This window comes from Gorilla gorilla, chromosome 14 (assembly GCF_029281585.2).
Source record: "Gorilla gorilla gorilla isolate KB3781 chromosome 14, NHGRI_mGorGor1-v2.1_pri, whole genome shotgun sequence".
Taxonomy (NCBI): domain Eukaryota; kingdom Metazoa; phylum Chordata; class Mammalia; order Primates; family Hominidae; genus Gorilla; species Gorilla gorilla.
The window spans coordinates 54,988,089-55,052,139 of record NC_073238.2 but is presented as its reverse complement, the minus strand read 5'-3'; the positions used below and the strand labels follow the sequence as shown (position 1 = coordinate 55,052,139).

General features: G+C 40.2%; 1 protein-coding gene across 1 annotated transcript; it reads left to right on the top strand.

Moving 5' to 3' along the window:
* The first annotated feature begins 4,963 nt into the window (after nt 1-4,963).
* MRPS31 (mitochondrial ribosomal protein S31) lies at nt 4,964-46,905 on the top strand. The gene is made up of 7 exons (XM_019039919.4): nt 4,964-5,272; nt 9,175-9,462; nt 17,093-17,251; nt 19,181-19,321; nt 22,107-22,180; nt 26,910-27,053; nt 46,607-46,905. The coding sequence occupies exons 1-7, from the start codon at nt 5,148-5,150 to the stop codon at nt 46,834-46,836; spliced, it is 1,161 nt and encodes a 386-aa protein (XP_018895464.3). The 5' UTR covers nt 4,964-5,147; the 3' UTR covers nt 46,837-46,905.
* Nucleotides 46,906-64,051: the final 17,146 nt, after the last annotated feature.

Below are 64,051 nucleotides of genomic sequence, written 5' to 3'. Positions count from 1 at the left end.
TAGGCTGTGTTTGATACTGTAGTTTGATCTGGTTTTTAAGATAGACCAGCTGGAGATATATATATATATGTGTGTTCCAGAAAGAAAGGAAAAAAGTCTTAACTTGGAAGATGCAGAGACAAAAAAGCTCTTAATCCACCTAGGAAAAAAGATGAGAAATACCACATCCAGTGTAGTACCACACACATCATCCATCACCCAAATCAGGAAGCCTCATGATGAGTTATGTCCCCAGTGAGCCCATCCAGCCTCATTTTCTCCTTCTTTTTGTGACTTCAGCTAGTACACCGCCTTTGGAAAGATGTTCATAATCCATTAATACTTTTGCTAGTGGAGCCACAAGTAAATTGAAGTAGGTAGCTGAAACTGCTGGACAACTGGGTTTATTCTGCAGGCTTATTTCACAAAGAGCAAACCTCAGAAGACTGGGGCAATTGCTGACCTGGCTAGTTGGATATTCAAATATTGACCATTCCTGGACTCCTTGCTACAGGGTTTCATACATCTGCTGTGACACCGGACTGATCTTGTTGGATAATTCTGATGTCAATGAGAAAATTAAATGAGATAAGAATGTAAATGGTTTAGTATGCAACGATGGCAGTGGTATTATTATTCTCATTACCATATTGTGCATGTTTATGCTGCCTCCTGATTTTATTGGAAAAAGTCTTACATGCATTTTTACACAGAGGCATTGAAAGTTAATTCAGAGTTGATTTTAGGGAAAAGGATTACTTTGGACATAAAATATACAGATTTATAGACATATTCATTGGGAAATAAAGTTACATATATGGGCAATTCTAGTGACTAAAAAGCAATTAATAGAATCAATTACATTTGATTGCCTATCAAGTGCATAGACTAAGTATGATGGAAAATGGCATAAAACAGCAGAATATGATACATCTTACTGCACAAGCAAAGTAGCCACAGAGCCTGTAAACCTCACTTGTGCTATGACATTCGTGTTCTGCCATCCTGCCACTTGGGAGAAGGGGCTCATTGTTTTTACCCTTTTGTGACCCACTAGCATGAACTAGTGGCTAGTTTATGCAGATTGGTAGAATAGTTTAAATTGTTCTGAATCTTTCTAGATGTATTATTTATTCACTTAGATCTCTCCAAGACGTATTATTTACTAGATTTAAAGTGTTTCTAAGAATTAGTATAGTAATTAAGCTTAGAAATGAATCTGGGATACATTAAATATTATGGGAAAGAAGTTCATTGCGATGAAGTGAAATTGCTTGTACCATTAACTAACCTGCTACTTCAATATCTTCGCTGTGATTTTGTAACTTTGTAAGAGTTAGCCTGCTTTAGGCCGGGCACTGTGTGGAGAGAGGCCCAGCCAGCCCCTATTTCTTCCAGCTATTCTAGCTGAGGTATCAGATGTGTGGGTGAAGAAACCATCCCGGACATTCAGTCTTATCTGATGGCAACCACATGAGGGATCAAAGTAGGGACCACCCAGCTGAGCTGCCCCGTCCACCACAGAACCAGGATAGATAACAAATTGTTGTTTTAAGATACTAAGCGTTAGGATGGTTTGTTGTGCAGCAATGGATAACTGGAATATAGGGTGATTTTGTTTCTTCGTTTTCTTGTAAGGCTTGTTGAGTTAATTCGTATAGAATTTTATGAGATAGCTAGGACAAAGTCACCACTCTATATCAGGAGCAATTTCAGTTGATTTTCTATTTCTTGCCTTGTTTCTAAAAAGTGCATTTCTAGGGGTCCCTGGGAAGAAAATGACTGGTGAATCAAATACCATAATAGAAAGTTAGAGGAGGAAAAAATTTTCTACTTTCGGCTTTCTTTTTGTCACTCTCATAAATGATTGCTCTGGAAAAAAAATTACACAAGTTATATTAGTTTTTCAAAGGACAGACTTTTGAAGTTTGGGGGGAATTTATTGAAATTCTCTTTATGATTTAGTTTATGGCCAAGTAGAACTATCCTATTAATTCTCTTTTTTTTTAAGTCAAATTTATTTATTTATTTAGAGAGAGGGTTTTGCCGTGTCATCTAGGCTGGAGTGCAGTGGCTCAATCACTGCTCACTGTAGCCTCCACCTTCTGGGCTCAAGCAATCCTCCCACTTCAGCCTCCCAAGTAGCTGAGACCACAGGGGCACCATGCCCAGCTAATTTTTTTATTTTTTGGTAGAGACAGTGTCATGAGTTCAGCTAAAATTCCAGAAGAAGAGAATGGCTATAGGTGGACAAGAGCAATCCGTGCCAGAGTGCGACTGGATGGAGCAGGAGACCACATTAACCACGGTGGTCAAAGAAAGCCTCTATTGTAAGAAAGTGATAGTGGAAGGAACCAAATGGTAGAGAAGACTAAATTTCAATTCTGGCTTGTGACCCTCAGCCAGGCACTTTCACATAGTCACAGCCTATCTACCCTTATGGAGCAGGGAGGTAATTGACTGTGTCTGCACTACCTTAGAGTAGATTAAGAACAGGGTAGCTGGGACAAGATCTTCCCCCAGAGAAACTGAAATTGAGATGGAAGTTTTCATCTTCTTTGTTAAGAGATTTTAGGGTTTTAAAAAACCCATTTGAAGGATATTATAAGAAATCGAAAAAAGATGAGGTAACTATTAAATGTGATCCACATGGACTGCTTATTATACTCAAGAATGGATTTTCCACTGGGTATCAAGTGATATCAAGAAAAGTATGCTGTACTGCTAATATTCTATTTCTTGATCCAGGTGGAGGTTTATATGGGTGAATTAACTCTGTGATCATTCCTTAAACACATTTTTGGTTAGGCACGGTGGCTAATGCTTGTAATCCCAGCACTTTGGGAGGCCAAGATGGGAAGATCACCTGAAATCAAGAGTTCGAGACCAGCCTGGCCAACATAGTGAAACCTGTCTCTGCTAAAAATGCCAAAATTAGCTGGGGGTGGTGGTGCACGCCTGTACTCCCACCTACCTGGGAGGCTAGGGCAGGAGGATTGCTTGAACCTGGGAGGTGCAGGTTGCAGTGAGCTGAGATAGCACCACTGCACTCCAGCCTCAGTAACAGAGCAAGACTCCATCTCAACAATAACAAAGATACATTTTCATCAACATATTTATAATTCATACACTTTTCTGTATTGAAGTTGCTAAAGTTTATAGGAGGCCGTAGTTTTGGACAAGCTTCCTGTACTAGCCCCCAGCACACCAGAGCAAACCAGAATAGTCACTTGTGCTAAGTGCCAAGTAATCAAACTGAACTTTGAAATCAGGGCCAGTTTTCCAAAAGCAGGAGATTCACAGCACCAATCAGAGGGGCCCTAGTTTACCTGAGCCAGCATGACAAGGAATCCCTCTGTTTTAACCCTATAAGGAAGGTAACTTTGAAATGACCAATCTGATTTTTGTTCCCTGTTTCTATTTTCTTCAACTCTTTTGTGCTTATAAAGCCAAACCCCTCTGCTCAACTCACTGGAACACTATTCTAGAATCACAAATAAAAACCAATTATGCTAAATTTGCCATAATTTTGTTTTTTGACAAAGTTATGCTTTAATTTTTGTTTGTTTTTTTACAAATCAGACAAAGTAAGCATCCCCAAGTGTACTGTGTAGAGCATTCAGTCACAAAGGTTCTGTTAGTGTTAGTGGATCTCAGGAAGATCTGCTCAATGTAAGCTGTGTTTTAGTATCACAAAAACTCACCTCCCCACCTTGATTATTTTTTGAGAGGACAGGGAAAATGTTGATGTAAACTTTGGAATGCCTTTATGGAATTTTAGGCTAGTGGTTCCCATGTGTCCTATTAGCCAACATTTCCCACCAGATTTATTCTCATCCCCTTCCAAGTTTGCGAACCCCACATCTCTTCTGGGGTCACAGTTCCCTGTTTCATGAGGGACAGGTAAAAGCCAAGTCTCTCTCTTGCATCTTTTCATCCTTTTTTTTTTTTATTTTTTTTGAGACGGGGTCTCACTCTGTTGCCCAGGCTGGAGTGCAGTGGCACAATCTTGGCTCACTGCAGCTTCCGCCTCCCGGGTTCAAGCTATTCTCCTGCCTCAGCCTCCCGAGTAGCTGGGATTATAGGCACTCGCCACCACGCCAGGTTAATTTTTGCATTTTTAGTAGAGTCGGGGTTTCACTATGTTGACCAGGCTGGTCTTCACCCCTGGCCTCAAGTGATCTGCCCGCCTCGGCTTCCCAAAGTACTGGGATTACAGGTATGAGCCACTGTGCCCCCGGCGTAAATCTTTTTTTCTTTTCTTTTTTGTTTTTTTGAGACAAAGAATCTCGCCCTGTAGCCCAGGCTGGAGTGCAATGGCGCGATCTCGGCTCACTGCAGCCCCCACCTCCCGAGTTCAAGCGCTTCTCCTGCCTCAGCCTCCCCAGTAGCTGGGATTACAGGCGCCCGCCACCACGGCCGGCTAATTGTGTGTGTGTGTGTGTGTGTGTGTGTGTGTGTGTGTGTGTTTGTATTTTTTTTTTTTTTTTTTTTTAGTAGAGATGGGGTTTCACCATGTTGGCCAGGCTGGTCTCGCACCCGTGACCTCAAGTGATCCACCCGCCTCGGCCTCCCAAAGTGCTGGGATTACAGGCGTGAGCCACCGTGCCCGGCCATAAAGCAATTTTTGAAAAATGAAACCTATGTCTCATTTTGACTCTACATCAAAAATAAAGACTGAAAGGAAACGCTAATTCATAGGGCAGCAGGTCTTTTAGTAATTTTTTTTAAACCTCTTTGGTGGCCATGGCGCATTTTGAGAACGTGGTGAACGCTGTAGACCCTTCCCCTCCAAACATCGCAAAATATTGTCTGTTAAAGAAGAGACTGATCTCACTGGCACCATCTGTAGTTTTTGCACAACTGGTCACGCCCTCCACTGTCGGGTTCGCCGGTCTGGGACCCGCCTCGGCCAGCGAACCGTTGCTGAACTCTGGCGAGGACTCCGCCTCTAGGACTACAATCGCGGGGTGGGTCGGGTCGCTTGGAGGCAACTGGTTCCGCCCGGCCGCGGGCGAGTCCGGAACACAGTTACCCGCCCCTGTTGCCCACCGGAGCGCAAAGGGAGAGGAAGGCGCCAGGCCGGAAACGGAAGAGACGGCGGGGACGTGTTTGGCAGCGGGACGCACCATTTCAGTTGTGTTCTTGGTTCATTTTGTGTCTCGGCTATGTTTCCTAGAGTCTCGACGTTCCTACCTCTTCGTCCCCTTTCCCGCCACCCTTTGTCCTCTGGAAGCCCGGAGACATCAGCGGCTGCGATTATGCTACTCGCTGTTCGGCACGGAACAGTCAGGTACCGCAGTTCAGCGCTCTTGGCCCCGTAGGTCCTCAGGCAACCCCGTGCCCCGTCCTGTACATCCTCCGACTTCCTGGGGTCGATGTTACCACCTGCTGGGTCTTAGAAGCTATTGCTTTAAATCTGAGGAAAGAGAAATCCCAGAAAGAAAAGATGACTTGCCCAAGGTCATAGTGTGCGTGAAAACAGAGCTACGATTACAAACCTGGTCGCTGTGCTCTACTACACGCCGCGCCTCATTCCTCTTGTCATCATCTCCTGTCAGTTTACCCAGGTTTTTATCTTTTGCCTCCCAAGATTTATTTGATAGTCTCATTTGTTTTCCTTCATTTATTCTTTAGTTCATTACTGAAAAACTCGAAAAACAGCGTGCCAGTACTGGTTGTAAACCCCAAGTGAGACAGTCCTGCTGTCACGGAGCGTGTAGTTCCAGAAAGTAGACAATTCAAGTGCTATGTAGTGAAGTAATAGCTGAGATAGTGTAGGTAAGCAGAGAGTACACTATTCAGCCAACATGAATGAGTACTTGCTGGGATAGCAAATAGGGACACCTAACCATTATAGGGGAGACTCAGGATATCGTTTCTGGAAAAGTCTGACGAAATCTGAAGGAGGACCGCTGGTTGAAGTTAGCCAGGAAAAAAGGGAATTGTGGCATAGTTGGTTTTGGTATTTATCCTCCGAGAACTTTATTATGAAAATCTAATTCCGCTGCATAAATTCCATGCGTAACACTCAGAAGGCAGTTTGGTTAAGTACAGTGCTGAAGCAGGTTAGTAGCAGTGAAGATGGGAAGGACCAGCTGAATGGAGGAGAAAAATTGCACAGGTAGAATTAAAGGGATGTGACGTCATGGGATAATGGTAGGGTAGTCAGAGATAGCAAAAATTTCAACTGGCTGCGTTGGAGTATTAGGGTATCCTTAATGTTAACAGAAGAATGCGGAGCCAGGCTTGAGAAAGACTTTTCCATATATTATAATTTTTAGAAAACAACAAATACCTGTTTATGTTAGGGGGCCTTTTAATATAGAAAGTGTGAAAAATGGAAAGTCAGTCTGAAAGAGGAGTCTTGAATGTGGTGTTGAAGGTGTTGCATTTGAAGTACTGATGAGCTGCTGTCAGTGGAAACAAACTCAGGTGGGAGGTTAGGTCGAGAGGTTTATTATTTTTAGTGCTAGGGAGTTATTTAGACGTGATTTTCCTATAATGTAGATTGCTTTCTGTGGTATGATAGCAGTCTTGAAAGAAAACATTGTAGTAAAGATTACATGTGAGATTCATTCCCCTGATTACCACCTTTCTATTAAAATACCTTGAATAGTAACTTTAAATGTAAAATAATGACCATTTTCTTAAATAGATTGTACCATATATTGAATATTATAATGAGAGTCCTGTGTACTGATTATGAGGATACTAGTTATGCAGTTGGTTTTTTATTCTAATTTTAAAGTGCCTGATTTGATAGCCTCTGACGTTTTCATAAGCAGATCAAATAGTTTCAGCATTTTTTGAAATTGCCATTTTCTCTTTCATGTAAGTATCCTTAACCTGCGGCTGCCATTTTCTGGCTTTGAGAACTTGATACTATATATATATATATATATATATATATATATATATATATGTTGGGACAGAGTCTTGCTCTGTCGCTTAGGCTGGAGTGCAGTGTGCGATCTCGGCTCACTGCAACCTCTGCTTACCGGGTTCAAGCGATTCTTCTGCCTCAGCCTCCCAAGTAGCTGGGACTACAGGCACCCACCACCACACCTGGCTAATTTTTGTATTTTTAGTAGAGACTGGATTTCACCATATTGGCCAGGCTGGTCTCGAACTCCTGACCTCATGATCCGCCCACCTTCGCCTCCCAAACTGCTGGAATTACAGGCGTGCGCCACCATGCCCAGCTGAACTTGATACAATATTTAACCCAGGGTCTGATACAGGCTCTTGAGCTCACCTGCATGGGAATCACCTGGGGTTTAGTTAAAATGTTAAATTCCAAACTAAGAACTGTGTTTTAAGTCAGCTCCCTATGTGATTTGTATAACCTCTAGAGATTCATAACCACTACTTTAACTTCTGTGGGCAACAGTTTGTACTGTAAAGTGAGAATAATGAAACCTGTTCTGTTAAATTGTAAGGATTAGGTAACATACATAGCTACTGTAATGTGATCCTCTAACCAGCAGCGTTAGCGTCACCTGGGAGTTTGTTAGAAATGCAAATTCTCAAGTGTCTCCTGGACAAAGCTGTTGAATCAGAATTCTTTGGTGGGACCAAAGTATGTTTTAGCAAGGAGCATAGATAATTTCTGTGGGCCAGGTGTGGTGGCTCACACCTGTAATCCCAGCACTTTGGGAGGCGGGCAGATCGCTTGAGCCTAGGAATTCAAGCCTGGGCAACATGGCGAAACCCTGTCTCTACAAAAAATTAGTCCCAGTTACTCAGGAGGCTGAGGTGGGAGGATCACCTGAGCTCAGGGAGGTCAAGGCTGCAGTGAGCTGAGATCACACCACTGCACTCCAGCCTATCTGACAGAGTGAGGCCCTGTCTCAAAAAAAAAAAAAATTTTATGCATATTAAAGTTTGAGAAGCAGTGCTGTAGCACGTCAGCTTCATAAAGGCAGGGACCATGAAATTCTTATTTACTAATATATTGTCAGTACCTAGTATAGTGCCCACCACAGAGTAGATATTCACTATATTTAGCGAATGATTTTTTAATATACCCTCTTACTGAAACTAACACATTCAGAGTTTTGAAAATTCTTCAGTAATCAAATACCAAAACAAATTTTTAACCCCACAGAATAAAATTGGATATTTGGATTACTTAGAATTAGGAAATCTTTTTGCATGAGTCTAATATAGATGTAATCATTTGTGTTGTTCTTTTTCATAAATGTATCTAGTGAAGAAAGCACAAATGACATTTCTAGCCATTGATTATTCTCTTTTCTGTTCCATTCTAGCTTTCCTTACAAATGGTTATGGGTTAAGTAGCATGTAGCTCGATGAGAATGTTGATCAGATTAGATAACACCCACTCAGAAAGTTTTTTTGAAATAATCTTTTTTATTGATAGAAATTTATTTTTGTATTGTTTAATGATAACTTTTAAAGAGGTATTGTGTTAAGAGCAAGGACTTGCAGTCAGTCACATCTGGGTTTGAGAATAATAAATTGTCATTTATTAACCATGTCAGTGTTTTTCTACCCAACCCTGGGGTAAATGGAGGGAGGGAACAGACTTGGGAGCACCAGCACCCCCAGACCTCCCCTGGCCACCCCAAGGACCAAGTGATCAATATCTCAGCACACCTCTACTTATTTGTGGCACACAGTGTGTCTTAGTTCTTAGTGAGCTGTGAGCTACATGACTTTGGGACTTCTCTGATTTTCAGTTTCCTTATCTGCAAAATAGAGACCTTAGGGAGTTAATGTGGGTATGAGAAATGTAAATAAAGTATATTTCACAAGATGAGACATGTAGTATATGCTAATAAATGGTAAGTTGCTGCTGTTATGGTTGTTAACAATAATTATAAAAAGAGACCAGCCTGGCCAACATGGGGAAACCCCATCTTTGCTAAAAATACAAAATTAGCTGGGCATGGTGGCACATGCCTACAATCCTAGCTGCTCGGGAGGTTGAGGCAGGAGAATTGCTTGAACCCTGGAGGCGGGGTTTGCGGTGAGCCGAGATCGCGCCATTGCACTTCCAGCCTGGGCAACAAGAGCGAAACTCCGTCTCAAAAAAAAAAAGCAACGGAAAGGGCTTGAATTGAAAAAAAATCTTAGATACATAGTTTTTTACTTTATTGTAAGTAAGTTTTTTACTTTATTGTAGACTGCATTGTATTTTTCATTTTTTTCTTTAATGCATCTTTCCAGGACAAAAAATAACATCCAAAGATATTTTGGCACTAACAGTGTGATCTGTAGCAAGAAAGATAAGCAGTCTGTTCGAACTGATGAGACTTCCAAGGAGACTTCAGAGAGCCAAGACAGTGAAAAGGAAAATACGAAAAAAGACTTGTTAGGCATTATTAAGGGCATGAAAGTTGAATTAAGCACAGTAAATGTACAAACAACAAAGCCCCCCAAAAGAAGACCACTTAAAAGTTTGGAAGCTACACTTGGCAGGCTTCGAAGAGCTACAGAATATGCTCCAAAGAAGAGGTAAATTTAATTGTAATTCAAATGTTGTTTGAAACTCCAGTAAGCTTTTTGTTTTGGTAAAAAATATTTTTAATACAAGTACTTGGGAAATGTTGAATTAATGAAGAATAAATATCAGCTTGTAAACACAGGGACTCTAATAATTACTCGAGGCTGGGCATGGTGGCTCACACCTGTAATCCCAGCACTTTGGGAGGCCGAGGCGGGCGGATCACTTGAGGTCAGGAGTTTGGAGACCAGCCTGGCCAACATGGTGAAACCCTGTCTCTACTAAAACTACAAAAATCAGCTGGGCGTGGTGGTGCGTGCTTGTAATCCCAGCAACTTGGGAGGCTGAGGCAGGAGGACTGTTTGAACCCAGGAGGCAGAGGTTGCAGTGAGCCAAGAATTGTGCCACTGCACTCCAGCCTGGGGGACCGAGCGAGACTCTGTCTCAAACAACAACAACAACAAAATAATAATTACTTGAGAAATGCTGTTATTGTATTATATTTAAATAACAAGAGGATATCTGTACACAATCCAGAGAAAGGAAAGGAGAAATGATCTCATTGAGAATTTCACACACTTACATATTTATCAGTGTTATTAACTGCCATGTAATTGCCTCTTTAAGCTGTTAATTAACAATATCATTTACATCTTGATTTGAAGGTAGATTAATGTCTGTAAAGGACTTGCTTATTTACAATTTTCCATTTTAAAGATTTCTGGAATAAAGTTTTAGCATGTTGATTACAACTGCTTTATATGACTTCCCTTGATCAATACCTATCAGTGCTTTCAGCTTTCTTGGTAGTTTCCTCAGAGTATTAAAATTATTTGTGTTTGTCAAAAGAGTATTATATTTAATTCTAAATGCAATCAGTGATACTTGGCATTGTGTGGTAGGTTAAATGGCAGTATTTTTTTTAGTGCTATGTCATGATATATTTCAATGATGTCATTAATTCAAGTAGTAAGGTATGTGGCTTTAGGATACTCATCACTGACTTCTGTTACCAGAACAAACAGATTTTAATAGTCTTCTGTTTCCCAAACTGATTTAACATTTTAATGGAACTTCTTGGTTTCTACATTATATCAAAAATACCTCTAGAAAGTATGATTGGGTAGTAGAGTAAGCTAATTCAGACTATCAGTACCCATAATAGGTACTTCCTCCTCCTCCTCCTGCTTTTAGAAACAAAATGGTTATATATAAGTATATGGAAATAAATAATACAAACATATATAAATACTTTTCAAGAATGGCGTTTTTAAAGCTCCTAGACCTGTTTATGATCCATCATGCTCTTTATTATAATTATAATTGAATTAACGATTACAGAAATGGTAAAGTGAGTTGAATGCTTTGGAAAGAGTCAGTAAAGGTCATTTAAAATTTTTCTTTCCAATTAGGTATGAGTGAGGCAAACATACATGTGTGGGAAGATCATACACTTAGATTGCTTTGTAAGCTTTCTTACATTCTTGCTCCACTTTTCCACTTAAACTAAAATTGAAAATACTGGAGGATGGGTGTGATGTATATAAAACATGTGTCTTAGAACCTCTATTAGTGGTCCTATGTTCAAAGAAGAGGCTTTGGTCCCACATCAAAAAACTGGTGAATGAGGTACATTTGTTTTGAGTTTTAAAAAGGTGTCTTTTAATGATTTTTTCCTCCCCTCCCTCTTTTTCAAGGACTCCAAGGTGCACAGGATTAGGTTAGTCATGATCTTTGCTTCATGAGACACTGTCATCATTGCTTCATACATAGACTGCTTTTCTTTGTTTGTATTAAATATTGAACCTTCATTGATATGGTTACCATGGCTATACTACCTCCCAAACTTAGTGGCATAAAACATCATTCATTATGCTCACAGATTCTGTGGGTTAGCGATTTGACTAGAACACAGTGGGGGAAGGCCAATCTGTGCTCTGTGATGTCTGGGGCCTCAGTTGGAAGACTTAGAAGTCTGAGGCGGAATTGTCTGAAGTTTGCTCACTCATAGGTCTGGCAGTTGCTGCTGGCTGTCAGCTGAGACCTTATTAGCAGAAACACCTACATGTGGCTTTCTTTGTGGGCTGGGCTTTATCCCTGCATGGTGGCTGGGTTCCAGGGCGGGTGTCTCAAGAGAAAGTGAGCCAAGAGAAAGTTGTTTTTTCTTTTTAATGACCTAGCCTTGTAGTAAGATTGGACATTACCGTGTTTACCCTTGTTCCACATTGATTTTCCTGGGATATTTGTTTTTATCACAACCACTCCTGAGAAACAATCTTGACAAAGATATAATGTCATTGATAGGAATGGAGCAATATACAGTTGGTCCTCTGTATGTGCAAGTTCTGTATCCACAGATTCAACCAATTTCCGGTTGAAAATATTAAAAAAGAAAAAATACAGTATAACTACTTCCATAATTAGGTATTATAAGTAATCTAGAGATAATTTAAAAGTATTTGGAGGATGTGCATTACTTATATGCAGGTACTCTGCCATTTTATGTAAGGGGCTTGTGCATCCATCCTGGTGGGGGCCAGAGCTGTTCCTGGAAACAATGCCTGTATCCCACGGCCCCACCTCCCCCAACCCCTGCAGATGTGAAGGGACTGCTGTAATGTTACTGTGAACTGCCTAATTTACATCATTATTGACATGGTTGTATTTTCCTGTGCTGCCCCAGAGTACCTTAGGACACAGTTTGGGAGCCAGGGTCCCAGGTGGAGAGCTTGTGTATTCTCTACTCATCTTTAGCTAAGGTAGATTCCGGGCTGGGATCTGGAATCGTCTGAGGGTCCTTTTCCAGTAGTTGATACTGGCTGTTGGCTGAGGCTTTAGCTAGGGCTCTTGGCCAGTACACTTACCCATGGCCTTTCCATGTGGCCTGGGTTTCTTGCCTGGTAGCTGGGTTCCGCAGACAAATGTCTTGAGAGATGGAAGTGAAAGCTGTATCACATTATTTGATCTAGCCTCAGAAGTTGCAGTGTGTTACCTCTATCTTGTTCTGTTCATCAAGGCAGTCACAAAGTTTCCCCTGGTTTTCAGGGAGGGAAGATAGATCTCCCTCTTGATGGATACATGGCAATGTTTTGGAAGAGCATGTGGAACCAGAAGTAATGCTGTCACTATTTTCTGAAAGTATAATCTGCTTATCAGGTACATCTGGTACCTGATAACTGTAGAATTTCAGCTATACTATAAGCAACATTGTCATGACAAAATTGACCCCTAATTCATAGATTGCATCTGGCCTGGGAGAACTACGGGTACCTGATGGGGATACCATATTTAGGACTTAAATGCAGTGATTCTTCTTACTGCACGTCTTTTGCAGGGACCCTGGAAACTGCATGTGGCCCTGTTGCAAGAGATACTGGCTGCTGTGGGGCAGTAAGCCAGGCAGCTTGCAGATCTCATATCCTTACTCTAAGATGATTGACTATGTGAAGTGTCACTTGCATGAACACTACAATAACTCCCACTGAGAAGGAGACCCAAGGTTGCCCTGCCAGCCTGCTGTGGTTCTGTCTTTCATCTTCCTGAATGGACTGGGCCAGGTGTCACCTGTAGTGGTCCTTTGGGTCTGAATGTTTAGTGGAACCTAAGAATATCCCTGGTGATGCAGCAGTAACCAAAATTTCTAGCATCTGCTTTAACTTCCTCTTACCTGATTCATTTGGAAGGCGTCAGCTAACTATTACTCACTTAATTGATCCCTGCTGGAAATTTAGATTATCTCTGGTGTTTCACTAGTATGAAATGATGCTATGTTTGTTTATTCATTCAGCAACTTTCCCTTGCCATTATATTTCACACACCATCCAAAGTGCTAGAGATTGGACATTGAACAAAACAAAGTCTCTGCTTCCTACATTAAAATAGGGGGAGGGATGTAGGAGAGGAGATATATGTACAACACACACACACACACACACACACACACACACACACACACACACACAATGTCTATACTATGTCAGGTGGTGAAACATGAAGAAAAATAAGAGTGATGGAGTTGGGCCAGGCACAGCCTGTAATCCCAGCACTTTGGGAGGCTGAGGCAGGAGGATTGCTTGAGTCTAGGAGTTTAAGACCAGCCCTGCCAACATAGTGAGACCCAGTCTCTACAAAAAATGAAAAAAAATAGCTGGGTGTGATGGCATGCACCTGTAGTCCCAGCTACTCAGGAAGCTGAGGCAGGAGGATTACTTGAGCTGAGGAGGTTGAAGCTGCAGTGAGCTGTGGTTGTGTCACTGTACTCCAGCCTGGGTGGGAAAAAAAAAAAAAAAGAATGAGGGGGCTGGAGAGGTGCTATTTTTAAGAATAATTAGGGAAGAACTCTGATAAGGTAACATTTGAGCAAAGATTAGAATCAAATTAGGGATAAAGCCATGTAGATATCTGAAAGATGAATTCCTTTTCAGGCATAGAGGATAGAACTGCTTAGGCCTTGAGGTTGGAGTATGCTGTATCCTTCAAATTCCACAAATTTGTTTCTTTTCTTTCGTTTTTTGATACAGAGTCTTGCTCTATTCCCCAGGCTTGAGTGCAGTGGCACAATCGCCTCTACCTCTGGGCTCAAGCAATCCTCCCACCGCAGCCTCCCGAGTAGCTAGGACTAAAGACATGCACCATCACATCTGGCTAGTTTTTTTTTTTTCTTTTTGTAGAGACGATGTTTCACTATGTTGTCCAGGCTGGTCATGAACTCCTGGACTCAAGTAATCTGCCCACCTTGGCCTCCCAAAGTCCTGGGATAACAGGCGTGAGCCACCATGCCCAGCTGTTTATTTTTTCTTTCTTTCTTTCTTTTGTTTTTTTCTGTTTATTTTCTTTAAACACATATTCTTAGAAGTGGAATTGCTAGGTCAAAAGATGTGCATATATATATTTTTTGCCTTTGATATATGGCACCAAGTTGCCTGCCAAAAGCGGTGCCAATTTAAGTATCCACTCAGTAGTTTCTTTTCCTCATCAGAATTCTTTTCTGAAATTGTATGTCATACAGTTTATTTTAAAGAAATTTAAAAAGCACAGAATGTTATGAAGGGGAAAAGTTTGTATTGATGAAATGGTTTTAATTACAGGATAGAATAGATCGTTAAAAGATACTTCAACAAGTTCTCCTTACATTGTTAAAATATGTGAAGAAAGATCCCTGTATGTAAAAATTATTCAATGACAGAGGCTCCCCCACAATTTTTTATTAATTAGAACATTTCAAATTATAAAGCCAGAGAGTATAACTACATAGGAAACCATTGTTATGAAATGTATGATTCTAGAAAATGAATATTCATCTATGTTCTGTGTATATTTTGATCAAATATATTAAAATTTGAAAATGAAGTTCACAAGTAGTTTATGAAAGAAATACAATGACTTTGGAACAAGGTTAAAGCTTTATTCACAGATAAGTTTTAAAAGCACATTTTATTTTAACTTATATTTCTCTATTTTTCTTTTCTTTTTCTTTTTTTTTTTTGGGGGGGGACAGACTCACTCTGTGGCTCAGGCTGTAGTGCAGTGGAAAAATCATGGCTCACTGCAGCCTCTACCTCCTGTGCTCAAGTGATCCTCCCACTCAGCGTCACCAGTAGCTGGGACTATAGGCACATGCCACCACACCTGGCTAATTTTTTGTTTCTTTTCTTTTTTTCTCTATCCCAGGCTGGTCTCAAACTCCTGGGCTCAAGTGATCCTCCCGCCTCAGCCTCCCAAAGTGCTGGAATTATACAGGAATGAGCCACCGTGCCCGACCCCTTGTTTAATTCTTCTCTTTTTCTTCTATTCCAATCAGATTTTAGATCTTTCATACCTTAGTTAAGTCCTTAAAGTCTTTCTCCAAGAACTTCAGGAATTTGGGAAGTTTAACTTTCTTATTAGGTAACGGATCATAATATAGAAAGCCAGGTATAGTAAAACATTAATTTGGATCCCACTCATTGAGATGTCAATTCTCAGTGAGTTAAAAAATGTTGCAAATAGCTAGGCATGGTGGCAGTTGGCTATAGTCACAGCTACTCAGGAGGATGAAATGGGAGGATTGCTTGAACCCAGGACTTTGAAGCCAGACTTGACGACATATTGAGACCCCTGTCTCTTAAAAAAAAATAAAAGGAAAAAATGTTGTAAATAGTTTATTTTCTTTTTATAATAGAATGTTTTTCTATTAACTTGCTCTAATTTAGGAAGCTTTTAAAAGCTTTTTCTTATGAAAAATTTAAAACATATGCAAAGAACACAAAATGGTATAACGCCTTTCTACTGTTGCCCAGCTTCAACAGTGATCAACATTTTGCCATTCTTGTATGACCTGTGCCTTCACCCACTTTCCATCTCCTACTTGATGATGATTTATGGCTCTTTTTTTCAGGTAAAATTTACATATATTAAAGTGTACAAATCTTAGCTGTAGGATTTTGAGAAGCAGATAAGTCTCTGTGACCCACACACTTAGCAAAACACTATGTTTTTCATTTTTACCTTCCCAGTCAGTAGCCATCAGTCCTGAGGCAATTGCTGTTTTGATTTTTTTTTTCACCTCAGATTAGTGTTCCCTGTTCTGGAACTTGATATAAATGGAATCATACAGTTTTTTTTTTTTTTTTTTTTTTTTTGACAGAGTCTAGTTCTGACAACCCAGGCTGGAGTGCAGTGGCGCAATCTTGGCTCACTGCAACCTCCACCTCCCAGGTTCAAACGATTCTCATGTCTCAGCCTCTAGAGTAGCTAGGATTTTACAAGCATGCGCAGCCATGCCTGGCTAATTTTTATATTTTATATTCTTTGTGTCCAACTTCTTTCACTTGATCTAATGCCTGTGAAAGTCATTCATGTTGTCATGAGCTGAGTACTCTTCCATTGTATGGATATATCACAATTTGTTTTTCTGTTCTGATGACAGACTTTTAGGTTGGTTCCAGTAAAGTTTCTGCGAACTGGTTAACCTGCCTTTATATTTGCTTACAATATATATTGTTTCTGAAATACAATAACATCTAATTAAAAATTCCACTAATTTATAATTTTTGAGGCTGATCTGTCCCTCACCCCTCCACCTTAATATATTGTTCTGAGTTAGTGTTGTGCTTTAGCAAATATCCATTAATTTTAACATTTAACATTTCAAAGTTTATATAAAACCGGTACCTAATAGTTGAGAATTCTTGCCTTTGTCAGAAATTGAATTGAATACTTTTTTGAACACCAAAGTTTTCTCCAAAAATCATTTCACTTTTCACTAAACTAATGGTATAATAAGCAATCTCTCTTTTTTGTTTTTTGTTTTTTTTGTTTGTTTTGGTTTGGTTTTTTTGAGACAGAGTCTCGCTCTGTCTCCCACGCTAGAGTGCAGTGGCGTGATCTTGGTTCACTGCAGCCTCCACCTCCAAGCAATTCTCTTGCCTCAGCCTCCCGAGTAGCCGGCACTTACAGGCGTGCGCCACCACGCCCAACTAATTTTTGTGTTTTTAGTAGAAATGGGGTTTCACCATGTTGGCCAGGCTGGTCTCGAACTCCTGACTCAAGTGATCTGTCTGCCTCGGCTTCCCAAAGTGCTGGAATTACAGGCATGAGCCACCGCACCTGGCCAATCTCTCTTTTTTTTCTTTCTCATTTGTTTTTCATTTTCTTTTTCAGAATTGAGCCCCTGAGTCCTGAGTTGGTGGCAGCTGCATCTGCTGTGGCAGATTCTCTCCCTTTTGATAAGCAAACAACCAAGTCAGAGCTGCTGAGCCAGCTCCAGCAGCATGAGGAAGAGTCAAGGGCACAGAGAGATGCAAAGCGACCTAAAATTAGGTGAGTGAATCAAACCCTTAAGTCAGTAATGTTTATATCTCAAAATGGGCCATTTTCATGTGGCTAGTGAGTAATACACATAATATATACCACGTAAGTGGAATTTGTATGTAAAATATACCACATAATTTTAGCAATTCAACTTTTTAAAAAACTTAAGTATGATTATAGTTTTTAAAAAAACAATTGAATAAAGTTTCCTTTTAGGAAGTTACAGTTTCTTGTCCATGAAAAAATAAATGGTAAATTCAATAATGTTATTAAAAATAAATAACAGAATAAGGTAGCTTCTCTGAGAAAAGTAATTTTTTTCAGTTAAATACCTTGCTGGTTTTATGCACAGTATGATAATCTTCAGGTCTGTTGCCTTCTCTTTTTCCTCTTCTGTATTTCATCTGACATCATTCCACTTACTCTCTTCATCTCTCATTATTTTATACCATGTTATACTACTTGCTGCCTACGTTATATTAAGTAGTAAGTATAGTAAGCAGTAACACTGCCTCATTTTGGAGAGTGATCTAAATCAGTTGTTCTCAATGAGCGTGTATACCAGATTTATTTCAAGAAATTAAAAGAAATGGCCATGTGTGCTGGCTCATGCCCACGATCCCAGCACTTTGGGAGGCTAAGAGAAGAGGATCACTTGAGGCCTTGAATTTGAGACCAGCCTGGGCAAAAAAGCAAGACCCCATCTCTACAAAACATAAAAAAAGTAGCTGAGCATGGTGGCGTGTGCCTGAAGTCTAGCTACTTTGGATGCTGAGGCAGGAGGATCACTTTTTTTTTTTTTTTTTTTTTTTGAGACGGAGTCTCGCTCTGTCGCCCAGGTTGGAGTGCAGTGGCGCGATCTCGGCTCACTGCAGGCTCCGCCTCCCCGGTTCACGCCATTCTCCTGCCTCAGCCTCCCGAGTAGCTGGGACTATAGGTGCCTGCCACCATGCCCGGCTAATTTTTTTGTATTTTTAGTAGAGACAGTGTTTCACTGCGTTAGCCAGGATGGTCTGGATCTCCTGACCTTGTGATCTGCCCACCACAGCCTCCCAAAGTGCTGGGATTACAGGCGTGAGCCACCGCACCCGGCCTTGGGAGGATCACTTAAGTCCAGGGTTTGAAGTTGCATTGAGCTGTGATCTCACAACAGCACTCCAGCCTGGGCAATAGTGTGAGACAAGAAACTGTAATTAAAAAAAAAAAAAAAAAACCAGGCGCACTGGCTCATGCCTGTAATCCCAGCACTGTGAGAGGCTGAGGCAAGCGGATCACCACGTCAGGAGATCAAGACCATCCTGCCTAACACAGTGAAACCCTGTCTCTACTAAAAACACAAAAAATTAGCCTGGCATGGTGGCACACGCCTTTAGTCTCAGCTACTCGGAAGGCTTAGGCAGGAGAATTGCTTGAACCCGGGAGGCAGAGGTTGCAGCGAGCCAAGATTGCGCCACTGCACTCCAACCTGGGCAACAGAGCGAAACTCCATCTCAAAAAAAAAAAAAAAAAAAAAAAAGGAAGACATAGATATCTGGACTGTCAGTTCAGTGACTCATTTTATTTGTATTTGAACAAATAAAAAGCAACAAATAAATATGGCTAACTCTTGGTTTTAATTTAGTTATTGGATGTAGGTGATAGGTATAACAGATACTGATTTTACTTTCCTATCATTTTCTCTGAATAATTTTTCATGAGACACGTTTTAAATGAAGATTTCTGAAGTACATCTTTAAAAGATGAAAGTAAACATAAATTGTAATGTTCTGTGTTATGTGAATGTTAATAGGTGACATTTTTTATTTAAACATTTTATGCTGTGTAATTAGTGCATAAAAATGAAATAAGAATTAAATGATCTCAGTCTCCTGTTTAAGGAAGTTTATTACTGTTCTGTAGCTAAGATTTCTAATACACTTGACCTTTTTATTATTTCAGTTTCAGTAACATAATATCAGATATGAAAGTTGCCAGACCTGCTACAGCTAGAGTTCGTTCAAGACCAGAGCTTCGGATTCAGTTTGATGAAGGCTATGACAATTATCCTGGCCAGGAGAAGACCGATGATCATAAAAAAAGGTATCAGGCTTTGTAATCTGCTGGGTTTTGTTTGTGTAGTTTGTTTTTACCTTAACTGTAGATTTACCTTATTGTGTGTGTGTGTATTATTGCTGTTGGATATCTGAACATTATGAATGCATTTACATCTGTGTTCTTACTCTCTGTATACCACTTCCTAGAGAGGGAACCATGTGCTGGATTTAGCCAGTCCTGTAGTTTTCCATACCTGAAATCAAAATGGGCCATGCTTCACATCTACCCACGATGAATAGGGGTCCTTTCATTTAGAGTAAGTGGAGCTGACTGAATTCTGAGCAAATAAGTATTTTGTGAGAAACATTATTTTTCATTTTAAAAATAAGTGTCTAATACTGTGTATTCATATAGCCTTTATATCTCAATACGTGCCTATCTGTTGGTATACCTTAGAGAAATAACCCACCATCAATGAGAAGAAGGGAAGGCAGGAGGAAAAAAGTTTATATAACACTTTAAAATGGTAGATTATTTGTGGCCATTTGAATTTACTGATTTGAAGTTCTTAAAGATGCTGAGCCATGCCTTACATAGTTATTTTAGAATCTAAAGTTGTTCTGTATTTGCATAACGTTTCTGTTCTTTTTCTTCTTTAAAACCTGAAAGTGATAGATTGGAAGGAGGAACCAGATATTTGGCATGGTCTGACAAAAATTAACTTGTCTTTGTAGCAGGATATGCTCACAACTGGAGTGTTTTCAATGCATTGTATATTCCATGGATTTGTTTTAAGTAAAATCAGAAACTTGAGTTAACTCTTTCTGGGTGTTAAATTACTGATTTATACAGGAAAGTTGGAAAAGGTGGTCAGCAGTTAACACCGGAAGTTCAAGAGGTTATGGTGACTTTGGAAGATTATTTGAATTACTAATTTAAAGTGATTTAGCTTCTGTTACATATTATTGAATAAAGGAGAAGGTGTACTTGGAGTTTTACCTAAGAATATTTAACTGAATCAGTTAATCCTCGAGAATATTTAGCTGAATCATTCATCTTGGACATGATTCTGTGCAACTACATTAGGATGGTATATTATAATTTGATTTTTAATATTAGATTTGATATTTAATATTTTAAAAATTAGAAGCAAGTAGGAAAGGGTTTTCTGTGCTTTCAGTGTGTTAAAAAGCCAGCCAGAGGTGAGTAAGGGGAAGCAATGGTGAGACGCCAAGTTTTTCACCCTGCTATGACTGGGGCAGGATCTGGGATATCAACCCCAGACAACCCAGGCCTGGATTGATTTTTTCTGTTGGAGATTGACAGTTCACACTGGCCTGCCTCAGAATGTTGGCACTGCCACTGACTAATTCTGTGACTGGGGCACCTTTTATAGCCTCCATCAGCCTGTTTCCCCAGCTATAAAATGCTGAAAGTGAAACCTAGCTTAAATGGCTTTCTTAAGGAATAGAAAAGAAACACGTGTAAACTATCTGGTACATAGTAGGTGCTCAGCAAATGTCCATTCCCTCTCTTTGTAGTACGTTCCTCTTTTGAAATTCAATACTTTATCAAGGCATTTGCCCTCTGCTGTGACTTGCTTTAATCCACCATCCTGTTTATCAGACGTGCGGTTGAAGGAGAAGAATGCAAGGCACTGAAGAGAGTTATGGAGCGTAAAAGCCTTTGTTTACAAATAACTTGGAACCTGTTAGAGGGAAGATTATATGATTTGAGATCACGTTATTTAATGTTCATATGGTATTTGCATTTTTTCCAGTTATTTCTATTTAGTAGAGAGAAGTAATTTAGTTTATAAAAAAACAAGAATTCAAAATTATTTTTAAAACTAACCCTCCAGTTTATTATTTTTTATTTTTCTTCGAGACGGAGTCTCGCTCTTATCGCCCAGCCTGGAGTGTAGTGGCACAATCTCGGCTCACTGCAACCTCTGCCTCCTGGGTTCAAGGGATTCTCCTGCCTTAGCCTCTCAAGTAGCAGAGATTACAGGCACCTGCCATCACACCTGGCTAATTTTTTTTGTGTGTTTTTAGTAGAGATGGGGTTTCACCATGTTGGCCAGGCTGGTCTCAAACTCCTGACCTCAGGTAATCTACCTGCCTTGGCCTCCCAAAGTGCTGGGATTACAGGCGTGAGCCACCTTGCCTGGCCAGCCATCCAGTTTATAAACTGGATTTTAATCTGCCAGTAAATGTATTCAAGTAAATATGTGAATTGATGCATAAAGCAGTTGATTATCAAGTGTGTAAGAAAATGTTACCTATTAACTCTCTGATATTAATTTCAATAGTTAACTAAAAATAGTCATGTAAAGAAAGTTAATAATTATTTTAAAATACAGAATGATTGCCTTATGAAAGGGAATGTTGTGATTTACCAATGCAATCTTTTATAATTATAATTTGTAATTAAACATTGCAGTGTTTTCTGCCCTTAAAGACAAATGTTGATTTAACAGCTTCTATTTTGGCATGGTTATAGTTTTTCACAACATGGAGTTTTTAAAACCTTAATATAAATGTGAAAAAATAAAAATTATGGCAAATTAAGCTAATCTTTTCAATTAGGTATTTTGGAAATTAAATTGCTGTAATTGATTTGTTGTATTATGAAGCAAAACTTCAAGTGCACATTTCTGTTTTTTGTTTATCAGTCCTAAAAATGTGGCAATTTAGCTAATATTTTTGATGTGGGTCAGTGGAATTTTTAATTTCTACATAGAATATTTCACTTAAGATATTTTCTCATAGTTTTTGTTGACAGTTTAAAATATATTCATTAAAATGTTATTTTCTTTTTTTGGACTTAGGAAAAATATATTCACAGGGAAAAGACTTAATATTTTTGACATGATGGCAGTTACTAAAGAAGCACCTGAAACAGGTTTGTTAAGAATAACACTCTTTCTCAGGTGGAGAAACATTCCATCGTTCCAGGATGTCCTTAGTGTTCTAATAGTTTGGATATTTTAATATTCCATTCTGTCATTGGCCTGGATCCTGCTTATGAATGTGGCGGTTGTTACAAGGAAAACTTGGGACTGTAATGTCCCCCTAAACTGGGAAGGCGCCAAGAGACCAAAGAATAATTTGGGCAAGTCCAGCTTGACGAATAGATGAGTTTACTAGAACTTACATTACATACTGGACATTCCTGAGCAGCTCTAGAGTCACCCTGCCTCCCATCTTTAAGCAGCCTTTCAGCTAATGTTTTGTTTGCCTACTCTGTGTGCGCGATGACAGTGTTACCTGATATGTTCCCAGGTATGCCCTGGGATGTTTGGGTTCTCAGGGACACCTGCTCCTCAGCTAGGCACCATGGCCTTGGCTCCCTGCCCAACCTTCAGGATCCAACAACACACATACGCTCTTAAGTAACCTGGTGGGGGTTACTACAGTTGTCAACATTGCTAGTTTCGGTCAGGCTTCCCCCTTGAAATGTTGCATTCTGTGAGACAGCGGGAGGTAAGTACTACCGATTACCGAATCCAGAGGTCCAGATTAGCTACTAATTTGGGTTAGAACAATAATAATCAACTACCATTTACAGTGTATCTCTATGCTATTACATAAAGATATACTGGTTCCTGCCCTTAGGCAGCTTAGAAGAGGAGACAGCATTTACAAAATAACTTACTGAAGTGACTTAGTGATTGTTTAGGAGATGGGAAGAACATTCAAGGAATATATTTAACAGACTTGTAGTGTTTTCTTTGGGTAAGAAATTTGCCATTTTAAGTCTAAAAGAGAAATAAGAGTGTCCTCTTGCTTGACATTAAATTTAGTTTACTAGTAAAATAAATGAAGAAACTTAATACAAATGGTCTCTAGTGTATAAGTGATGAGCATTTCTAAAGAAAAGAAGTTAGTTTTTTGGATATTGGTAGAAACAATGTTGTATATGGACTTGGGAGGCTGAGACAACAGGATGGCTTGCGACTAGGAGTTCAAGACCAGCCTGGGCAACATAGCCCCTTTCTCTAAAAAATAGAAAAAAGTTATCCAGGCATGGTGGTGCATGCCTGTAATTCTAGCGACTTGGGAAGTTGAAGTGGCAGGATCACTGGAGCCCAGAATTTGAGGCTGCTGTGAGCTATGATTGTGCTATAACACTCCATCCTAAGAATCAAAGTGAGACTCCATCTCGAAGGGGGAAAAAAAAAAAAGAATGTTGTATATGATAGATAAGTTCCTAGGCGGGCCTCCAAAGGCTCATTTAATCTTTCTACAGTTACTTATACGAACTTTTGATTTTCCCTCTATTTAATAGACTATTAGGGGCTATATCTCATTCATGTAGCACCTACTCATGTGGCTTACAGATCATAGGAACTAGGTGTCTTAAATCTTAAATTCTTTTTTGAACAAACTGTACTATAAAATATATATCTGTAGAGGAAAGAAGTTAATTAAATGTTTGTTCATTTGAATTGAAGGTGAAGCTAAAAGAACAACCCCCTTCTTATATTACAAAAACTGCATTCTCTTGTGTATGATGAAAAGGAAGTGCAAAATGCGTAGGGACAAGGAATCGCCTCTCCCCTGCTCAAATGGTTAAGTGTGCGTCAGAAAGGAAATTCTTGGCCGGGCACGGTGGCTCATGCCTGTAATCCCAGCACTTTCGGAGGCTGAGTGGGTGGATCACTTGAGGTCAGGAGTTTGAGACCAGCCTGGCCAACATGGTGAAACCCTGTCTCTACCAAAAATACAAAAATTAGCTGGGCATGGTGGCGGGTGCCTGTAATCCCAGCTACTCGGAAGGTTGAGGCAGGAGAATCACTTGCACCCAGGAGGCGGAGGTTGCAGTGAGCCAAGATTGTACCGTTACACTCCAGCCTAAGTGATGAGCAAAACTGTCTCAAAAGAAAAAGAAAGAAAGAAATTGGTTGTCAGGGCAGCTGCTGTTGTCCAGCCAAAAGAGGCACTTGAAGATTCTTGAGATTCTTGAAGGAACCATCTTACTTTTTAAAATAAAAAAATCTTATTTCTAAAACTGAAGTTAGTTGGCAAGGAAGCATTGAAGTTTTATATATTTTATAAAACAGTATCAAATTATTATACTCTAGTTAGGAAAATAGCACACAACTTTAATAATTTACTCTAATGAAGGTACTGTTTAAATATGCTATACTTGCATGAGTCTAAAGAATGGTTTTTGTTCCCAATTAAATACAAGAATAGCAAAATGTGGAAACGTAAATTTAGCAATTGTTCACTGTTGTTTTCCCACCACCTGAAATAATGCTGGAAATACAATTGGCATTCAGTAATTTTTTTATTGACTGATTGAATGAGTTATTCTGTTCCATGATTCCCATGTCTTGTTCCCCACTAAGTTCTTACCACTGCTACAAAGGATATACTCATAGGCCCTACTGGTTATCCTAGAGTCGACAGGCAGTATAGCTTAACAGAAAGAGTGTTGGTGTTGTGTAGAACTGGATTCAAATTCAGATTCTGCCACACTAACTTTTCCCCACCTATAAAATGAGGGCTACTACATACATCTCAAAGATTAAATGAGGTAATATGAGAAAAGTGTCAGGCACAGTGCCTGGAACATAGTACATATTTAACAAATGCTTACAAATATTAGCAAGTGTAAAAATATAGTGATGATCCTAATGATGATGGAAAAGACATAGGTGGGTCAGTGACCACCAAGTAAAAGATAACTGAGACAATTAAGTTATTTTTGGTGTGATTGCTCTGTAAATGTGGCTAGTTAAGGCTAACAACTGATTGTTTCCCAGTATCAGATGATCTAGGCCAAATATCTAGCAGTCAGTGTGTGGCTAGATACATTTCTGCACATAAAGGCTCATAGAAATAGATTCAGAAAAAGCGAAATAGATAAAATAAGGCTTACCCAGGTAGAAGAGTAATTGAGCTATTTGTTGATATGCTTTAGTGGGGGCTTGGCAAAAATGGGTAAAGAGGTAAGCTGGAGGATAGGTCATATGCAATCTATGCCTCTAACCCAGAAACTGTGTTCCTAGGAATTTGTTCTAAGGAAATATTACAGATACGCACTAAAGTGTAACTACAAGGATATTTGTCACTATAGTATTTAAAAGAGAAAATATATAAATGATCAAAATATTGAATAGTAAGGGATTGTGATACATATATATGTAATATATATATATAAAAAATGGGATACTGATGCAAGCATTCAGTGAAGAAAATAGATTACCAAACTATACAATCCTCATTTATTTTAAAAAGTGATATCACGCAGAAAAAAATAAGAAAGATAAAAGATGTTGGTAAAATAGCTAAAGAATAAAAATATAGGGGAAAAGGTAGCCAAGGGATAGATATTGATATTCATTTTCTTTTTACAACTTTATTAAGGTGTAATTTGTGTGCAACAGATTGCATATATTTGAAGTATATAACTTGACTAATTTTGACAAATATATACACCCATGAAACTACCAGTTATAATTTTAAACATTTTCATGACCGTCCAAAGTTTCCTTGTGTCCTTTTGCAATACATGCAAACACACACACCCCACACACAGTATGTAGGCAACCATTGATCTGCCTTCTGTTATAATAGATTAGTTTGCATCTTTTAGAACTGTACATAACTGAAATCACATAGTATATACTCCTTTGCATCTGGCTTCTTTGACTCAGCATAATGATTTGAGATTCATCCATATGCTGTTACATGTACTAGTAACGCATTTTTATTACTGAGTAGTATACAATTGCATGGCTGTATCACATTTTTGTACCTATTCACCTGTTAGTGGATATTTGGGTTGTTTCCCAAATTACAACCCACATTTGGCTATTACAAAGAAAGCTGCCATTAACTTTTGTGTACAAGTCTTTGTGTGGACATGTATTATCTCTTGGGTGAATATATCCAGGGATGAAACGACTGTGTTGAATAATAGATATATTTTAACTTTTTAAGAAGCTATCAAACTGTTTTCCAAGGTGGTTGTACCATTTTATGTTCCCAGCAGCAGTAACTGGTGAGAATATGGCTCATTTTCAAAAGATGATCTGAAGTTTCAAAAGTAAATAAGTTATTGAAACATGTAATTTGATAGTGGTAATTAGCCAACATGATAATACGTTACTCATAGGGTTTGTTGTGAGGATTACATGCACTAGTGCATAAAATGCATTTAAGCACAGAGGAAGTACTCAGTATTCATTAGCAGTTTTATTGTTATTCTGTTAATTTAACTTCTTTGGTTGTTAACAGTAGTACATTGGTGACTAATTTTGATAGACTAAAAATAAAGATAAACAGGCTAGACTTTAAAAATGAAAGTCACATATTCTACAAAAAACATTCACATTCATAAAAATACCCTTAAACAAAATACAAATTTATTTTTTTCTTTCCAGTAGAGGGGGCAATGATTACCTGGCATTGTTGCAAAACAAAAGTTAAGCTTGCCATTATTGTAGTTACAATTTTTAATATAATTTTTGCAGTTATCTCTCAGTAACTTTTTATTATATACTATTTAATTATGAATGTCAGGGTCTGAAAAATACATGATCAATTCAGGATTGGTTGTAACTTTTAAAAAAAGATACTTACATTGACTTGTTGTTATCTAAAATGTCTTTATTATGTAGACACATCACCTTCACTTTGGGATGTGGAATTTGCTAAGCAGTTAGCCACAGTAAATGAACAACCCGTTCAGAATGGATTTGAAGAGCTGATCCAGTGGACAAAAGAGGGGAAACTATGGGAGTTCCCAATTAACAATGAAGCAGGTAAGTGTTAATTTCAGGGGATTATAAAATGTATTGATTGAGATTATTTCTGCCAGATATTTACTTTTAGAGTGTAGATACTTACATGAATTTCAAAACCTTTTGTGGATATCTTCATGGTGTCCTAAAATAAATCTGACAAGGTTTTTTAAAAAAGATGTTGGAATTTCACTTATTTTTAGATATTCGATAAGGAAAAATGAAGAAGTAAAACTATATGGCAAAAATCCATCATGAATTTCTATGACGTAAAAGGACTGAGAACTGCAAATGATACCAGTTTTCTAATCGCTAAACAGGATATTACTTGGTGAATCTTCAATAAATTAAATAAGGCATATAAGATTATACTTAAATTTTGGAGAACATTACAACTCTTAAAAGTCTCACGCTGGTGTCCTTTAGTCATAAAACCATTGCATTAATGAGGTGCAAGGAACTTGTATGAGCCACTGAAAGTAAAAACAGTACGCTTTGGAAATCTTTGCCTGCATAATATAGGTGCTTTGAACTGGCAACAGAATGTCATCTACTTTACTGGGTATTTTTTGGAGATGTTACCTCTTCCTAAATCAAAAGAAAAACAGTATTACTGTGCTATTTATTTTTTATGATACCCATGTTGTCATCAGCTAAACATTTTAATTGAATTTATAGATGTATTTTGAATTAGAAAAGATTTATGGCTGGGTGCGGCTCACGCCTGTTATCCCAGCACTTTGGGAGGCTGAGGCGGGCGGATCGCCTGAGTTCAGGAGTTCGAGACCAGCCTGACCAACATGGTGAAACACCGTCTCTACTAAAAATACAAAATTAGCCAGGCATAATGGTGCATGCCTGTAATCCCAGCTATTCAGGAGGTTGAGGCAGGAGAAGCGTTTGAACCCGGGAGGCAGAAGTTGCAGTGAGCCGAGATCACGCTATTGCACTCCAGCCTGGGCAACAAGAGTGAAACTCCATTTCAAAAAACAAACAAACAAACAAAAAAAGATTCATTTACTTTTAGGGTAAGATTAGCTAGAAGTTGGAAAAGCCTAAATAAGTCTTAGGAAAATGTAGTCTGTATTTTAACCTTCATAATGTTATGGTATCATTGTAATATCTTAATTTTTGATAATCTTTTATTTGTTGGATTAATAGGTGGAATGGAAGCTTAAGTATCAGAAATATTTAGTCTTATATGTAAATAATATAATTAACATAAAGTGTTACTTTTTATAGGAAAACTTCAGAGACTTAGAGATTCTTTTAGCAAATTCTTAATATTTTGTATATTCATATTGTTTTTGTTTTTTGAGATGGAGCCTCGCTGTGTCATCCAGGCTGGAGTGCAGTGGTACTATCTCGGCTCACTGCAACCTCCTCCTCCCAGGTTCAAGCAATTCTCATGCCTCAGCCTCCCGAGTTAATTTTTGTATTTTTAGTAGAGATGGGGTTTTGCGGTGTTGGCCAGGCTGGTCTCAAACTCCAGACCTCGGGGTGATCCACCCGCCTTGGCCTCCCAAAGTGCTGGGATTACAGGCGTGAGCCACCGCACCTGGCCTGTATATTCATATTGTACCTGCAATAATACAGCATACTGTGTTTCATGTATTACATAAACTGTATATTGCTTAAAGTATGGTTTCTGTGTTCTGGAAGGTATTAGGGTAATGTAAAAAGACCAACGCCTTTTTAGTTGTACAAACCTGAGTACCAGCCCTGTCCATTTTAGCCATTTGCCTTTGAGGAAATTATTTAAGCTCCTGGGTATCAGTATCCTCTCTATAAAATAATATCTGATATTAAGGAAAGATTTGGTTTACTCTTAAAACATGTTTGGATTTCATTATTTGAAGAAACTTGGATGTTCCAAATCCTCATGGTTAAAAACCTGATTTAAAAACCCAGTATTAGGCCGGGCACAGTGGCTCATGCCTGTAATCCTAGCTACTTTGGAGGCTGAGGCAGGAGAATCACTTGAACCCAGGAGGCAGAGGTTGCAGTGAGCCAAGATCGTGCCACAGCACTCCAGCCTGGGTGACAGAGCGAAACTGTGCCTCAAAAAAAAAAAAAAAAGAAAGAAAGAAAGAAAAAAAAAACACTATTGAGGTATAATAATGTGACTTTATTCAGGAGAGTCGGTGAAGCATAGTGGTTTTAGAAGTTCCAGATCCGGAGTAAGTTACAGACTTGATCTCTCCAAGCCTTACTTCCTTCATCTCTAAAATGTTGGGAATAATAATAGGACTCATTATACAAGATTGGTGTGAGAATTAAGTGAGGTTAAACAAGTAAAGCATCATCACCATCATCATCCCTGTTTCTACAGCAACAACATTGTGAAGGGGTTTGCTTCTGTAACTGTTTTCCATTGTATACTGTAACATTTTATTTTTCAAAATTTTACTTTATACTGGAACATTTTGAATCTTAAAATATTAGCAAGGATAGTATGTATTATCTGGGAACCACCAAATAGGGTGTTAGGAAAGCACGAACTCATGGTATGTTGTCATCAGCAGTCAAACACTTAAGTGCATCAAAATCTTGAGTGATCAAATTCCAACGGAATTTATCTTAAATTTGACCTGGTTTCTGAGAAAATTTAATTTCTAAAAAAGGAGAGAAACATGTTTTTTTGGTCAGGTTGGGGAGATAAATGTGACAGCTATCCACATGACACTGCATATTATTGATATTTCAGAGTTGGAAAAGGAGGTGATCAGTAACTCATTTTCAGCTCCTTAAGGCAGTTGTTACCTGAAGTAAAAACAGGAAAGGACTATGGAAACTCTTACTTTGATCGCTGCCCTGGGTACACACTTAGAAACTTGTACTTTGAGAAACTGGCATTGTAACCTGAAGCCTCAACAATTCAATAACTTTCTTTTATATTTCTTATACTTAAATGTTGAAATGAATGAAATACCTTTCTTTCCCTACTAATAATTAGCTTTATGAAGATTTATTTGGATTCTTTTGGGGAAAGATGTTTTGTTTTTGTTTTTAGTAGTATTGGAACATAATATTGAAAATGACAAAGTGACATATCATGTGTTTACAATTTAGTTCGCAGTATGGTGTTTTTCCATTATATAAAAAATTAAGGTTTGTTGTTTTGCCACTTAATGCATATAAATTATTTTTCCAATTGAGAATAGCTTTTTTTCTGTTTCTGTTTCAAGAACTTGTTAGTCCCTTCCCTTGTGCTTTGCCTGCATGGAGATTTACAAGCACTATTAGGTGGAATTGTTCTCACTTAGACTTGGCACTAGTTTTATATGTTGGATTGTTAATGATACATTTTTATTTTAGCCTCTACTTTGATTTGAACTAAATTTAATCACATTTATGCCTACCCAGTAACAGAGTGTTTCTAAGGCTGGTTTTTATGGGGGTGGAGGATTTGTTGGGGGGGAGGGTTGGCTTCTTTAATACAACATAAAAGCATGATCCGTGAAAGAAGAAAGTGGTAAGTTGAACTATATTAAAAATAAGACATTTGCACTGTGAAAGACACTGTTAAAATATAAAAAGACAAGCCACAGTGTAGGAGAAAATATTTGCAAAACATATATCTGTGATAAAAGACAGGTATACAAAATACATATTAAAAATTCTTGGCTGGGCGTGGTGGCTCACACCTGTAATCCCAGAACTTTGGGAGGCTGAGGTAGGCATATCACCTGAGGTCACGAGTTCAAGACCAGCCTGGCCAACACGGTGAAACCCCATCTCTACTAAAAATACAAAATTAGCCGGGCTTGGTGGCGCATGCCTGTAATCCCAGCTACTCGGGAGGCTGAGGCAGGAGAATGGCTTGAAGCTGGGAGGCAGAGGTTGTGGTGAGCCGAGATTGCGCCATTGTACTCCAGCCTGGGCAACAAGAGTGAAACTCCGTCTCAAAATAAATAAAGTAAAATAAAATAAAATAAAATATAAAATAAAATAAAATGCAAAATATGGCCGGGCGCAGTGGCTCATGCCTATAATCCCAGCACTTTAGGAGGCCGAGGTGGGTGGATCGGTTGAGGTTAGGAGTTTGAGACCAGACTGGTCAACATGGTGAAACCCCAACTCCTCTAAAAATACAAAAATTAGCCAGGCTTGGTGGTGCACGCCTGTAATTCCAGCTACTCAGGAGGCTGAGGCATGAGAATCTCTTGAACTCAGGACAGGGAGGTTGCAGTGAGCTGAGATCTCGCCACTGCACTCCGGTCTAGGTGACAGAGCAAGACTCCATCTCAAAAATAAATAAATAAAAATAAAATGGGCTGGGTGCGGTGGCTCATGCCTGTAATCCCAGCACTTTGGGAGGCTGAGGTGGGCAGATCACCTCAGGTAAAGAGTTTGAGACCAGCCTGGCCAACATGGCGAAACCCCGCCTCTACTAAAAATGCAAAAATTAGCCAGGCGTGATGGCGGGGCCTGTAATCCCAGCTACTCAGGAGGCTGAGGCACACGAATTGCTTGAACCTGGGAGGTGGAGTGTATAATGTCTTTGCTATTGTGAATAGTGCTGCAATGAACATACATTGCTTGAACCTGGGAGGCAGAGATCGCGCCACTGCACTCCAGCCTGGGCTACAGAGCGCGACTCTATCTCAAAAATAAATAAATAATAAAAAGAAAATGGCAAAATATCTGTTCAGATACCTTACCAAAGAACATATAAGGATGGTATATGAAAACATCATATGTTGTTAGGGAATTGGAAATTATTTTTTTCAAATAGCTAAATGTTTACTTTTTAATTTATGTCTCCTTTTTAAAACTCTCATTTATTTGTGTCTCTAATTTGTGTTTTCTTCCTATTTTTTTATTTCCAACTTTAATTTTAGGTTCAGGGGTACATGTGCAAGTTTGTTACATGGGTAAATGGAGTGTCAGGGAGTTTGGTGTACAGATAATTTTGTCACCCAGGTAATCAGTGTAATACCTGATAGGTGGTTTCCCAATCTTCATTCTCCTCCCACCCTCCACCCTCAAATAGGCCCCAGTGTCTGTCATTCCCTTCTTTGTGTCTATATGTACTCAGTGTTTAGCTTCCACTTATAAGTGAGGACATGCAGTATTTGGTTTTCTGTTTCTGCATTAATTCACTTAGGATAATGTCCCCCAGCTCCATCCATGTTGCAGCAAAGGCCATGACCTCATGATTTTTATAGCTGCATAGTATCCCATGGTGTGTATGTACCCCATTTTCTTTATCCAGTCCACCATTCATGTGCACCTAGGTTGATTCCATGTCTTTGCTATTGTGAATAGTGCTGCAATGAACATACATATGCATGTATCTTTATGGTAGAATAATGTATATTCCTTTGGGCATATACCCAGTAATCGGATTGCTAAGTTGAATGGTAGTTCTGTTTTAAGTTATTTGAGAAATTTCCAGACTGCTTTCCACAGTGGCTAAACTAATTTACATTCCCACCAACAGTTTATAAGCATTCCCTTTCCTCTGCAACCTTAGGAGGATCTGTTGTTTTCAGCATTTTAATAGTAGCTATTCAGACTGGTGTGAGATGGTATCTCATTGTGGTTTTGATTTGCATTGCCCGGATGATCTGTGATAATGAGCATTTTTCATATGTTTGCTGGCCGTGTGTATGTCTTCTTTTGAGAAGTGTCTGTTCATCTCCTTTGCCCATCTTTTAATAGGGTTGATTGTTTTTTGCTTCTTCAATTGTTTGAGTTCCTTATAGATTCTGGATATTAGACCTTTGTTGGATACATAGTTTGCAGATATTTTCTGTCATTCTGTAGGTTTTCTGTTTATTGAAATTTTTTTTTGCTGTGCAGAAGCTCTTTAATGAGGTCCCACTTCTCAATTTTTGTTTGTGTTACAGTTGCTTTTTTTTTTTTTTTGAGACAGAGTTTTCGCTCTTGTTGCCCAGGCTGGAGTGCATTGGCGTGATCTCAGCTCACTGCAACCTCTGCTTCTTGGGTTCAAGTGATTCTCCTGCCTCAGCCTTCCAGTTAGTTGGAATTACAGGCGCCTGCCACCATGCCCAGCTAATTCTTATTGTATTTTTAGAAGAGGCAGGGTTTTACCATGTTGGCCAGGCTGGTCTTGAACTCCTGACCTCAGGTGATCTGCCTGCCTCAGCTTCCCAAAGTGCTGTGATTACAGGGGTGAGTCACTGCGCCTTGCCTACAGTTGCTTTTTGACTTTGTCGTGAAGTCCTTGCCTGGGCTGTTGTCTAGGATGGTATTTCCTAGATCTTCTTGTAGGGTTTTTATAGTTTTAGATTTCACATTTAAGCCTTTAATCCACCTTGAGTTGATTTTTGTACATGGTCAAAGGTAGGGGTCCAGTTTCAGTCTTCTGCATGTGGCTAGTCTAAGGCTAATTTTTGATATGCTTTCCTAGAGTAATTCTCAATTTAGAGGCTTCAGTGGGCAAAGAAGGTCAGGATGAATGTTAATCACACTTTTGTTTCTATTCTTTAGTTGGTTTAAACTTTTTCACTTCTTATGTGTCCTCTAGGGTATCTGAAATGTGTGCTGTAATATGATCCAACAAGAACAGTGAGAAAAGTTCAAATTACCATAAAACCCTAAAGAAGGGCTCTGTTATTTGGGCAAGTATAGTGTGGAGAAAATTAGGGGAAGTGTAAAGATTATTAGGTATGTGCTAACTGACAGGTAGCAGGATCTGTTTGTTGTTTTTGATGAGATTATGGCCTGTGAACAGGAGCCTTAAAGTACTGACAGGAAAATAAATAATAGTTTTGATAATACATAGAAGTGGAAACAGCAATTCAAAGTGAAAATGACTGAGATTGGTTCAGTGCTCTACTATGGCCTTCTCAAAAATAATTGGTCATTGCTATTAACTGGATTTCACCCTTTATTTGTTGTACCATATTTTAAAAGTGTATTCAATACTTAAAGCAGAATTAGACACAATTAACCTGTCACCTTATTTGATTGTGCATCGTACAGGATTTCCTTCTTATGTTTAATGTTTCACTGTCTCTTATGTTTTCTTTACTGTATTGTGCTTCTTTGGTTTATTAAAAATATTTTAAATTACATAAATAATAATGAAAGTTTATTTGCAAGAGTCAAATCGTGTGAAAGAATACTGTACTTTACCCCTCAGTTCTCTTCTTTTTTTCCTGAAATAGCCATCGTCAATAGTTTGATATATGTCCTCTCACTCAACATTAAATGGCAGTTACAGATTTATCTGCTGTTTTATTTGACTTGTATGGGAGCATACCATACATATATTGTCCTGCAGTGTGTGTGTGTGTGTGTGTGTGTGTGTGTGTATTTTGTTACTTAGCAATATGTCTTGAAAGCATTTCCTTGTCAGTACATAGAGATAGACCTTATTCATTTTATAGTTCTATATGTCCCATTGTTATGAATGCAGACTATAATTTCTTTTACCATTTTCCTTTTGAATGATGGAGCTGTAGTAGATACTTTTACACATGTTCTTGTGTACATGTTTGAGTACAATTCAGAATAGGTAAATTTTCAATGGCAATAAATACTTACAAAGTCTCTTCTGAAATGATAGCCAGTCAACCAACTATGTAAAAATTCTGTTTCTCCACAGCCTAACTGATACTGGATATTGTTAACCTTTCAAATGTTCTGGGTAAAAAATGATATCAGTGGTGTTTTTATTTGCATTTCCCTGATTGATAACCAGATTACAAATCTTTTCATATGTTTATCGGCTATTTGTACTTCCTCTGTGACTTACGTTTTTACATCCTTTGACTGTTTCTGTTGGGCTCTTTGTTAATAGTGTTTGTAGGAACTCAATATATTATGGACTTTCATTCTTAAACTCTTACATGTGTTGGAAATATGTTTCCCAGTTTGTCTCTTTGCCTTCTTTTAAAATAATTTGACTTAAAAATCATAGTAAGCATTTAGTTTAATATAAGTTTAATATAAAAGGTAATAATATAAAGCACAAGGCTTATAAAGCAGTTCTTTTTATCACCTATTAAGCCTGTTCTCAGAGCCAACAGTTTTTAATCTTTTAGCTGTGTTTTATTTTTTATATTTCTAAATTATATGCTTACCTCTATTTTAGATGTCATCTAGTATATATATCTTCTCCTCATCCTTCCAGTGTAGATATATTACAATTTTTTGTAAGACATGAATTCATTGTTTACACTAATATGACTATGGACAATTGTGTGGGGTGTTGTTTTGTTATTTGGGGGTTTTTTTTGTTGTTTTTTTTTTAATTTTTTTTTTATTATACTTTAAGTTTTAGGGTACATGTGCACATTGTGCAGGTTAGTTACATACGTATACATGTGCCATGCTGGTGTGCTGCACCCACTAACTCGTCATCTAGCATTAGGTATATCTCCCAATGCTATCCCTCCCCCCTCCCCCCACCCCACAACAGTCCCCAGAGTGTGATGTTCCCCTTCCTGTGTCCATGTGATCTCATTGTTCAATTCCCACCTATGAGTGAGAATATGCGGTGTTTGGTTTTTTGTTCTTGCGATAGTTTACTGAGAATGATGATTTCCAATTTCATCCATGTCCCTACAAAGGACATGAACTCATCATTTTTTATGGCTGCGTAGTATTCCATGGCGTATATGTGCCACATTTTCTTAATCCAGTCTATCATTGCTGGACATTTGGGTTGGTTCCAAGCCTTTGCTATTGTGAATAATGCCGCAATAAACAAACGTGTGCATGTGTCTTTAGAGCAGCATGATTTATAGTCCTTTGGGTATATACCCAGTAATGGGATGGCTAGGTCAAATGGTATTTCTAGTTCTAGATCCCTGAGGAATTGCCACACTGACTTCCACAATGGTTGAACTAGTTTACAGTCCCACCAACAGTGTAAAAGTGTTCCTATTTCTCCACATCCTCTCCAGCACCTGTTGTTTCCTGACTTTTTAATGATTGCCATTCTAACTGGTGTGAGATGGTATCTCATTGTGGTTTTGATTTGCATTTCTCTGATGGCCAGTGATGGTGAGCATTTTTTCATGTGTCTTATGGCTGCATAAATGTCTTCTTTTGAGAAGTGTCTGTTCATGTCCTTCACCCACTTTTTGATGGGGTTTGTTTTTTTCTTGTAAATTTGTTTGAGTTCATTGTAGATTCTGGATATTAGCCCTTTGTCAGATGAGTAGGTTGCGAAAAATTTCTCCCATTCTGTAGGTTGCCTGTTCACTCTGATGGTAGTTTCTTTTGCTGTGCAGAAGCTCTTTAGTTTAATTAGATCCCATTTGTCAATTTTGTCTTTTGTTGCCATTGCTTTTGGTGTTTTAGTCATGAAGTCCTTGCCCATGCCTGTGTCCTGAATGGTAATGCCTAGGTTTTCTTCTAGGGTTTTTATGGTTTTAAATCTAACATTTAAGTCTTTAATCCATCTTGAATTGATTTTTGTATAAGGTGTAAGGAAGGGATCCAGTTTCAGCTTTCTACATATGGCTAGCCAGTTTTCCCAGCACCATTTATTAAATAGGGAATCCTTTCCCCATTGCTTGTTTTTCTCAGGTTTGTCAAAGATCAGATAGTTGTAGATATGTGGCGTTATTTCTGAGGGCTCTGTTCTGTTCCATTGATCTATGTCTCTGTTTTGGTACCAGTACCATGCTGTTTTGGTTACTGTAGCCTTGTAGTATAGTTTGAAGTCAGGTAATGTGATGCCTCCAGCTATGTTCTTTTGGCTTAGGATTGACTTGGCGATGTGGGCTCTTTTTTGGTTCCATATGAACTTTAAAGTAGTTTTTTCCAATTCTTTGAAGAAAGGCATTGGTAGCTTGATGGGGATGGCATTGAATCTGTAAATTACCTTGGGCAGTATGGCCATTTTCATGATATTGATTATTCCTACCGATGAGCATGGAATGTTCTTCCATTTGTTTTATCCTCTTTTATTTCCTTGAGCAGCAGTTTGTAGTTCTCCTTGAAGAGGTCCTTCACATCCCTTGTAAGTTGGATTCCTAGGTATTTTGTTCTCTTTGAAGCAATTGTGAATGGGAGTTCACTCATGATTTGGCTCTCTGTTTGTCTATTGTTGGTGTATAGGAATGCTTGTGATTTTTGCACATTGATTTTGTATCCTGAGACTTTGCTGAAGTTGCTTATCAGCTTAAGGAGATTTTGGGCTGAGACAGTGGGGTTTTCTAGATATACAATCATGTCATCTGCAAACAGGGACAATTTGACTTCCTCTTTTCCTAATTGAATACCCTTTATTTCCTTCTCCTGCCTAATTGCCCTGGCCAGAACTTCCAACACTATGTTGAATAGGAGTGGTGAGAGAGGGCATCCCTGTCTTGTGCCAGTTTTCAAAGGGAATGCTTCCAGTTTTTGCCCATTCAGTATGATATTGGCTGTGGGTTTGTCATAGATAGCTCTTATTATTTTGAAATATGTCCCATCAATACCTAATTTATTGAGAGTTTTTAGCATGAAGGGTTGTTGAATTTCGTCAAAGGCCTTTTCTGCATCTATTGAGATAATCATGTGGTTTTTGTCTTTGGCTCTGTTTATATGCTGGATTACATTTATTGATTTGCATATATTGAACCAGCCTTGCATCCCAGGGATGAAGCCCACTTGATCATGGTGGATAAGCTTTTTGATGTGCTGCTGGATTCGGTTTGCCAGTATTTTATTGAGGATTTTTGCATCAATGTTCATCAAGGATATTGGTCTAAAATTCTCTTTTTTGGTTGTGTCTCTGCCCGGCTTTGGTATCAGAATGATGCTGGCCTCATAAAATGAGTTAGGGAGGATTCCCTCTTTTTCTATTGATTGGAATAGTTTCAGAAGGAATGGTACCAGTTCCTCCTTGTACCTCTGGTAGAATTTGGCTGTGAATCCATCTGGTCCTGGACTCTTTTTGGTTGGTAAGCTATTGATTATTGCCACAATTTCAGATCCTGTTATTGGTCTATTCAGAGATTCAACTTCTTCCTGGTTTAGTCTTGGGAGAGTGTATGTGTCAAGGAATTTATCCATTTCTTCTAGATTTTCTAGTTTATTTGCATAGAGGTGTTTGTAGTATTCTCTGATGGTAGTTTGTATTTCTGTGGGATCAGTGGTGATATCCCCTTTATCATTTTTTATTGCATGTATTTGATTCTTCTCTCTTTTTTTCTTTATTAGTCTTGCTAGTGGTCTATCAGTTTTGTTGATCCTTTCAAAAAACCAGCTCCTGGATTCATTAATTTTTTGAAGGGTTTTTTATGTCTCTATTTCCTTCAGTTCTGCTCTGATTTTAGTTATTTCTTGCCTTCTGCTAGCTTTTGAATGTGTTTGCTCTTGCTTTTCTAGTTCTTTTAATTGTGATGTTAGGGTGTCAATTTTGGATCTTTCCTGCTTTCTCTTGTGGGCATTTAGTGCTATAAATTTCCCTCTAGACACTGCTTTGAATGCGTCCCAGAGATTCTGGTATGTTGTGTCTTTGTTCTCGTTGGTTTCAAAGAACATCTTTATTTCTGCCTTCATTTCGTTATGTACCCAGTAGTCATTCAGGAGCAGGTTGTTCAGTTTCCATGTAGTTGAGTGGTTTTGAGTGAGATTCTTAATCCTGAGTTCTGGTTTGATTGCACTGTGGTCTGAGAGATAGTTTTTTTATAATTTCTGTTCTTTTACATTTGCTGAGGAGAGCTTTACTTCCAAGTATGTGGTCAATTTTGGAATAGGTGTGGTGTGGTGCTGAAAAAAATGTATATTCTGTTGATTTGGGGTGGAGAGTTCTGTAGATGTCTATTAGGTCCGCTTGGTGCAGAGCTGAGTTCAATTCCTGGGTATCCTTGTTGACTTTCTGTCTCGTTGATCTGTCTAATGTTGACAGTGGGGTGTTAAAGTCTCCCATTATTAATGTGTGGGAGTCTAAGTCTCTTTGTAGGTCACTCAGGACTTGCTTATGAATCTGGGTGCTCCTGTATTGGGTGCATATATATTTAGGATAGTTAGCTCTTCTTGTTGAATTGATCCCTTTACCATTATGTAATGGCCTTCTTTGTCTCTTTTGATCTTTGTTGGTTTAAAGTCTGTTTTATCAGAGACTAGGATTGCAATCCCTGCCTTTTTTGTTTTCCATTTGCTTGGTAGATCTTCCTCCATCCATTTATTTTGAGCCTATGTGTGTCTCTGCACGTGAGATGGGTTTCCTGAATATAGCACACTGATGGGTCTTGACTCTATCCAATTTGCCAGTCTGTGTCTTTTAATTGGAGCATTTAGTCCATTTACATTTAAAGTTAATAGTGGTATGTGTGAATTTGATCCTGTCATTATGATGTTAGCTGGTTATTTTGCTCGTTCGTTGATGCAGTTTCTTCCTAGTCTCCATGGTCTTTACATTTTGGCATGATTTTGCAGCGGCTGGTACCGGTTGTTCCTTTTCATGTTTAGCGCTTCCTTCAGGAGCTCTTTTAGGGCAGGCCTGGTGGTGACAAAATCTCTCAGCATTTGCTTGTCTGTAAAGTATTTTATTTCTCCTTCACTTATGAAGCTTAGTTTGGCTGGATATGAAATTCTGGGTTGAAAATTCTTTTCTTTAAGAATGTTCAATATTGGTCCCCACTCTCTTCTGGCTTGTAGGGTTTCTGCCGAGAGATCCGCTGTTAGTCTGATGGGCTTCCCTTTGAGGGTAACCCGACCTTTCTCTCTGGCTGCCCTTAACATTTTTTCCTTCATTTCAACTTTGGTGAATCTGACAATTATGTGTCCTGGAGTTGCTCTTCTCGAGGAGTATCTTTGTGGCGTTCTCTGTATTTCCTGAATCTGAACGTTGGCCTGCCTTGCTAGATTGGGGAAATTCTCCTGGATAATATCCTGCAGAGTGTTTTCCAACTTGGTTCCATTCTCCCCATCACTTTCAGGTACACCAATCAGACGTAGATTTGGTCTTTTCACATAGTCCCATATTTCTTGGAGGCTTTGCTTGTTTCTTTTTATTCTCTTTTCTCTGAACTTTCCTTCCTGCTTCATTTCATTCATTTCATCTTCCATTGCTGATACCGTTTCTTCCAGTTGGTCGCATCGGCTCCTGAGGCTTCTGCATTCTTCACGTAGTTCTCGAGCCTTGGTTTTCAGCTCCGTCAGCTCCTTTAAGCACTTCTCTGTATTGGTTATTCTAGTTACACATTCTTCTAAATTTTTTTCAAAGTTTTCAACTTCTTTGCGTTTGGTTTGAATGTCCTCCCGTAGCTCAGAGTAATTTGATCGTCTGAAGCCTTCTTCTCTCAGCTCGTCAAAGTCATTCTCCGTCCAGCTTTGTTCCGTTGCTGGTGAGGAACTGCGTTCCTTTGGAGGAGGAGAGGCGCTGTGATTTTTAGAGTTTCCAGTTTTTCTGTTCTGTTTTTTCCCCATCTTTGTGGTTTTATCTACTTTTGGTCTTTGATGATGGTGATGTACAGATGGGTTTTTGGTGTGGATGTCCTTTCTGTTTGTTAGTTTTCCTTCTAACAGACAGGATCCTCAGCTGCAGGTGTGTTGGAGTACCCTGCAGTGTGAGGTGTCAGTGTGCCCCTGCTGGAGGGTGCCTCCCAGTTAGGCTGCTCGGGGGTCAGGGGTCAGGGACCCACTTGAGGAGGCAGTCTGCCCGTTCTCAGATCTCCAGCTGCATACTGGGAGAACCCGTGCTCTCTTCAAAGCTGTCAGACAGGGACATTTAAGTCTGCAGAGGTTACTGCTGTCTTTTTGTTTGTCTGTGCCCTGCCCCCAGAGGTGGAGCCTACAGAAGCATGCAGGCCTCCTTGAGCTGTGGTGGGCTCCACCCAGTTCCAGCTTCAGGGCTGCTTTGTTTACCTTAGCTAGCCTGGGCAATGGTGAGCGCCCCTCCCCCAGCCTCGCTGCCGCCTTGCAGTTTGATCTCAGACTGCTGTGCTAGCAATCAGCGAGACTCCGTGGGGTAGGACCCTCTGAGCCAGGTGCGGGATATAATCTCGTGGTGCGCCGTTTTTTAAGCCCGTCGGAAAAGCGCAGTATTCGGGTGGAAGTGACCCGATTCTCCAGGTGCCGTCTGTCACCCCTTTCTTTGATTAGGAAAGGGAACTCCCTGACCCCTTGCACTTCCCGAGTGAGGCAATGCCTCGCCCTCCTTCAGCTCGTGCACGGTGTGCGGACCCACTGACCTGCGCCCACTGTCTGGCACTCCCTAGTGATATGAACCTGGTACCTCAGATGGAAATGCAGAAATCACCCGTCTTCTGTGTCGCTCAGGCTGGGAGCTGTAGACTGGAGCTGTTGCTATTTGGCCATCTTGGCTTCTCCCCCGCCTAGCGTTACTTGGGGTTTTTTGAGACGGGGTCTCACTCCGTCACCCAGACTGGAGTGCAGTGGCAGGATCATGGCTCACTGCAACCTCGAATTCCTGGGCTCAAGTTATTCTCCCATCTCAGCCTTTCTAGTGAGGAGAGGACCACAGGCACACCACCATGCCTGGCTAATTTTTTTTCTAAAGACGAAGTCTCACTATGTTGCCCAGGGTGGCCTCAAACTGCTGGGCTGAAGTGATCCTCCTGGCTTGGCCTCCCAAAGTGCTGGGATTACAGGTGTAAGCCACTGTTCCCAGCCTGGAAAACTGTTTAATGGTAAGACAAAAAATTACTATATTTTCTTTCCTGTTCCCATCGAAAGTTAACAATTGCTTTATTTTTCTTCCTATTTGCTTTGTTTTTCCTTGAGTCTCTAAGTTTTCCTATATTTCATACAGCCTCTCAAATTCACAAGCACAAAAATATTGAATTTCCTGTTAATTTTGTTTTTTGTCCATGGGTACCTGGAGCTGTCTGTCTGTAGCTGTCATCTATACCTAGGTCTTCTGGCACAACTGTCTTCCTATCATTTTGCCCTCCTCCTGGGACTTCTGTCCCTTCTATGTTGGATACCCTTTCTTTTTGGACCACATATTTTCTACTCTATCTCATTTTGTTGAAGCACATGCTTTGAGACCCTTGATATATAAAATATCTTTCCTCTGTCTTGGTACTTTTTTAATGGTTTACTTGAGGATAAAAATCAAGATTGGAAATAGTTTTATTTCACAATAAGCCTTTGCTCCATTGTCTTTCTTGCTTTGTCACCCAGGCTGTAGTGCAGTGGCACGATCTTAGCTCACTGCAACCTCCACCTCTCAGGTTCAAGCTATTCACCTGCCTCAGCCTCCCGAATAGCTGGGATTACAGACATGAGCCACTGCACCTGGCCTTTTTTTTTTTTTTTTTTTTTTTTTGAGTCAGAGTCTCACTCTGGTTGTCCAGGCTAGAGTGCAGTGGCACATTCTTGGCTCACTGAAGCCTTGACCTCCCAGGCTCAGGTTATTTCCCACCTCGGCCTCCCATACAGGCGCCCACCACCATGCCTGGCTAATTTTTTATATTTTTATTAGGGACGGGGTTTTACTATGTTACCCAGGCTGGTCTTGAACTCCTGCACTTAATAAGCAATCCACTCGCTTCATCCTCCCAGAGTGCTGGGCTTACAGCCATGATCCACGTGCCCAGCCACTCCACTGTCTTATGTTGTTGAGAATGCTTTTGCCATGTTTTCCATTCTTATCCTAGATTCATTGTATGTGATCTCTTTTATTTATTTTTTGGTAACTTTTAGCATCTTCTCTTCATAATATTCATAAGTTTCAGGAGGGTTATCCTTGGAAAGGGATTTTGTTTACAATCATTGTTGTAGACATTATTAGATAATTTTAATCCAGTAACTTCATTTTTCAATTCTGGGTAAATTTTCTTGTATCATTTGATAATTTTGGCCTCCCAATCTTTTTCTTTTTCTCCTTCTATGCTCCGGGGACATTCTTTAACTATTATCTTACAATCTCTCCATTGGATTTTTGTTGCCATATTTTTAACTTCCAAATGCTTCATTGGGCTGGGCGCGGTGGCTCACACCTGTGATCCCAGCGCTTTGGGAGGCCGAAGCAGGCGGATCACCTGAGGTCAGGAGTTTGAGACCAGCCTGGCCAACATGGTGAAACCCCATCTCTACTAAAAATACAAAAATTAGCTGGGTATGGTGGTGAGTGCCTGCAATCCCAGCTACTCAGGAGGCTGAGGCAAGAGAATTGCTCGAACCCAGGAGGCAGAGATTGCAGTGAGCTGAGATTGCTCCATTGCACTCCAGCTGGACAACAAGAGTGAAACTCCCTCTCAAAAAAAAAAAAAAAAAAAAAAAAAAACCAAATGCATTGTTGTTGTTCTTCTTCTTTTTAGTGTTAGATTTTTTTTCCCCAAAGTGTTGAGATTACAGGCGTGAGCCACTGTGCCTGGCCCAGTTTCATTCTCTTGAAGGCTCTGGGCTGTAAATGTCACACATCACTTCTGTTTAGGTTCTGCTGGTAATAATTTAAACATATGCTCATGCCTAACCCAGAAGGGGCTGGGAAATGTAATGTTGCTCAACAGCCATGTACAGGTTTTTTTTAAATTCTTTTAAGAGGTGTAGTGTCACTCTGTCACTCAGGCTGGAGTGCAGCGGTGTGATCACAGCTTACTGCAGCCTCAAACTCCTGGGCTCAAGTGATTGATCCTTCTGCCCCCAGCATTCCAGGTACTAGGACTACAGGTGCACACCACTACACCTGGCTAATTTTCAAATGTTTTGTAGAGATGGGGTCTCACTTTGTTGCTCAGGCTGGTCTTAAACTCCTGGCTTCAAGCTATCCTCCTGCTTCGGCCTCCCAAAATGCTGAGATTATAGACATGAGCCACCATCCCCTGCCCATGCACATGTTTAGTTCTTTTATCAAGATAAAAAGCCAGAATGGATTTGAGAGATAGGTATCAGTTCCTGCCAAGGTGTCTGTCACTTACGCTAGACACTTTCTTAAAATGTCTACTGTTCTTTGAATGTTTGTTTATACTTGAGAGGAAGGCCATGAAAAACTGTTTGTTAAATGCATGTGAATGGATGGGCCTAGTTAACTGGTGGCTTCATTTGAGAGGAATTGGGAAGGAACGTCTTCATTTAAGGACCTCTGTAACTCCATATTTATAATTCTTCTCACTGAGTTTCTCCAATGAGAAATCTTCCAACCGCTTGACTTGAGGCTACAGGCCTTGGCTGTAAGATAATTTAGAATGTTTAGAATGTCTTTAGTGAATAGAGATTTAATTTGTACATAGCTCTGTAGCCTTTTTCTATTTATCTAGAACTTATTTTTGTATATAGTATACCCTCTTTATTGCTCTCTTTTTTTTTCCTTTGCATTATATGTGCCAGTACCACTTGGCTGTCATTCATTCATTGATTCATTCATGAAAGATCTATTCATTCTGCCCTCCTGGAGCATTCTAAGTTAAAAAGACTGTTGATCTACTTTATCTGATATTCATACAGCCAGTTATACTTTGAAAAAAATTAATGTACCAAGATAACATTAACCATCCTTTTTACTTTCAATCTACCTATGTGGTGTTTAAGGTGAATTTCTTATGAACAGCATATAGTTGGTTTATGTTTTTATATCCACTGTGCCAGTCTCTGTCTTTTAATTTGTATACTTAGATTATTTACATTTAAAGTATTATTTTCTGTTCATTTTCTCTATCTCTCGTTCCTCTGTCTTTTCTTTTTTCTTTTTCTTTTTTTTTTTTTTGGACAGAGTCTCACTTTGTTGCCCAGGCTGGAGTGCAGTGACGCAATCTCAGCTCACTGCAACCTCTGCCTGCCAGGTTCAAGCAGTTCTCCTGCCTCAGCCTCCCGAGTAGCTGGGACTACAGGCACATGCCACCATGCCCAGCTAATTTTTGTATTTTTAGTAGAGATGGGGTTTCACCACATTGGCCAGGCTGGTCTTGAACTCCTGACCTTGTGACCTGCCCCCCCACCCGCCACCCGCAGCCTCCCACAGTGTTGGGATTACAGGCATGAGCCACCACACCCGGCCTCCTCTGTCTTTTCTTGGCTTTTTTTTTTTTTTTTTTTGAGACAGGGTCTCACTCTGTCGCCCAGGCTAGAGTGCATGGTATGATCACAGCTCACTACAGCCTCGACCTCCCAGGCTCAGGTGATCCTCCCACCTCAGCCTTTCAAGTAGCTGGGACTACAGGCATGTGCCACCACACCTGGCTAATTTTTTGTAGAGACAGGGTTTTACCATGTTTCCCAGTCTGGTCTTGAACTCCTGGGCTCAAGCAATCCCCCTGCCTCAGCCTCCCAAAGTGCTGGGATTATAGGTGTGAGCCACGGCACCTGGCCTCTTAGCTTCTTGTGAGCTGCCTGAACATTTTTCACAATTCCGTCTTATTTATGTATTTTAAAATATAATTTTTATAGTGTTCTTGATGGTTGCCATTATTTATGAAAATATTCCTTAGCTGCCAGACGCAGTAGCTCACACCTGTAATCCCAGCACTTTGGGAGGCCGAGGCGGGTGGATCACCTGAGGTCAGGAGTTCAAGCCAGCCTGACCAACATGGTGAAACCCCATCTCTACTAAAAATACAAAAATCAGCTGGGCGTGGTGGCAGGTGCCTGTAATCACAGCTACTGGGGAGGCCGAGGCAGGAGAATCACTTGAACCTGGGAGGTGGAGGTTGCAGAGAGCCGAGATTGCGCCATTGCACTCCAGCCTGGGCGACAAGAGTGAAACTCTATCTCAAAAGAAAAAAATAATCATTAGCAATAATTGCTATCCTATTGATTGATTGATTGATTGAGACAGAGTGTCACTCTGTTGTTCAGGCTGGAGTGTAGTGGCTTGATCTTGGCTCCCTACAACCTTTGCCTCTTGGGTTCAAACAATTCTTATACCTCAGCCTCCCAAGTAGCTGGGATTACAGGCACATGCCATCACGCCTGGCTAATTTTTTTGGTATTTTTAGTGGAGATAGGGTTTCACCATGTTGGCCAGGCTTGTCTTGAACTCCTGACCTTGAGTGAGCCGCCTGCCTCGCCTCCCAAAGTGCTGGGATTATAGGCGTGAGCCACCATGCCTGGTCTTGCCACCACATTTTTAACATTTACAGCATGCTAGGCATTGTAAATGAACTTTATATATAGTTTGTGCCTGTTTGATCTTTACAAAAATGCCAGCAAGGTGCTATTTTAGTTCTCATTATTATGCTTAAGGAATCTGCTGCTCAGAGAAGTTAATTAATTGGTCCAAAGTCACTGTTGTTAAATTGGTGGGCAAAGTTAGATCTAACTCCGGGCCAGGCGTGGTGGCTCATGCCTGTAATCCCAACACTTTGGGAGGCCGAGGCGGGCAGATAACTTGAGGTCAGGAGTTCGAGACCAGCCTGGCCAACATGGCGAAACCCTGTCTCTACTAAAAATAAAAAAATTAGCTGGGTGTGGTGGTACATGCCTCTAGTCTCAGCTACTCGGGAGGCTGAGGCAGGAGAATCACATGAAACCCAGAAGGCAGAGGTTGCAGTGAGCTGAGATCGTGCCACTCCACTTCAACCTGAGCAACAGAGCAAGACTCCATCTCAAAAAAAAAAAAAAAAAAATGCAACCTAGGTCTAACTCCAAAGTTCATGCCTTAAACTGTAATATTACATTACCTCATTAATATTATTTTTATGATGTAGGTTTTGTATTTAAAATTATAATGTAATGTATTTGGTCTCATTTCCTAGGTTTTGATGATGATGGTTCAGAATTTCATGAACATATATTTCTGGAGAAACACCTGGAGAGCTTTCCAAAACAAGGACCAATTCGCCACTTCATGGAGCTGGTGACTTGTGGCCTTTCCAAAAACCCATATCTTAGTGTTAAACAGAAGGTTGAGCACATAGAGTGGTTTAGAAATTATTTTAATGAAAAAAAGGATATTCTAAAAGAAAGTAACATACAGTTCAATTAAGACCATGGAAATTTTTATTTCAAATAATTAGAGATGGATATTACAACTAAATAAAATAATTTTACTAGAGTTTGTATATGTTATGTTGATTATTACATTTGATTTGGCTCGTATAAATGTTACATTGTTTTCAAAAATATGATGGTAACTGAAAAATATTCTTGCATGGAGAAAAATCATCAGTATTCATAGGTTCAAAAGAATATCTGGGAATTAGTAATACATTTAAGACAACAACTCCTAACCTTTTTCTTTTCACTCGGTGACCATACTTCTTTGAAATACAATACAATTACTGGATGATGTCACAGTACTGTAAGAGTTGAGATGATTTATAGACAGATATATATGTACATACGTTTATTTGTTTACATTTATACATATATTTTACTCTAAATTAACTACCCTCACCTAAGTCTGGGTCACTATAGAGAAATTAATCTTGTAGAAATAAAGGGCTTATTCTAATCCATTCTAGTACTTTAGGTCTTCATGCCAAAGTTACAATTATTTCTTTTCCATTATGCTGCTGAGCAGCGTGACTCAACTTTCATACAATTCAAAGGATTGAGGGCTGGGCACAGTGGCTCATGCATATAATCCCAGCACTTTGAGAGGCCGAGGCAGGAAGATCACTTAAACCAACGAGTTTGAGACCAGCGTGGGCAACATAGGGAGACCCTGTCTCTACAAAAAATTAAAAAATTAGCCGGGCGTGGTAGCATGCACCTGTAGTCACAGCTCTTCAGGGGCCTGAGGTGGGAGCATCCCCTGATCCTAGGAGGTTAAGGCTTCAGTGAGCTCTGATTACACCACTATGGTCTAGCCTGAGTGATAGAGCAAGACTCTGTCTCAAGAAAAAAAAATTTTTTTTTTTTTTAAATTCTTTTTTAGCAGAGCCTTGCTCTGTCACCCAGGCTGGAGTGTAGCGGCGTGATCTCGACTCACTGCAACCTCCACCTCCAGGGTTCAAGCAATTCTCCTGCTTCAGCCCCTCAAGTAGCTGGTATTACAGGTGCCCACCACCACGCGCAGCTAATTTTTTTGTATTTTCAGTAGAGACGGGGTTTCACCAAGTTAGCCAGGCTGGTTTTGAACTCCTGACCTCAAGTGATCTGCCTGCTTTGGCCTCCCAAAGCTCTAGGATTACAGATGTGAGCCATGGCACCTGGCCTACATTTTTTTTAAGGTTCAAGGATTCTAAAAAAACTCAAAACAAGATTTAGTTGACAGTGGTCCCAAGCTAATAGTGTTCCAGGTCAACAGGAACCGTGTGAAGGAATCCACCATAACAACAGCCTTCAAATGACAAAACACACAAGGAGGCAAAACCATGAATGTGTACCAGCAGAAACGAGAACAGAATCAGACTCATAAAGCCTCTGAATATTGGGCTTATCAGAGTCAGAATATAAAATATGTGTAAGATAGAATGAATATTGAGCAGGATGCTTTAAAAGTGACCAAGCAGATTTGAAAAACATTAAAAATGTTGGCCTTCTCGTCCCAGTTCTTCCCAAAGTTGAGAAAAGCTGGGTTGAGAGGATGAAAAGAAAAAAAAAGAAAAATTTAGTGGAGTTTAACAGCAGTAAAGAAGTATCCATATGCAGCAGAGAGAAGCAAAGAGGAAAGAAATAGGAAAGGAAAGTAAAAGAGTAACATTTGTACAATCGTATTGCCAATAGGAAAGAAAAGAGAAAATAGGTCAGAGGCTAACTCTAAGTAATTGTTTTTTTTTTTCATTTTTTTAATTGAGACAGAGCCTCGCTCTGTTGCCCAGGCTGGAGTGCAGTGGCACGATCTCAGCTCACTGCAACCTCCGCCTCCCAGGTTCAAGCGATCCTCTTGCCTCAGCACCCCCTAGTAGCTGGGATTACAGGCACGTGCCAACATGCCTCGTTCATTTTTTTTTTTTTTCTGAGATGGAGTCTCACTCTGTTGCCCAGGCTGGAGTGCAGTGGCGCAATCTGGGCTCACTGCAAGCTCCACCTCCTGGGTTCACACCATTCTCCTGCCTCAGCCTCCCGAGTAGCTGGGACTGCAGGCACCCACCACCACGCCCGGCTAATTTTTTTGTATTTTTAGTAGAGACAGGGTTTCACCGTGTTAGCCAGGATGGTCTCAATCTCCTGACCTCATGATCCGCCCCCCTCGGCCTCCCAAAGTGCTGGGATTACAGGCATGAGCCACCGCGCCCAGCCATGCCTGGCTAATTTTTGTATTTTTAGTCGAGACGGGGTTTCGCCATGTTGGCCAGGCTTGTCTTGAACTCCTGACCTCAGATGATCCACCCACCTCAGTCTCCCAAAGTGCTGGATTACAGGTGTGAGCCATCGTGCCTAGCCTCTAAATAGTTAATGGATGAGAGTTTTTCACATTCATGAAAGACACTAATTCACAGTTAATCAACAATCCCTTGGCCAGGTGTGGTGGCTCATGCCTGTAATCCCAGCATTTTGGGAGGCAAAGGTGGGCAGATCACTTGAGGCCAGGAGTTTGAGACCAGCCTGGCCAACATGGCGAAGCCCCATGCCCGGCTAAAAATATAAAATGTAGCTGGGCATGGTGGTACATGCCTTTAGTCCCAGCTACTTGGGAGGCTGAGGCATGAGAATTGCTTGAACCCAGGAGGTGAAGGGTGCAGTGAGCCAAGATCACCCCACTGCACACCAGCCTGGGTGACAGAGTGAGACTCTGTCTCAGAAAGAAAAAGGCAAAAACAACAATCTGTTGGTCATGTATAGAAACTGCTCCCAATAACAGCAGAATACTTTTTTTTTTTCCAGTACACATGAGACACTGAAAATTTTTTATTTTATTTTTATTTGGGTGTTTAGTTTGTTTATATTTACCACAGTTACTGATATATTTGGAATGTCTTTCAGAAATGAGGGCTAAATGCATTTGTCAAACAAAAACAGTTGGCTACCAGCAAACTTTCATTAAAAGACTCCTAAAGTTGTATGTCAGGCAGAAGAGAAATGATTTTAAATTTAAGGCCTGAGATGCAAGAAGAAAATGGCAGATGAATAAAGCAGTGAGTATGCTGCTGGCTTACTCTCTTTCAGCAGTGTGCTCTGCCTCAATGTTCAGAGTATGTCTTTATAAACTCTCTGCTCTCTATTGCCCTTCAATAAGCTGTCTGCTATTAAAAAAAAAAGTAGTGAATATATATTTTAATTCTAAGCACTAATAAAACAGTCATACCATATGGAATTAATTAAAATACATGACAGTAGAATATGTCCAAGTGGATTATTTATTTATTTATTTATATTTTTATTTATTTATTGAGACAGCTTCGCTCTTTTTGCCCAGGCCAGAGTGCAGTGACACAATCTAGGCTCATCACAACCTCCGCCTCCCAGGTTCAAGCAATTCTTCTGCCTCAGCCTCCCGAGTAGTTGGGATTACAGGCACACACCACCACGCCTGGCTAATTTTTTATTTTTATTAGAGACGGGATTTCACCTTGTTGGCCAGGCTGGTCATGAACTCCTGACCTCCAGTAATCCACCTGCCTCGGCCTCCCAAAGTGCTGGAATTACAGGTGTGAGCCACTGCACCTGGCTGGATTTTTTTAAATGTCAAGTGATAACACTGTTTACTGAAGTTATATGTAAAGCAAGAATACAGAAAGGTTGAAAGTAAAAGGGAAGCTGGTATAGCTATATTAATATCAGGAAAAAAATAGTCTGAAAGACATTAGAGACTTAAAAAAATTCTGTTTATCAGAAAAATACAAAGTTGTACGTACCTAATAACACGACTCAAAATATACAAGGCAAAAGCTGATAGAAATACAAATAAATATACCATTATGATGAAATATTTTAACATAATAATTGATGAACTCAGCAGACAAACAGAAGCTTTGCTATACCTAATTATCTTGACCTAATGGAAATTTGTAGATCATTACACAGTGATCTAAATAGCTGCAAATACATTTATTTCAAGCACACACGTTGATAAATCAATCATAAACTTAGTCATAAAGCACATCTAAACACATTTCAATGGAATGTAGAACATGTTTTCCAATTACATTGCAAGTAAGTTAGAGACCAGTAACTGAACGCTAATCAGGAAAACTCCCTATGTTGAGAAATTTTAAAACCCTTTTAACTTATTCATAGGCCAGTGAAAAAAATATTCAGGCCAGGCGCGGTGGCTCACGCCTGTAATCCCAGCACTTTGGGAGGCCGAGGCAGGCAGATCACCTGAAGTCAGGAGTTTGAGACCAGCCTGGCCAACATGGTGAAACTTTGTCTCTACTAAAAAATACAAAAATTACCCGGGTGTGGTGGCACATGCCTGTAGTCCCAGCTACTTGGGAGGCTGAGGCAGGACAATCGCTTGAACCTGGGAGGTGGAAGTTGCAGTGAGCCGAGATTGCGTCACTGCACTCCAGCCTGGGCGACAGAATGAGACTCCATCTCAAAAAGAAAAAAAGAATGAAAATCAATGAAGTAAGGTTATAATCTTAAGAGATAAGAAAAGGAACAAGTGGTGTTTTGGTTTTTTTTTAATCTGTTCTGTTGTTGTTGATTTTTTTTTTGAGACAGAGTCTTGTCCAGGCTGGAGTGCAGTGGCACATGGCTCACTGCCACCTTGACCTGGGCTCAAATGATCCTCCCACTGCAGCCTCCCATGTAGTTGGGACCACAGGCTCACACCACCATGCATAGCTAATAATGTTTTCATTTGTAGTCTCACCATGTTGTCCAGGCTGGCCTTGAGCTCCTGGGCTCAAGCTATCCTCCTGCTCAGCCCCACAAAGTGTTGAGATTACAGGTGTGAGCCACCATGCCTGGCCTACATGAAATATATGCCTATTTGGTTTTGATTTTTACATTTTTATGATGTCAAGATGAACCCCCATTACCCCCCAAAAAGGAACATCCTACTAGCTTCACATTACAAATGGAATATTAACACAATATAAACAGAAAACTGAGATGGGGTGATTAGGAGATCTAATAAGAGTAAATCTTAAAGGGAAATAGAATGAAATGTCTAAGGTAAAGGCAGAAGTTAATAGAAATAGTATAATAGGATCCATAAAGTCAAACACGGATTCATTTTTTAAAAAATGAATGCATTTCTATCCAGATTTATTTTTTAAAAAAGCTGGGTGCAGTTGCTCACATTGTAATCCTTGTGACTTGGGAGGGAAATGGAAGGATTGCCTAAGCCTAGGAGTTGGAGGCTGCAGTGAGCTATGATCATGCCACTGTACCCCATCCTGAGTGACAGAGCAAGACCCCGTATCTGAGGAAATCATTTTTTTAAAAAAAACTTTAAAATGTGAATAACTATTGATGTAAAAATTAAGATTTATTTTTCAAGAAGCTATTACGAACAATTTCATGGCAATAAATTTCAAAATTTCATGGGCAAATTACTCAAAACTATGTTAGCAAAAATAATTTTAAAGGAAAAATGGAACAATCATTAAAGAAATTTGATGGATATTTTAAAATCTTCCCAGAAAACAAACACTAAACCCAGAGAAGTTTTCAGGAACGTTCTACTGAACATCCAGGAAAAAAATAATTCCAATTTTATATAAATTATTCCAAAACATAGAAAAAGAGGAAGCACTCTACAATTAATCTCAATCATGAAGACAAATTTGAAAAATCCAAAGGAAGATAGTAAAGCAAATTCAGCAATGACTAGAAATCATTATCAAGCTGAGTTTGTTCCAGAATGTCAGGGCAGTTTAACAATGGAGGAAAAAGATCATATCTCAAAAGATGCAGGAAAAAAGGTTTGGTAAACCTTGGCAGCCATTGATAATTTTTTTAAAATAAATTTTAGAAAGCTTGGAGTAGAGAACTTTTTTAACCTAATAAGTGGCATTTACAAAAAGCCTACAACAAATATCTTACTTTATGCTGAATTACGAAGTGATTTCCTTTAAGATTATAAACAAGAGCGGGATAATCATTATCATGATTTCAGCATTGTACTGGGGGCCTAGCCTATGCAGAATAGCAAGAAAAAAGGTGATTAGGATTGGAAATCCACCCTATAGTAACCCCAAGTAAATCACAACCTCTCTTTGAGTGTGGATGAGACCTGAGACTTGCTTCCAACGATAGAATATGGCTAAGGTGATGGGGTAGTCACTCCTTTGACTGGTTCATATTATATGGCAAAAGTAATGGAATAGTTACTCTTGTGATTATGTGATGTTACAGAAGACTCCTTGTTAGCGGACTAGAGTGCACTATCACGTTGTAAAAAGGCCTGTGAATGAGCCACCTGTCAAGAAACCTTGGGGACCACTAGGAGCTGATGGAAACCCCCAGCTGACAGCCAGAACAATGCAGGGACTCCATCCTACAGCCTCAGATAGCTGAATCCTGCCAACAACCACCTGAACTTAGAAGAGGACACTACGTTTTAAAAAGGACCACAGTCTGGCTGTCACCTTGATTACAGCCTTGTGAGACCCTGAGCAGGAGACCAACAGAAACTGTGAGTTAATAAGTACATGTTTTAAGCCACTAAGTGTGAGGTAATTAATTATACACCAGTAGATAGCTAATAAAGGAAGAAAGAGACAAACCTAATTAGAGACTAGATTACATAGAAAACAAAAGAATATCTATAGCTAAATCATAAGAATTAACAATTTATTTGGCACTTCTGCAGTTGCATTTCTGTATGCCAGCAACAAACAGGTAAAAATATAATTTATAAAACGTTAACATTTACAGTAGTATCAAAAATATAAATAAATAAAATCTTAATAAAATATATGCAAGAACAGGCTGGGTGCAGTGGCTCACACCTGTAATCCCAGCACTTTGGGAGGCTGAGGTGGGCGGATCATGAGGGCAAGAGATTGAGACCATCCTCGCCAACATGGTGAAATCCTGTCCCTACTAAAATACAAAAAATTAGCCGGGCGTGGTGGCATGTGCCTGTAGTCCCAGCTACTCGGAAGGCTGAGGCAGGGGAATCGCTTGAATCCGGGAGGCGGAGATTGCGGTGAACCGAGATGGTGCCACTGCACTCCAGCCTGGCGACAGAGCAAGACTCCATCTAAAAAAATATATATATATATACACATATATATGTATATGTGTGTGTGTATATATATATATACACACACAAGAACATTATGAAGAAGTTTTAAAACTTTAATGAAACAGGTTAGTAATAAAAATAAGAGATTTAGGCTGGGCACGGTGGCTCATGCCTGTAATCCCAGCACTTTGGGAAGCCGAGGCCGGCAGATCACCTGAGGTCAGGAGTTCAAGACCAGATGGGTTAACATGGCAAAACCCCATCTCTACTAAAAATAACAAAAGTTAGTTGGGCATGGTGGCACACGCCTGTAGTCCCAGCTACTTGAGAGGCTGAGCTGGGAGGATCACTTGAACCTGGGAGGTTGAGGTTGCAGTGAGCTGAGATTATGCCACTGTGCTGCAGCCTGGGTGACAGGACGACTCTGTCTCAAAAATTAATAATAATAAAGAGATTTAATTGGGTAAATAAGTTCTAGAATAGAGGCTCAATATCATGAAGATGTTACTTCTTTCCATATTAATCTCTAGATTGAATGCAGTTCCATACAAAATTCCAACAGGATGTTTTTTTCTTTTTTGAGATGGCGTTTTGCTCTTGTTGCCCAGGCTGGAGTGCAATAGCACAAGCTCGTCTCACTGCAACCTCCGCCTCCTGAGTTGAAGTGATTCTCCTGCCTCAGCCTCCCAAGTAGCTGGATTACAGGTACGTGCCACCATGCCTGGCTAATTTTGTACTATTAGTAGAGGCAGGGTTTCACCATGTTGGTCAGGCTGGTCTTGAACTCCTGATCTCAGGTGATCCATCCGCCTCGGCTTCCCAAAGTGCTGGGATTACAGGCGTGAGCCACCACACCCAGCACCAATAGGATTTGTCATGGAACTTCATAAATGTATTGTAAAATCATAGGGAGAAGCAAAGAACCAAGAAGAGCCAAAATACTCTCGAAAAAGAGGACAAGGTGAGGGAGTTGCCCTAACTTGTAAGCTATCAAGACTTATTATAAAGCTATAATAATTAGACATGATACACACAGATAGTTAAATGGACTGATGGAACAGAATAGAGAACACAGAAATAGAACATTATTATATGGAAATTTGATATGTGACAAAATCAGTGCTATGGGTTTGTATTAGTCCATTTTCATACTGCTATGAAGAAATATCCAAGACTGGGTAATTTATAAAGAAAAAGAGGTTTAATGGACTCACAGTTCCACATGGCTGGGGAGGCCTCACAATCATGGCGGAAGATGAAGGAGAAGCAAAGGCACATCTTACGTGGTAGCGGGCAAGAGAGTGTGTGCAGGGAACTGCCCTTTATAAAACCATCAGGTCTCGTAAGTCTTATTCACTGTCACAAGAATAGCATGGGAAAAACCCACCCCCATGATTCAGTTACCTCCCATCGGGTCCCTCACATGACATGTGGAGATTATGGGAGCTACAATTCAAGATGAGATTTGGATGGGGACACAGCCAAACCATATCAGGTTTGAACGTGCCCTCCAAAACTCATGTTGACTCTTAATCCCCAATGTGGCAGCATTGAGAGGTGGGGCCTTTAAGAGTTGATTGAATCATGAGGGCTCTGCCCTCAATGGATTAATCCACTCATGGATTAATGAATTAATGGGCTGTCATGGGAGGGCACCAGTGGCTTTATAAGAGGGAGAATCTTTAGCATAGCATGTGAGCATGCTCAGCTACTTCAGAACTTGGTAGAGAGTCCCCACCAGCAAGGAGGCTCTCACCAGACATGGCCCCTTGACCTTGACATCTCAGCTTCTATAACTAAGAAATAAATTCCTTTTCTTTATAAATTACCCAGTTTCAGGTATTCTGTTATAAGCAACAGAAAATGGACTAAGATAGTTGGCATTGTAGATCAATGGGAAAAGGGTGGCTATTCAATAAATGGTGCAAAGACAATTGGTTATCCATACGGAGGAGGAAAAAATGGATTCTCTGCTTCATACCATACATACAAAAAAATCCAATTCCGTTGGATTTATGATTTAAATGAGAAACAAAATTTAAAATATTTGAAGCAGGCTGAGTGCAGTGGCTCACGCCTGTAATCCCAGCACTTTGGGAGGCCAAGGTGGGCGGATCATTTGAGGTCAGGAGTTCAAGACCAGCCTAGCCAACATGGTGAAACCCTGTCTCTACTAAAAATACAAAAAATTAGCCAGACATGGTAGTGTGCACCTGTAATCCCAGTTATTCAGGAGGCTGAGGCAGGAGAATCACTTGAACCTGGGAGGTGGAGGTTGCAGTGAGCCAAGATCACACCACTGCACTCCAGCCTGGGCAGCAGAGGGAGAAACTCTATCTCAAAAAAAAAAAAAAAAAAAAAAAAAAGCTTGAAGCAAAATATAGGAGAATATCTTTATGGCTCTTGTGTAGGCAAGGATTTAAGATATCAAAAGCACAATCTCTAAAGAAAAGATGAATAAATTTGACTACGTTAAAATTTAGAACTTTTAATCAAAAAGGCAAAACCAGCAGTGAAAAGATAAGCATCAAACTTGGAGAAGAGAAATGTTCACATATAATCACTAAATGGTTAGTATACAGAAAATATAAAGAACTCCTGTAGCCAAAAGTACCATTTATAAATCTATGGATGGATGTTTTCTGAAGGTCCTTTGCCTGGAGAAAAAAATAGTGCATTAAAAAGCTTCTGTCCAAAACAAACAAACAAACTCCTAAAAATCAAGTAGAAGGGCTGGGTGCGGTGGCTCATGCCTGTAATCCCAGCACTTTGGGAGGCTGAGGTGACAAGAGCAAAACTCCGTCTCAAAAAAAAGAAAAAAAAAAATCAAGTAGAAGACAAACAACCCAAAAACATAGTGGGCAAATGCCATAGCATTTCATACATTTCATAGAAGAAAAATACAAAAATTAGCTGGGCATGGTGGTGCGCACCTGTAGTCTCAGCTACTCGGGAGGATGAGGAGAATCTCTTGAACCTGGGAGGCAGAAGTTGCAGTGAGCTGAGATTGCACCACTGCACTCTAGCCTGGTGACAGAGCAAGACTCTGGCTCAGAAAAACAAACAAGCAAACCAAAAACAAAACAAAACAAAAAAACATTCTACAGTGGCCTTCCTGTATTTTTATCTGCTTTTTTTCTGTTCTCTTCTCTGCTTTGGAGTCAGAAACTTCAGTTCAAATCCCTGCCGTGTCAACATAACAATCTTTCAGCTTGTTTCCTCCTTCGTAAATGATGGGCATAATTTCCATCTCACAGGATTTCTAAGTGTTAGAATTGAATGAGGTAATGTATTAATACATACTACGTGCTTCAGAAATACTATCCGTCTCATTCCACATGCTTGTCAGAACTCCAATGCCACGATGGATACAAAGTGAGCCATTTTCTTCACTGTCCACTATCAATTTGGGAATGGCAGCTTGCTGCTTTTACATTTTCAGATCTAGTTAACATTACCTTCCATCAGTGAAATAGAATACTTAATCTTTATTATGTATTTCCCTCATTTTCCAATATCTTTAAAGTCATTGTATCACTATTTTAAAATTCAATTTTGTGAACTCTTGCTTTTGCATGGAGGAAAATGGGATTGGTCAAACATTGAAATGGGATGATTGGTTCTCTGATTTCTCTGTATTCAGTCCTACACCTAATAGCTTCAAGCTCTCTCCTAGGAAGACAGGACTCGGTATGTCCAAATAAGTAGACACTCTTAATGAGTTTTCTCTGTTGTATGCTGTAATATCTTTTTGAGTGTTCCAGAGAACTGAATAAAAGTAGATCTCTCCATATTAACTAAATGATGATAGCTAACATCTGTGTGGTACTTTGACTGCATATAAAGTGTTTTCACATATATCACTCATTCATTAATTTGTTAAGCATTTACTGAGCTCTGTTACGTGCTATGCCTCTACTAGACACCAGAGTATAGTATACTGAAGTACTCGTTGACCTTGAGGTGTCATCAAAAATGTGACTTCCCAAGAAAGTCTTCTCCTCCTGCTTTGTTAAGTCACTCTGCCCTTGTTATTGTCTAATACTACACTCTGTCTCCTTTACGGTATTTTCTGTGCTGATCTCCTTAAGGGTTGAGGTTGTGTCAGTTTCTGTCCCTTCTTGAGGTCCTGAATGTAAGACCTAGCTATTGCTAGGCCCAAAATAGGCACTCAGTAAAACCAGTTGAGTGAGTGGAAGAATGGATGAAGGCAACATACTCATAGGGAAGAGACAGGCCAAGATTTGTTGCTACACAGTGTGATGGGTGCCAAGGCAGAGAGGTGGGTTGAGGGCATTGTGTTAGTCTGTTTTAAGCTGCTATAACAGAATACCACAGGCTGGGTAATTTATAAAGAACGGGAATTTGTTTCCTCACAAGTCTGGAAGTCAGGAAATCCAAGATGAAGGCACTAGCAGGTTCAGTTATCTGGTGAGGGTCTGGTCTCTCTGCTTCCAAGTTGGCGGCTTGACTGTTGCATCTTGAGGAGTGGGGGAGGAATGCTGTGTCCTCATGTAACAGAAGGCAGAAGGACAGAAGGGGATGAAATCTCACTGTCAAGCCGTTTTATGGCACCTAATCCCATTCACAAGACAGGAGCCCTTGTGGCCTAACCACCTTTTAAAGGCCCCACCTCTTAATACCATCAATCACATTAGCAACACCTAAGTTTTGGAGGAGACACACTCAAACAATAGCAGGTATAAAAGACAAGCATTTAATCAGACTATATGTCAGTTGATAATTTTCCTTCCCTGCAGGAGACCTGTCTATGAGTGGCTGAAGAACTGTTTAATTCTGGGGTATAGAATTAAGATGGCCGTCTGCCTGCAAGTAGAGATAAGCTGCATTCTCCCAAATCAGCTTTGTTCATAATAAAAGTAATATTCTGGCCTCCTTATACCATACTCTTTATTTATTTATTTATTTATTTTTAATTTTATTTATTTATTTTTTTGAGATGGAGTCTTGCCTGTGGCTCCAGGCTGGAGTGCAAAGGTGTGATCTCGGTTCATTGCAACATCTGCCTCCTGGTTTCAAGTGACTCTCCTACCTCAGCCTCCCGAGTAGCTGGGATTACAGGCATGTACGACCACGCCCAGCTAATTTCTGTATTTTTAGTAGAGGCTGGGTCTCACCATGTTGGCCAGGCTGGTCTCCAACTCCTGACCTCAGGTGATCCGCCTGCCTTGGCATCCCAAAGTGCTGGGATTACAGGCGTGAGCCACCGTGCCCAGCCTATATCTATTTCTTAAACAGTTCACAACTTGGTTCAAGAAGAGGTAGGCTATCTATTGCCCCATCTTCTACTTTTTTTTTGTTTTATTTTGTTTTGTTTTGAGACAGAGTCTCACTCTGTATCCCAGGCTGGAGTGAAGTGGCACTGTCTTGGCTCACTGCAACCTCCGCCTCCTGGGTTCAAGTGATTCTCCTGCCTCAGCCTCCTGAGTAGCTGGGATTACAGGCATCTGCCACCATGTTTTTTGTATTTTTTTGTATTTTTAATAGAGGTACAATTTTTTGTATTTTTAATAAAGGTGGGGTCTCACCATGTTGGCCAGGCTGGTCTTGAACTCCTGACCTCAGGTGATCCACCCGCGTCGGCCTCCCAAAGTACTCAGATTACAAGCGTGAGCCACCGTGCCTGGCTGACTTCTTTTTTTAAACTAAATACCTAATTGTTATGTTATTCTTTTGTCTGTTATTGCTCTCCTTAACACATATAAAATAGACCAAACTGACATGATCATATTTTAGAAAAATAAATTTTCTTTTTTGGAAAAGGAAATGGAAAAAAAGATAAATGGCTTAAATTAAGAAAAAAAATTTAAAAATGGCTTAAATTGTCCACTTATCATAGCATAGAATTAGAAATCTCAGTCTTTGTGGCTGCCAAAAAAAAAAAAAAGAATAAATGGCCAAAAAATGAAATGAAATCAAATCAAAGTCTTTCATGACTCTCTTCCTAATATTATTAGTATGAGGAAACTTAATAATTCTGAAAATAAAGATGTAAATTGCTGCAGAATGTACAATAGGATAAAGTCATAATAGCCAAAATGTGGAAACAACCCAAATGTTCATCCGTGGATGAATGGATAAACAAAATGAGGTATATATGTACAATGGAGTATGATTCAGCCTTAAAAAGAAGTGCAATTCATGGCGGGGCATAGTGCCTCAAGCCTGTAATCCCAGCATTTTGGGAGGCTGAGGTAGGTGGATTATGAGGTCAGGAGTTCAAGACCAGCCTGGCCAATATGGTGAAACCCCGCCTCGACTAAAAATACAAAAATTAGCTGGGCGTGGTGGCGCACACCTGTAGTCCCAGCTGCTGGGGAGGCTGAGGCAGGAGAATTGCTTAACACCTGGGAGGCAGAGGTTGCAGTGAGCCAAAATCATGCTACTGTACTCCAGCCTGGCGACAGAGTGAGACTTCATCTCAAAAAAAAAAAAAGAAAAGAAAAACAAAGAAGTGCAATTCTTATATATGCTACAACATAGATGAACCTTGAGGAAGGACATTATACTAAGTGAAATAAGCCAGTTGCAGAAGGACAAATATGATTCCACTTATGTGAGGAACCTAGAATAGGCAAATTCATAGAGACAGAAAGTAGTTTCCAGGGGCTGGGGGTAGGGGAGAATAGAGGGTTAGTGTTTAATGGGTATAGACTTTCTGTTGGGATTATTTTTTTAAAAGTTCAGGGGATGGATAGTAGTGATGGCTACATAACAATGTAAATGTACTTCACACCACTGAATCACACACTTAAACATGATTAGGATGGTACATTTTTGTGTATTTTACCATAAGAAAAAACATTTAGGGCTGGGCAAGGTGGCTCACACCTGTAATCCCAACACATTGGAAGGCCGAGGTGGGAGGATCATTTGAGCCCAGGAGTTTGAGACCAGCCTGGGCAACATAGTCAGACCCCACCTCTACAAATTTTTAAAAATTAGCCGGCCCTAGCAGTGTGTGCCTGTGGTCCCAGCTACTCAGGAGGCTGAGGTGAGAGGATTGCTTTAGCCTGGGAGTTCAAGGCTGCAGTGAGCTGTGATCATGCCACTGCACTCCAGCCTGGACAACAGAGCGAGACCCTGTCTTGAAAAAAAGAAAATTAGTATGATAAAGCACAGACCATGTATATAATAAAGATACTTCAACCATCTGAAGGAGGGTTCTGTTCTCAAGCCACATAGAGAACTACATACTGTCCCAGAAAAAAGCACAGGATCCAGGAAAGCTGGAAGGGCTAGCGTTTGGTGGCTGAGGTCAGCAAAGGTGACTGCTGTGTTCATGGCATCCCATGGGTACTTATCATCTTCATAGCCACGACCAGCAGGGTCCTTCTCAACAGACTGACCTTGTGCTGTGTATATCACATACATTATCACTGAATTTTTGAAACACCTTATAAAGTAGGCATTATTCCCATTTATAAGAATTTAATACCTTTTTGAAATTTCGTAAGTAAGTGGTGCAGCCAGCACTTAAACCCTACATCATCAGACACCAAAAGTCAAGTACTTTCCTTAGTACATCCCAAGAATAGCTTTCAAGAAGAATTATATGGATAATCTGGAGTAAAAGGAATAGGCATTTCTTCATTTAGGTCAGCGAGATGTGCTGACAAGATGACCACAAATGCAGGAATGTTGGAGTGGTAGTTAATATGTAGATGAGAAATCATGAAAGAGTGGAATAGCAATGCGAGTTTCTGGGGCTACTTCAGTAGGGCTATTTGGGACTGATTGAGGGGGCAAAAATTAAAGCCAGAAAGTTCAGTGGAGCAAATGTCCTAGTGGCCACAGAGAAACAAAGATTTCCAAAATGAGATGCTAAGTGAGAAACAGCAACTGAGGAGAGAAGTAATGTTTCCAGGATCACAATGGGCATAAGGAGAATTGTTCTTTTAGACTCTAGGTGAGCTTGTAGTAATCCAAGGACTGGTGATTTAGGCCACTGAGTTCTGGCTTTGAGTACATCTCTAATCCCTAAACCTTCACTAAGAGGGAGGTGAAGGGAGTCAGGTGTGCCACATGTCTGCTACTGAAAAATGCCTAGATGGGAAAGGAGTTTGAAATATTGTCCTAAAATGAAGTTTCTGAGTTAGATGGGCCGAATTTCACCATGTGTTCACTGTTATTACTGTGTATAAAATCAAGAGATTTAAATGAGATTAAGATCTTTGATTAGCTTGCTGAAATATTGAAAACTAAAACCAGGGCCGGGCATGGTGGCTAACACCTGTAATTCCAGCACTTTGGGAGGCCGAGGCGGGTGGATCACTTGAGGTCAGGAGTTTGAGACCAGCCTGGCCAACATGGTGAAATCCTGTCTCTACTAAAAATTCAAAAAAATTAGCTGGGCTTGATAGCAGATGCCTGTAATCCCAGCTACTCAGGAGGCTGAGGCAGGAGAATTGCTTGAACCTGCGAGGTGGAGGTTGCAGTGAGCCGAGACCACGCCACTGCACTCCAGCCTGGGTGACAGAGTGAGACTCCATCTCAAAAAAAAAAAAAAAAAAAGAAAAAAGAAAAAGAAAAAAGAAAAGAAAACTAAGAACCAATTACCTCTAATGCATACATTGACTTTGGTTAATGTGCTGACATACTGAGCCCCAAACTGGCATGTATAATCTCTGGTCACTTCTACACCAAAGCTATTACCCTAACTTGGCAGTGAAGGCCAAGATAAGAAGAGTCCGGAATTATGAAGCATGAAGCATAGAATTTCAAAACTGAGAAAGAAAAATATCTTTTTCCCAAACACTTTCATTCTATAGGTGTGGAAAGTTGAGGCCCAGGGAGAGTACCTTGCCAGCAATTCTGTAGTTAATTCATGGCAGAACTGAGATGGGACCCCAGATCTCAGATCAGAGCCCTTCCATTTTATCATATTGCTCTTTACATACACCAGTAGCTTAAGCAATTAAGAATTATTCTCTGAATGAACAACAGTGAATTCAGTTAACACGTAATATAAAAGAAGAAGGGGGTGGCTGACAAGATGGCTGAATAGGAGCAGTTCTGATCTGCAGCTCCCAGCAAGATCAATGCAGAAGGCAGGTGATTTCTGCATTTCCAACTGAGGTACCCGGCTCATCTCATTGGGACTGGTTAGACAGTGGGTACAGCCCATGGAGGGTGAGCAGAAGCAGGATGGGGAGTCACCTCACCCAGAAAGTGCAAGGGGTCAGGGAACTCCCTTCCCTAGCCAAGGGAAGCTGTGAGGGACTGTGCCATGAGCAATGGTGCACTCCAGGCTAGATAGTATGCTTTTCCCACGGTCTTCACAACCTTCAGACCAGGAGATTCCCTTGGGTGTCTATACCACCAGGGCTCTGGGTTTCAAGCACAAAACTAGGTGGCCGTTTGGGCAGACACTGAGCTAGCTGCAGGAGTTTTTTTTCCATACCCCAGTGGCTCCTGGAATGCCAGCAAGACAGAACTGTTCACTCTCTGGAAAGGGAGCTGAAGCCAGGGAGCCATGTGCTCTAGCTCAGCAGAGCCCAACAAGCTAAGATCCACTGGCTTGAAATTCTTGCTGCCAGCACAGCAGTCCGAAGTTGACCTGGTATGCTCCAGCTTGGTGGGGGGAAGGGGTGTCCGCCATTACTGAGGCTTGAGTAGGCAGTTTTCCCCTCACAGTGTAAACAAAGCCACTGGGAAGTTCAAACTGGGTGGAGCCCACTGCGGTGCCACAAAGCCACTGTAGCCAGACTGCCTCTCTAGACTCCTCGTCTCTGGCAGGGCATCTCTGAAAGAAAGGCAGCAGCCCCGGTAAGGGGCTTATAGATAAAACTCCCATCTCCCTGGGACAGAGCACCTGGGGGAAGGGGCAGCTGTGGGCGCAGCTTCAGCAGACTTAAATGTTCCTGCCTGCCAGCTCTGAAGAGAGCAGCAGATCTCCTAGCACAGCGCTGTAGCTCTGCTAAGAGACAGACTGCATCCTCAAGTGGGTCCCAGACCCCCGTGCCTCCTGACTGGGAGACATCTCCTAGCAGGGGTCGACAGAACACCTCATACAGGAGAGCTCTGGCTGGCATCTGGAGTGTGCCCCTTTGGGATGAAGCTTCCAGAGGAAGGAAGGCAGCAATCTTTGCTATTCTGCAGCCTCCACTGGTGATACCCAAGCAAACAGGGTCTGGAGTGGAAGTCCGGC

What these genes read in the sequence shown, in the direction of transcription:
- MRPS31 (XM_019039919.4), top strand. Translation starts at nt 5,148, where the DNA reads ATGTTTCCTAGAGTCTCGACGTTCCTACCTCTTCGTCCCCTTTCCCGC. An exon ending in GAATATGCTCCAAAGAAGAG is followed by an intron (nt 9,463 to 17,092) that starts GTAAATTTAATT and finishes TTTCTTTTTCAG; the next exon opens with AATTGAGCCCCTGAGTCCTG. An exon ending in ACCGATGATCATAAAAAAAG is followed by an intron (nt 19,322 to 22,106) that starts GTATCAGGCTTT and finishes TTTTGGACTTAG; the next exon opens with GAAAAATATATTCACAGGGA.